The sequence below is a fragment of the Cinclus cinclus genome, chromosome 2 (assembly GCF_963662255.1).
Source record: "Cinclus cinclus chromosome 2, bCinCin1.1, whole genome shotgun sequence".
NCBI lineage: Eukaryota > Metazoa > Chordata > Aves > Passeriformes > Cinclidae > Cinclus > Cinclus cinclus.
Genome location: NC_085047.1, coordinates 93,342,294 through 93,401,820, shown reverse-complemented (window position 1 = coordinate 93,401,820; position 59,527 = coordinate 93,342,294). Strand labels below are relative to the sequence as shown.

The following is a 59,527-nucleotide window of genomic DNA, read 5'->3' as shown; positions in this document are numbered from 1 at the left end:
AATAAATTTGTTACTTTATTTGGTCTTGACTCAGTACGATGAACTTTTGAAATTGTCATTTGAAGAGGTACTAGGTGGGGCAAGAAACTCGGTGATAGCCAACAGAACTGGTTCAGCTCTAAGTGATCATGGAAGAGTGAAGTGCTTTTAAAACTCCAGTTGCCTGCTGGGTTGGAGCTCAGAGCAGCCCGGCACACAGATCTGTAGGTGGACAACGATGAGCCAGCAGGAATACAAGCTGAAGGAACAGAAGGCAGCCCACAGCTCCACCCGTACCTGTACCTTCCCAGCAGAGTGCAGGCAGTGTACGCTGCAAGTCAAAGGAATTTGACAAGTCAGGAACAGAAATAGGGTGGTCGGTGTTTGAGCTTCAGGTGCAGTACTTAGTACTGCAAAAAGCAGGAGTTTTTACAGCAAAAAGCATAGAGGCTTTCACTTGAACTTTGCAGGACAGACACACTGTCAGGGCCACACTGATCTGGTGCACCGGCAGAGCACGCATTAGGTGTAAAGCAGAACTGTAGGATTTTGCACAGTACTATTCCTTAAGTTTTTTGAGATTTAGTCAAAGCTTGTAGGGATTGAACCAGAGTGGAGAGGGAGGCAAGTTCATGCAAAGTAAATTTAAATGGGTACTGCCCTTGAACCTCCAATCTAGCTCCAAGTGTTTCTGCTCATTAAAGGGCTGGAACAAGCAACACATCCGGTTATTGCAGATGTCACCTGCTCAGCACAGCCACTTGTGATGCTCTCAGCTGGAATGTGGTGTCTCCCAGATCAGTCAGACTGTTCTCATTCCTTGTCATGGCTGCCTGCAGAAAGCACCTGGAATCAAAAAGGCTACTCCAAGTATTTCCCTTCAGCCCTTACAAGTTGGTATTTCTGGATGCACTGTGACTACTACCTCACCCTGATGCATTTTTCTTTTTAAACCAGTTACCTGTTTTTAAAGTAGGTTTTTAAGTGTTTGCTTGTGTTGCTCTATGAGGGTTCACAGACTACTCTTAAGAACTGAGGTTTTAGTGTTTAATTTAAGCAGTTTTGTAAACTGTCTGCATCTTTGGGGAAACTCTATGCTATTATTTCCCCCTTTAAATGTATTTGAGAACTCTGACTACTTTTAAATGAAATCAGAAAGTTAAAACTGATTTTAAAACAGCTACTGCCTTTAAAATAAGCGATTTTTTTCCTTGTAATTAGAACATCACTGGTATTATAATCTAAATGACATGAAGTCAATCAATTAACAGAGCTCAGTACAGAGTTCAACCTGCCCTGTTGGTTTTAAAGCTACACAGAAGTTGTAACTGTTCTTCACTAATGTATACAAATTGTTACAATTTTTAAACATTCTGGAAATGTAGCAGTTTCTTTTGGTAGGAAATAAAAATAATAGCAACTTGACTGGACTTTGTTTGGTGTATGCTGATCCCATTCCACACAGCAGCTGAGCTGCTGCTCACCATTTATTCTCTTTTGCTAGAACAACACTGCCACAAGAAGATGTACAATACCAGCTGTGTCAAATAAGCACCTGTGCCCCAGTGCTGAATGAAGAGACACCCCACTCTTCTCTGGAAGTACAAATAATAGAGAAAGGGAGCAGAAAAAGAGCTAGGCATTTTATTCTCAATAGTATAAAAGAAAGCCTTTAGGCTCTTGAACAGATACTCTGAAAACATACAAGTGCCTTGTAAATGAACCCACATTCTTGGTTTGTACATTTTCGTAAACTGATTTTTATAAAGTGCAGGTACCAGTTAAGTATCAGTCCCATATCAACACAGGCCCTAGACCACAGCTCACCTCAAGGTGTAGGAGAGGCTTCTGCACCTCTGCCCACAACCGCAGCAGCCAGTGCCAGCAGAAAGGTTACTGAACAGGTAAAAACTAAACATACTTCATACTAATACACAGACTAATAGATATACATCCTACTATTATCTTGCCAATTCTGGACTGACCCTGAGTGTGCTGCACTCCCAGTGCTAGAGAAATCTCCTTGTATTCTGTGCAAAAGCAAACGGAAGGTACAAAGCCCTACAGGTAACTGGATACTATCATGTTACAACTTAAGGTGTCAGGATTAAAGCAGCACCACTGCAATAAGGAAATACTTCAAGGTTAAAAGTATCCCCCATTTCTGCGTCTGAGAGGAACAGAATTGTCCAACAGGCAGAAAACTAAGTGTTCTCACCTTAAAGACAGGCCTAAGTTCTTGCCTCTGCCTTCACTGTGTTTAAATTCTGTGTCAGGTCAGCAACACGGGGTGAGGGCAGATAACAAAGCCTTAGGGCTGGGGCTGTTCCTGCAGTAGAACAGACCCATGTCTGTGTTCAGTCAGTGCAGCTGCTCCTGTGCTGCCTTGTATTCTGGATGCTTCCACTACCTGTGCTGCAAGGCCTGTATTTATTTACCAAGTACTAGTGCCAACAGTTTTGCTCAAATTACATGCTATCATTTTTAGCCATTCTGGTCAACAGATTTTATTTTGAAAGAATTAGTATTTACAACAGTTGCCAAAGTAGCTGAAATAAAAAACAGTCCAAGGATGAGGGATCAGCTTTTTTTCTCTGTCTGCTTCTCTATCTGCCCTCCTTCCACAATTTCCCATGTTGAAACAGCAGCTCTGTCCTGTAAGAAAAAATAAGCAGGTCAGCAGGTCAGTCCTGCCAGACTGGATCACAGCTTTTAAACCAAGATTCACTCAGCAAAGCTATTCATCCAACTGGACAAAAGAGGTGGCAATGCAATCTCACAGGAATGCCACTGCTACTAATAATGCTCAGATTTGTAAAACAAAACTAGACAATTTTTCCTAGCTCAGAGGAAATAAATACAGAGTGGAAATGTCACCTCTTCAGCAGGGTACAGCCTCTCACATGAGTAGCTACACTCAATCCATGCAATTGCATTTTCAAGTCTCAATGGCTCATATCCCTAAAAAAACACAGTACATAAGAATCTATGTTTCATCTGAACTCAGTACAGAAGCCTGTTGGTTTTAGTATCTGTAATGTGATACTGTCCTATTTTTGAAAGGCAATATTGCAGCTAAATTGAACATTCTATTTAGAACCAGATGTTTGATTGCAGTGGTTGAAAATAAAAGCTAATCTGAACATTGACACACAAATGCTCCATGAGTGTTGACTCATGAGAGCAGCTGGAATTGTTGAATTTTTTACATGAAAACTTTTTGATGCCTAAATACCCAATTACTACATTTCCCTTAGTAGCATAGCTTCCAAGCACGCTACAATAACAAGAAATGACATGGATTTCTTTTAAATCAGTCTATTGCAAGTCATGCAACTTCAGCCAACATCCTTTGCTATGAGCAACCTGACAGAAGAAAACAGAGTAGGGAAATCACAAGCAAGAACATGAAGGACAAATTACCCTTTCTACAAAGATGATTTTTAAGAAAATTAAGCTTCTATTCAAGTCACCCCATCCCTGCCCTGCTTCAAACCAGGGGGGTTCCTAGTCTGCACTGGATGGAGCTGAGGCTTGTCAGCTTTATCTGTTCTGCTGATTTTCCTCCTGCACGTGGATTTCAAAAATTGGTGGCTTGGTTGAGCCTCGTGTGACAGAGGGCAGCGTGTGGGCATTAATGCAAGCACAGTGTGAGGTTCACACATTTTGTGGAAATGAGAGGTTGGGCAGAAACGAGTTCACATAACTGCTTCAAGCACTTATTAGACAAGCAGGACCCATTAGGTGCCGTTTTACTGGGCAATTTTGGCATCAGCTGACCCAGCCTGGCAGACTCATGATGAGCAAGAGGGTGGGGAGAGCCCTGCTTTGTGTAGGCTGTGTCTTGTTGCACACATGCTTTGGTGAGCCTTCATGAGGAACCACAGAGCTGCATCCCTCCATTTGCAGGACTCCAGGATCTGCAATAGCAAGCTGTGAGCTAACTTCACAACACACCTTCAGATACTTCCACAGAATCAGCAAAAAAGGAAGAGTTCAGCTTCAGATGCTTGCTGTGTGTGTGCTCATAAGTGCATGTGTGCTTTGTCTTCTGGAGCAATCTATTCTGGGACAGATTATGCTGAGCTTCAGGTTATTACATTTTTAAAAAAAATAAATTGAATGGTTTGAATCCTGTTTCAGACTAATTTGTGGGGTTTTCAAATGTAAATCCCTTTAAAACCAAACCAAAACAGATCTGTGAAAGTATGGAGGTGGGGCTGCAACATTTTTCCAACAGATGAAAAGGTAAGCTGCTTCTCCAAGACTTCGTCTCAGCGCAGTTGTTTGGATTTGAAAACTTGCTTGACAGGTGAGTGTAATGGGGATTTACAAACAAGTTAAAGGAAGAGATGCTCCAGCTTCCCTTTCACAGCTGCAGCTCACCACCATCACGCTCTGGCCCTCATCCTGGTTTGTGTCATCCGAGACAGGAGAGAGCAGACCATGCTGACAACTGACAGCCCTCATGCTCAGCAGCTGGAGTAGATGTGTGCTGTCACTCCCTAATGCCATTGTGCTTTCCATCCTCCCACTGGTACAACAATGGAGCCAGACTTGCCAGGAGCAATTCCCAAGCAAAGGAAAAATGAACAGGATAAACTGAATGGAGGGAGAGAATGTGGAGAATTATTCTGCACACATGGAGCCACACTGACCCTCACCTCACAGAGGCAACAAGGGCAATGACCAAGAAGAACTGGAAGAAGCACCACTTTAAAGAAGTAATGCAGGTCCTTGGACCAGTAACGTGACAGAGGGTCTTCTCTTGAGCCAGAGATGCCACTGAGATAACGGAAAAGAACACTGGTGTTTTAGCCTACATTACGTGTAGGCTAGAAGTAGAAAGCAGGATGGAGAGAGGAGCAGTACAGGAATACTGTACCCGTGGCTCAGGAACAATTGGGAATGAAGCTGCTGAACATGGAAGAGGCTTTCTCATGAAGACTTATTTTTGGTGGGGAGTGTGGGGTAGGTAGAAGGAAGGCATTATTTTCACAAGTCATCTCGGTTTATTTTCTAGTTGCTTCGCAATGTTTTTTTAAGACTGCACACATTACTCACACCCTTCCTTCTGGATTGAACTTGGGCAATTTACAGATTTCTGAACATTATGAGATTTTCAGTGGCTTGCATGGAGACACAAGGCTGAGGGGGAGCAAAAGAGAAGGCAGAAGTACAGCCAGACAAGGGCTTCACTTCCACCTCCTGCGACTGCAGTCACACAGAGAGCACGGCACAATGCCACAAGCTGCTGAAGGGGAACAAAGGAGAAAAATATGTGTCATCTTAAAAAGTGACTGAGAACCTCACAAAGAGGGTTACTGTCTCCTACCTTTATGTGGATTCCAAAGGCAGCAAGGTCTCCACGCAGACTGTCACAAGCCTCCAAGAGGGGCTTTCTCTCCCGCATTAACTGCTTCCTCTTTTCCTTCTGCTCCTGTTTGTGCTCCTCGGCTCCTGCCACACCCTCCGCTGGCACAGCATCTGCTGCTTCCGGCAGGGCCAGCGCGTAATGACGGACCTTGGTGCGGAACCTCACCAGCTCTTCAATGACACTGGAGAGCACTGCACACTTGTCTCCTCCCACAGCCACCTAGAAACCAAACAGGGTGCTTTACAAACATCTGAGCATGATATTAAAAAATCAACTCCATCTCCATAGCAATGTGTGGCCTTATCACCTCTCATGGTTGTGCATCTTCCATATATTGGTATGATTAAACATCACTGTCTCACTAAGGCTGGACAAAAAGTTACGGTGAAGTGACACTTGGAAGTAATGCAGCATATTCTTGCACAATAAAGCATTTACCTCGAAGCAGAGTGCTCTCACATGAACACAACACACTGCACAACCCAAGTGGGGAACTCACTGCCACAGGAAATCTCAGAGATGCCAGAAGCATGCATAGCTTAAAAAAGGATCAGACAAGTTAATGTAAGAAAGGCCTGGCAACAGGAATCCAACACAGCAAGGCAAGTGTAGCCACCAGCTCAGAAAGCTCCTTGGCTGTACAAGTCCAAAGACGGAGAATACATCAGCCCCTTATTCTGCCTTTGAGCTCCAGACCTCCTTCAGGAAACACAAACCAGGAAAAGTAAGTATTTTGGCTTTAAGTCTCCAGTCCACCCTATCCTTTCTCCTTTCATCTACAGAAACCCTCCCCAAATCCACAGAACTTTCATCTGATCCACCTTACCCAAAGTTTATTCACTAAAAAAACCCTGACAGAAGCAGCAGCTACTTCACACAGGGCGTGGGTGTTTCCTGGCTGCAGCTGAGCCCCTTCCTCCCCTCAGCCACCAGGAAGCTTCCTCGGCCTCCTCTGGCTTGGCAGGAGTCTCACTGGTCAATGCCTCAGGAAGGGAACTCCTCCTACAGAATCCTGCTCCAACAGCTGCCAAGACAGCAGCTTGGGAGTCAGCTGAAGAGGAAGGTCACTCCTCAGCACCAGCACAGCCAGGCTCCTGATCTCACTCTTGGAAGAGAGACCATCCCTGTTTCTCATTAGAGGCAAACTCCCAAGGGGGAGGAAAAGGACAAACCTCCAACAAACAAGAGAACACCACTGCAGTGTTTTATCAGTAAGGCACAAGAGCAGGAGCACAAAGCAAACCAAGGCCACGGGCAAAGCTCCTGGCAGTAACATCATCTGGGAGCAGAAGAACAGCTGAGTAATTAAAGCCAGAGGGGACTGGGTTTAGTTACCAAACAGCAGGATGGAAATGAAAGGCAGCAGAGTTTCAGGGGTCACCGACAAAGAGGAGCAGGAGGTGAGGGGGAAGCTAATGAAGTATGTGTGAAATACAGTGAATTCCTCAAGCTTTCAAAACGTGTAACCATACTAAAGAAGAAGTTTATGAGATTGAAAAAGGTAACAAATCTAAGTGCCAGAAATGCTTCATAGTAACCTGTGGCAGGATAAATACTTAAAATACAGAAGGGAAAGCCATGATGATGGGAGCAAGAAACATGCTTCTACAAAAACCATTGTAAGAGTTCAAACCAGGCACCTACTGGAGTGAGAGTCTTCAAGAGGAGCAGCTTTAGGAGATGAACCAGTCTGATTGTCACATAAAACACTAGGTAGCCTCTCAGGGCTGTTCTCAAATTTCTGGCCCTTGCTTACTCCACAGATTGGCCCCAGCTGCATCTGCAATACACTCAACACTCTGTACTCTTTGGGAGAGCAAAAGCTTCCCAGCTCTAAAACAGGCATAATGGTTTTCACTCATCACCTTTCCAGATGGATTCATCTCACCTCCCTTTGGGTAAGATCTTCTCTTGCCAATGCAGAGAGAGACAGGTGCTCTTATTGTATATAGCCACTAGACTGAGATGAGCCATTCCTTAGCATCCCCATTGATAACTTCAGAAACACACCTGCAGCTACATTAGGCTTATTAGCTGAGATGAATCCCAGCCCAGGAGCAAGACAGACCCACAGGCTACAAGCAAACATCCAAATGAGGGGACCCAAACACCGCTGCCTGCATTCTCTGCACTGTTATCACAGCAGTGTCAAGGCCAGGCAACCCTCTCCCACACAGCACACATGCCAGGACCCACTGTGGTCAGGGACTGCTCCTAGCAAACTGCATGCCTGGGGCTACCTGGCTAAGGGGCAAGAAAGGCTGGATGCTGAGCTGTTGTGGCTGGTCTCAGAGTCAGGGAACAATCCCTGTAATTTATTTACTAAATTGTGGTTGCCCATGGACCTTTCTGATGAAGATTTTGACCAATTCATCTACTGGAAGCTGAAAGAGCAAAGGAACAGAGAGGAGTCTGATGCGCTGCACCTTTTTTCCTGCTATCTCAGACCAGCATCTCCTGCTGATCCTCCTGCCACACAGAGAAAGGGATTAGCACAGCCTACAACAAAGAAAAGCATTCAGATACTTGTTTCGGAAACAACATAGGTGCAACAGATGCCTGCATACAGCTAGAATCTGGAGAAATGACTCTGCCACCCAGCTAACAAAAAAATTTAAGTGTTTAGTATGCCACTAAAAAATTAACCTGCAAACCACAGGCTGTGAGGAGTAACACATAGCCAAATCACATCCAGCCACTGTTTTGACAAAAATTTTGTGAGAAAATCCATGGAGGCAAACTAAATAAATGCATTTACCACTATACTGCCTGATTTTCAAAGGATGAATAATGTTATTTACATTTTCTTATTCTCTTCTCCCTCTCCCCAAAATAAGTGTTCTATTTTGCAGAACAGTTTCTCTACAGGAAGTTTTTCCACTACTTGGCATTCAGCCCCACATTTGAGTGGGAGAGGAACAAAGAATAACCTGCTACCCTGCAAGACCTTGTGTCATTTTAAATGCTCCCCTTCCATACATCGGGATATCATCTCCATATTGATGACTCTCTTTCCCATTCAGTAATTTGAGCTTTTCTCTCCTCCTGTCTTTCCCAGAACTAGTTGGTCCCCATCCACAGCTCACTGTCCTCCCCTCCCCATATTCCCCCATGGCTCAAGGCAGAGCAGTTCCTTTTCCTGGCTTTCTTCAGAGGAGTGGGACCCCTCACAACTGCAAATATTCACACACCTATCAAAGACAGCCTGGATGCAGCCATCAGGAAGAGGAAAAGCTGGGGCAAGACAGACACATGACAGGACAATTTAAAGGCCTCCAATGCTAACTTTTTCTTGTTTTATTCCTCAGTCTTTCCTTTCCACACCAAAATTGGTGCAGAAGTCACATGGGAGTACCTCCAGGAACTAAAAAGCCCATACTTTGTTCCACCTGCTCATACACTCTTCTAAAACATTACAGGAGAAACTACAAGCAGTGCAGAAAGGTTTACTAAAACCATAAATAACTTTGTTACATCTGATGCTTTCAGAAAGCACTCTATGAAACATAACACTGGAGCTGCTACCATATTCTTGAACACATAGAAGAGATATTTCATTACCTGTATTTCTCCAAAGGACATCCCAAGGGCATTGAAAAAGCCTTCTATATAGGAAATAATGCTTCCATACACAACAGAGCTTCTAGGAGATCCAGAATCCTGTTTAGAAAACACTCAAAAGAGATTGTCCAGTCAATACATATTACAGAACTCAGCATCTCTCTGTAGCCTAGTCCATAAGGGAAAACGATTACTAATTATAAATATCTACCTCCACCAGGAACACCTGCCCAGACAGGTAATCTTAGAGATATAAAGGCACCTCACAGCACAAAGGGAAGGGATTTAAGTAAACAAGGGAAGAGAAGAGCTTATCACCAGCCTGCACAGCGAGGAGAAGAGATGTGAGAAGCTGCCATGCATTACATGTGTGCAGTAAATTTGAACTAAGAATAGCACTTCTGGGCATGAAAGGGCTGTGTGTATGGAAACAAAATAAAAAGAACAAAATCCCACATTAATGGGCACCTATAATATAAAAGATTTTAAAAATTCTTTGAGTATCTTATTGATTTGACCCGCACTTTGAGGAAGCATGTGGCATTTTGTCATGCCCTGGTAGCATCAGCAATAAAATAAGGATTCAATGACAGACAGGAACAATTCAGAGAACTAACCCTTGCCTAAAAAATAAGAGTGATGACATGCACAAGCAAATCAGCAGCTGGTACTGGATTTTATCTGACATCTTCATTACAGCCTGAGATAAGCTATAGTTTAAAATGTATAGGAAGACCTGAACTGGGAGGAGCTGGAGCAGGCCACTGGGAGAAAGGAACAGGAGCCTGCCATCTAATGTGAGAAATGCTTAGCAGGAAGGCTTAAGAGAGGAATAAGTGGTTATGTGGATTCAGAGTTCTTAAGGAGAAAAAGTACATTCATAACTTACATAATAAAGAGGGAACACTCCAGACAGCTGGGCTGTACCTAGAAAAGCTCCACCACCTCAACCAGAAATCCCAGTCAGCTGCCCACAAATATCCCACCCCATTCTCAACAAAACAATCGACAGGAGGAATTCAGAGTGAACAAGCAGTGACTGACAATATGGGAGTAGTTGCATCTAGGAGCGATAATGCCATTACAGATCCCTGCTGCAAAGTGTTTCAGGTCAGGGATTCACTCAGAGTCAATTTGCAATGATAAGGCTAAGGACAGAATTTAAAGCCAACGCCAAAACAGGACCAGAGGGAGGCAGGATTTCTAAACCAACAGGGCTAATTCTCTCTTAAAACCAGTTATTACCATGTACACAACATTTCTTTTACTGCACAAACATGGTGAACATGGTGACACCAGTACTCAGGGAGAACAGCAACAAGGCTGAGGTGCTCACCTTGAGTGACAAAAGGGAACTGTTGGTAAATGGAGAAGCCAGAAATGCTTCAGATAGTGTTTATTGCTCAAGTCTTGTCCTTACCAGATTTGTGTCAGCATGAGAGATCTTAACAGGGTCTTAATTTGCCAAAAGCAATCTGAAGACAGACTCATGTGGGAATGCTGATGCCAGATACAGTCTGCTGACAGCAGAAACCACTCAGTCCCCAACACTGAACTCGCCACCAAGACTGTCCAGTGCACCTGGGGCTGCCAGCCAAAGCCCCTGCAGCAACCACCCCCCACCACTTCCCAGTTTAGCTTAATTTCTGTGCATGGATATTAAGCAAAGAAGCAGGACAAGAACACAGAACCAGCGCTAAAATGAGCAGCATGTAACAACAGCTTCAGGAGCCTTAGGTATGAATAATATAGGGCAGCAGGAAAGAAACATCCTCTGGACACAACAAAGCACAAAACAATAGCCATGCACAATTCCTGTGATAGGGTCAGGACAAATGGGCTCCATTAAGGTCAACAATTTATGGAGCATTGTTTCTGCTGGTTTCTTATATGAACAATAAACTAATCTGTCTGCATTAAGCAGTAGGACAGTGGACAGCTGTCATTTTCTGATCTCTGTATCCTAATGGGTTACCTTAGTAACAGCCTTAAGCTGTCTGTTGCCATGGTGAATGAGGTCCATAATTGCTGCAACAGCCCTGGAGGTGTCAAAGTCATCTGCAAACGCAGCCTTCACGGTTACTTTTGTGTTGGCTAGCCTTCAAGAAGAAAAGGTAACATTTAAGATAAGACAAACAAGATGCCAGCAGTATGCTGAATTCATCAGCCATTCAGCCAGAGGGAGTCATCGAAAGGACACTGCCATCTCCTTCCCAGCTGTCCTGTGATGGGCAGTGCTGCACTCATCAAGGAGAATAAATCTTTTTGCTGTGAAGGAAAAAATTTGATGCATGTCAAAATCCTAAGTGTTACAGCCATTCAATAAATACACATGGCTAATCAGAGAGGCCAACAGCAACAGAGCAAAGTTTGCCTTAAATCATTTAAAAACAGATGGAAAATGAGGCTGATATTAAGCACATCAAAGATCTTACTGAGTTCTGTTTTTTTTTCCAGCAGCCCATTAATCATGCTAACAGCATGCTTCTCTTCCAAAGGCATATCACAGGCAGCACTCCAGTGCCTGGCAAGAAAGCTGTCCTGGGGTTGGCCAAGAATTCTGTTGTCAGGATCCAACTCAGAACCAAGCACTGCCTCCTCATTTCCCAGGACAGCCCAACCTCAGTCCCAAGGGATTCCACTCATCATGGCCCAGATGGAAAGGTCCAGTAGGACCATTTGTGTAACGGTGCCAAAAGCCAGCGGGTAACCAGCACTGATCACCACAGAACCAGTGCCACCAGCTGCAGCCACTTGGAGAGGGAGATGAGAAGAGCAGCAGGGATAAGTGGGGAGCTACAAACAGCTGCTGGCAGCATGCTCCCATATACAGCCAGGCGAACCAGAGCTTGACAGTGCTGGACCAAGGATGCCATTTCCCAAGAAAGTGCAAGGAGCAGGGCTAACTGGGGAACCTCAAGCTATGCTAGCATCTCTGGGGCTCTCCCGACCCTTATTTTGCCTGTTGCTGATTTTTTTTGCCTGGAATGCCTACCTCCCCTCAGATACTGGATCGCTGCTGCTTTAATTTATTCCTCCCAACACTTTTCCCTGCAAGCATCCCCCTTTCCACTGAGTATCTAACACTTCACTAATTAAGAGCTTTGTTTCATTTTAGTTGTTTTTACAACTAGGAATACACAAGTTGTGCCCTCCCACATATCCCCTACTGATTATCCATTTCAACTTCTTCATGCCTCAGCTTTATCTTGCACCAACAGATCCCCTGCAGCCTCCTGCTGAAGGATTTGCTTTTGCCAAATATCACAGCTAGTTAATGCAACTCCACTTTCCTGTAACATGTTCCAATGCCCCTTACAACCCTCAGTCAGCACAGCCACAAGCTTCCCCAACAGTGAGGTACGTGAGCCACAGGGAAGCTGCCTCTCAACTCTGGAGCACAGACTCTCTCTCCCCTCTCATTCTACAGCCCAGAGCTGCCTGCACTAACCTTGCCTCAGGGCAGTCACCCCTCCTACTCTGACTCCAGAGCACTGTGCTCCTGCTCTCAGCTTTGCACCCAACACACAGTACATCTCAGTCCTGAAGATAATCTGGTTTTCATAATGGACTCCAAAAGATTCTCCTCACCATTGTCAGGGTCACAATTGTAACTGCTCCCTTCCCTGTGACATCCATGCCCATGGCCAATCTCTCAGTAGCCCCTTCTCTCCTCTGCTGCATATCACAGTGCCAGCCAGCCTGATCACAAATTCACATACCCAAGGTGTGTCACTCTCCAGACATCCTCTTTCCTCTCCAGTCACTCCTGCCCAGCTCTACTTACAAACTGGGGAGCCTCACAACTGCCATAGCTTTGCCTCCTACATCGCTCACAAGGGGCAAAGATGCCTGTGTTAGGACAGGCAAACTAGATAAGTAGCACACATCTTAAAAACACAATTAACTGAATGTAGCAGACTATGAGCAAAAACAGCTGGCTAGAAAGAGAATTTTTTAAAAAACCTTGCTCTTGGTTTTTTGGGCTGGGAGGGAAGACTGCTGCTTAGTCCTTGTCTTGCTTCTGAAACAGAACCTCCGAGTCTGTTGGTGACCTACTGCTCACATAATCACAATCTTTTAATATACAGGAGGTGCACTTACCTTTCCCACAGTATGTCTTCTCTGACAGAGTCACACACCAGCTGTCCTTTTATATAAGCATTTCCATCTCTAATAAATGAGGAGACTGACTGAAGAAGGTTCTTTGCATCTTCCATGCTCTCCTCACTAAATTCTACTGCTAAGAAATAAAGAAATTAAGGCATTATGATGGAGAGAATGTTGTCTTTCATACATAGGAACAGTGTCTGGAGACAAAGGAGAAGTTTGTTATTATTTGTATAGCAAACTTCTTAAAATTAATTGCACATTTAATCAAAAGCTCCATTCTTCATGCACACCAGGTGAATTAAATCAATATAAAAGACAATCACTACATATGACAAACTATAACTTACTGGAAAACATATCAAACTGATTCAAAAAGTTGAATCTGGAAGTTTACTGAAGCAATCACTATTTAATTTTTTTCCATTATTGAATCTCTCTGCAAAGTTATCTATCCAAAGCATTAGTATTTAATATACTTCTAAGTGTTCTAGTGATGCCAACATATACCTCTAATTTTGTGACTATTCTAATTTAGGTAGACACAATCTCTTTGGGGACCTCCAAAGAGGCCTAACCCTCACTGCTGACTCTGTTTAAAGGGCTGCTTCAGCATCATCTAAAATCCAGGTGAACCTAAAACTTGTGGTCTAACTCCTGAACAATTCTCTCACAACATCAAAGCTAAACTGACCATATCACTTTGAGAAAGCTATCTTTATAGAAAATACAAATTGCTTAAACTCAAAAGGGCATGTCTGGGGTGGGATTCATCACACTCACACATATCAAAGCCTCTTATGGCCACTGGAAAGGAAGATAAAACCTCAAGGTAAGTGATTCCTTGCATCTACAGCTGAGCTCCACTTTATGATGAGATGTGCTGTACAGGAACTCTACAGAGCTTCTATTCCACCAGCTGCAGAAACATTAGCCCTACCACTAACCAGGCATTCATGCACACAGACATCCCCACTGCATTCAGGGAGACCTCAGCTTTGGCAGGCAATTCCACTTTGGGAACTTCCAGACTCCACTCCTGTTAGGAGTTTAACAGGTTCCTCTCACCTTGCCTGCACTCTGTGAAGTGCAGGTGCCAGACTAGCTCACTGTCACTTTTACTGGGAATTGCTATCTGTGAGGGTTTTTTTTTTTTTATTTGTACAGTAATGTGATTTTCTGTAGAAAAGCTTTTGGACCCCACATAAGAGAGCTCACCTGACTTCAGTGGAAGTTGTGGCCACTTAGGACAGACCTAAGTTTGAATGCATTCCTTCCCCCAGTATCACACCAGAGCCATTCATAGCCAGTGCAGTACTGCTTCACTGTTGTATACCTGACCTCTGCAATAAGGTACATTCAAACTACAGCTGCCAGCATATTCCTAATATCATCAGCACTGAGCATCACTCATAGTTTCCACAGGAATCTCACCTCTGGTCCTGCCCAAGGTACCAACTACTTTGCAGAAGTACCCAGTGCTCCCCAGACAGACTCTTTAGAGCAGACAGTCTTACGAAGAGAACAGATGTAAGAGGGAAAAAGCAGCCAGATGTGAGACCTGATCTCAGTTCCATTAGCCTAAATCCCAAGGAAGCCTGACTGTTTAAAAATACTTCCCACAGGATTGTCTGGACCTGTATTTGTCAGATTTTTCACTTGTATATAATTAAAAATCTACATTATTGCCTCATTAGATCAAGCATCACTCAGTTTTCTAAAAGACCAATGTACAGACCTCTATAACACAGTGAGAGACACTGAGAGTGATCATTTATATACATTTATATCATGTATATACATTTATATACATCATTTATAATCAATTGATTAACCTGGTTACAAGAATTCTGCAAGGAATACTGGATAAAAGTTTATCCTGATGAAACCTACTTTGCTAAAAGCCATTCTTCATCTGCAGCTCAGGGCATACTCCCAAACCACTGCCTGCAGGCACTGCAAACCCACAACACAGCACAGGCAAGCCTGGCCCGATAAACCTTCCCTGTGCTCCCCATTCCTCCCCTCCTTTGTCACCAATGGCATCACCAATGCATCATCAAATTACAATACATTTGTTTATTAGCATCAACAAGAAATTACACACCAGAGAGGTCAAAACATTGCAGTTCACCCAGGTTCATTACTGGAGCATTTCTGGTGACCAGGAGGGCATTCTGGAGACAGAACCCCACTGCCCGTGGCAGGGCTCACATGCCCTGCCCTTCACTGCATAAAGTGAAGCCACTGCTGATGAAGAGGAAAGTGGAAGACTCAAGTGGTTCAAGAGGAAAAGTGCTGCCTCACAGCAGGGTCCTACAGGACTTTGGAGATGACACATCTCCTTTCAAGATGCACCCAGAAGCAGCTGGCACATTGGTGGAGGGTCACCATGCTGCTGCCTAGGGTACCTAGGAAACATTTTCCTAACAGCCTCAGATGTGCCACATGGTGGTGATTCAGGCCAAGAAGTGAACAGCCAGAGGCACCAGCCAAAGCAAAATGCCCAAATAATCACCACTGCCCCCAGAGCTCAGCTTCACCCCAAGCAGCTCTGCACCACCACCCCAAGCAGGCAGAGAGGGTGATGAAGCAGAGGAACCCCATGCAGAAATACATTATGGAAGGATGATCCAAGTCTCTTCTCTCTGACTTTTCTCCTCTTCCCCACAAGGAAGGCATGCAGCTTTATCCTCCCTCTGACAATGATCATCACAGGAAGGGACTCCACTCCCATGAAACACATGCACCCCCTTTCAACCCTTGCCCCTCCAAGGCTGGGGCAGTCTGGAGTCACATCTGTCTCTATTTGTGCCTGTTATCATACACAAGAGATGGGGGGGGGTGGGCAGCCCAGACAACATAAAAGGGCCATTCCAAGCCCAGGAAACCACAGTATCAAAGTACAAGCCATTCCCAACTGTCAGGAACTGCCCTCATCCACAGGCTTACAAAGATAATTTTTACCAATTCAATCCAACACTTGTGGTACCACCTGACCCCCAAACCTGGATTTTACAAAACACTTTCTTTGGCAGGTAGGGATGGCAGGAACCATCACCCATGCGTCTAGGCTATAAAAACGTTTTAAGGAACAAACTAAAGGTGCTTGAGATCTCACTTCTCATAAAAATATGAGCAGACAGCCAGATGAGAAGGAGTGCAGTAAACTTATGTTTAGACCAAAGTGAATACTGATAGCAGGGACACAAGCTGACAGGCAGCAGAATTATTACCTGGCTCAGCAGAGACCAGCTCTGGCTCTTTACTGGGAAGCTAACAATGTACACGGCTTCATAAGGTGGAGGTGGAAAGTGCAGACTTCTGAGCAACCCTTACCTGACAACTGGCTTATACTCTGATATGACACCACTATATCCTTTCATCAAAGCCACCCACATCCACACAGGTAGTGTTCTTTTTCAACCTCAGGAAGGTGTTTATCCTAGAAGTAATGCAAAAAGCACAGGTTCAAATGCAGCCAGTTGACAGGGAGCGAAGAAAGTCTGCAGATACCCTCCACTGCTGGGCTCCAGTCCCTTCCTTGTCCCAAGGCAAGGTTAGAAACTACCAGACATTTGGCTCTTGTTTACATGACAAACATATATATATATATCTATATATATATGATAGTGTAGTATGTGTTATTTTCTTCTGTCTTAAACACACATTTATTCATTACTCCCAGGTTCCCCCAGCCAGGGAGCCTCTTGAGTGTACACAAGGTACTTCATCTCCTAAAAGAAGAAATCAGCCAAGTGTGCCACTGCCCTGCAGCATCATCCCAGAACAGCCAGCATGCCAGAAACCCACTGCCTGCCCCAAACAGGATGCTGTTCTGCAGCAGACCTTTGATTTGGATGCATCCTGCTCTATCACAGTGGAGGGGAAGTTAATAATCACTTCTCTTTACTATCCTAAGCTTTGAAATATTGCAGGGATCTATTCCTTTCCTGATGCCTTCAACTGTCCTAGGAGAGGGAGGATCCACCAGGAAGATTGCATGGGTGGTTCCTGCAAGGCAGCTAGCAGTATTATCAAGCAGAAAGACTTCTCATCCAATGACTGCATGACTACAAAGACTGGCAGCTGACAGGCATGAGCAATGCCCCAGAGCCTTGGCCACGCCAGCTCTCACAGTCACACAGCTACAGGTGCTTTATCCAAGGCAGATAGAGACCCACTGGAACACCACAGCAGCTGCTGCCCCATGATCCACCATTCCCTTGCTATGCCAGGACAGCCACAAGCCAGGTGACCCAGCAGTGGTTAAGGAACTATCATTTGCTTTTCACAGGCCCCAATAAACTGGTAAGAACACAGACATATGAAAACCTCTTCCAGCTCAAAGTAGCACCTACCTGCTGGAAACACTATGGGGTAGATAGGGAAGCTGACAAAATGTCCCACACCTCTCTCCACCAGCAGAGAGATGATCTGCCAGGCTAAGATGTTCATCAGGTTATCATGTGCTGGTCTAAGAGAGCTGCACTGCAACACAGAACTGCCTGAACACTCACGAACTCCACAGGACAAAATGGTAACGCAGCAGGGAGATAAAAAATTATTAGCCAGCCCTCACTGTACCCTACAGAAATATAAGCCACAGCTCCATCTAGATACGTCTCCAACAACAGTTGGTGGTGACTGCAATACAAGTAACTACAACAAATGCAGATCAGAGGTAATTAATTAATTAAAAGCGCAATTAACTGAGAGTCACAACTAACTGCAGCTCAAGAAGGTATTTAAATGAATGGTTAATGTACTGTGCTCAGAAAAGACAATTTTCTAAGTGTTAGACAAGAAGCAGCCCCACAGAGCACCACCAAAACCTTTCCACCCACAGGATTTTGGGAACTGCACGGCCTCGAAGGGGGAGTGCGCTTCACCTCCGCACCTCCAGCTGGGAAGGGTGTGTGGAAAGCCATGCACACCTCAACAGCTAAGGGGCTTTTCCTTACCTGAGCTGTATCTGCCACGCAAACAAAACATTCTGAACTGATCTGAGGAACATTTCTTCAGGAAATCCTAAACTCCATGCAAAAAAAGACAGCTTTAGAATGATGGCGATTTCAAGAGCTACTCCACCCCCTTGTTTTTCAAACTAACATGATAACACATCTTTGCAATTTAAGACAGGCATAAAATCTTTGCACTCTAACACTGCTTTAAAAGCTAAACTAAATAAAATTCAGTTCCATGTAAGATAGATGTACATACATATATACAAGATATAAATATACACACAATGTCCAATACAAGATAGTGAAAATTACTTTGCAAGTACAATCAAACATATACTATATAAAGACCTTCGCAAAAACTACCAAAATGAAATTATCAAACTAAGATTGGGATACAATCTTACAGAAAGGAAAGCTCCTGAGTTTTTAAAACTTAAAAAAAAAGTTTTTTTGAAAAAGAAAATAAGTGTACTTTTTCTGTGACTAGAATATGAAGAAACATGGGGAGTGAATGAAGATAAATCCTAGCAATATAAAAAGAGTTATCTGTGTTAATTATGAGGCCTAATAAACTCCACTCCAATATTTATGTAGCTTTACAAATAATTTACTCCAGTAAACAGTAAACTATTAATATTACTACTAGTACAATTAGTTTATATTAATAGCATAATGAGCAATTTAAATGTTTGGAAGGTACATTAATAAAATATTCAATCAACTTCAACCCTGCTCTCAGTAAGGCTGGACACTGTGGTAGACTGACTGTGACTACTGCACTTCTGCTTTTTTTTTTTTCTTTTAATTTACAAACTGGTAAGGATCACTGAAGTGCCATAAAAAATCAAAAATCATAAGAAGCCAGTACAAGTGAGAAAATATGGAAAGTGTCATTTGTTTAAATCTCACATTTTGAAATAAGGCTTCTGCTACAAGACTAAACCAGCCTGAACAGCGAAAAAGCATCAGCAATGTGCTGTCTCTCAAGTGAAAATAGGAATAATTGAGAAAATCACAATCAAGAAACAGTTATACTGATTGTTTTGATTGGTGTTCATTTGTTTATTGTGGGTTTTTAAAACAAAACTGGATATAAATGAATGTACCAAATATGCCCAGAAGCTTTACACTAATATACGGAGGTAGAATAATATGAGTACAGTACAGAAATGAATTCAAATTCGGGAAAGAACCATCCAAACTAGAAAACACAACTCTGCATTTCCCTGAGAACAGAGAACAGATGAAGAATCACAGCTCTTTGAAAGCATGCTGTTTGGCCCTGTATTTCCTACAAGGAAAGACAGACAGGCCTGAAATATTTGTTTCCTCAACACAAGCTGTGTCATCATGGGGGACATGGAGGGGAACATTTTTATATGCTGCTTTTAACTCCATGCACTCCATTTGTGGTCATTTCTCCACCCTGTCCACAGTACCTGCTGAGACTTGTGAGATTTCTGTGAAAATTGAGAGCTCCAGGGAACAGGGCTTAACTGTACCCAGACAGCATCAGAAGACTTAAGAATAAAGAAGCTCACACTGAACTTCTTTTTAAACTGTTTTAGTTAACTCTTCCAAGAGGCCAGAAGGGAACATATATGCCAAAGCAGCTTCCCAAGCTTTGTCTAAAGGAATAAAACCACTCTAATCCAGCTGAAGGCATCAGCCATCACGGGAGCCACCCCAGCACCATGCACAGCTGTATCATACAACTGGCAGAGAAGCCCTGCTCTAGGCCATACCAGACCTGGGGACACAATGAAATATAACAGTCATGTGGCCCATGGCTATCAAAAGGAAAAGCCTTTGTGCATCACAAAGGTCACTGTATAAAAATAAAAATAGAGGGTAATGGGAGAGACTGCTGCAATAGTGTGGCTCAGGATACCCAGTAGCTGCCTGACAAAACACTGACACTATGTTCCATTTCACCTAAAGAAGGACGAGGAAAAACATCCATCTTTTTCAAGTTCATGCTTTTTCAAAGCACTATTAAAACAGACTGGTGAGAACCCATCACTGCAGAACAGAATCATTCAGGTTGGAAAAGACCCCTGAGACTGTTAAGTCCAACCACAAATCTGTAGTGCAGGATCCTGGTACTGGGCACAGACTCTGCTCCTACAAACACTCTAAGCTCAGCAAGATCCATCATTATAAGCAAACCATGAATCTGAGCAGGTATCCTACATGCAGATCTACAACAACATCATATCAGCAGATACCAGAGAAACACTGCAGCACAAGCACATACTCTAAAGTTTTCTCAAAAGAGGGCTGTGATTAATATATACACATTACAAACCTACAAAATTGCTTCAATTCAAACAAAGAAATTACCTTAATCGTTATGTAGTTTTTTAGTGACTTTGACATTTTTTCTTGACTTCCTTTAACATGCAAATGCCCTATAGTTAAAAAAAAAAAAATTAATCAGGACAAACAAGTGTGCTTCTGAATAGGGAGCAAATAAGAAAGACTGCACTGAGACATTGTAAACGTTGGAGGCATCATATGCTATGATGGATACACGTTTCATTTCAATATAATGAACATTTCAATATAATGGGTAACATTTTTCAATAGCTTTGCCTACAGTCCTGCACACCTGTCCATGCTCTAAACTTACACTGGGTGAACTTTAAAATATCTATATTTAAAACAAAACAAAAAATCCCCACCACCACCGTGAGTCAGAACTGACAACTGATAAAAAGCAAGCAAATAGTTTCAGACTTCACAGGGCAAGTACCTTACCTGTTACTCTTGACTTCTCAGATGTAATTTAAGAAATATTTTCCAGTGATCTTGCATTAAAAAATCCTCCAAACTCAAATCTTCTATACTTATTACTTACTGGTGGCTCTTAACTTTATTTCTTTTTAACCCAAAGTTTTATAGCACTGGTTCAAAACATCTTAAATGAAAAATTAATTTTCTACACATTCTCAACTTCTCCAGACTTGCGAGACTGAGAAAAAAGCAGGGCAAGGGAGGGATGCAGCTACAATGCCTAATTTGAATTAGCTTATTTTAAAATGTGATCTCTGAGCACTGCTAGAATTTTCAATAGCTACATGGACCACTACTCTGCAGGGCTGTAGCATAGGAAAAAGGCAGTAACACTGCATTTAAGAGAGTATGTAGAGTTGGCTTAGGATCAAAAGCTCTGTCAAAGAAAGACAGGAGAGGTATATCCTGAGGCTCCCTCCTTCCAGGTCTCATCCATGTGAGCCACAGCAACACCACTGATGGAAAACACCAATTATTCACAGCACTGGAGAGATGGGAAACACACTGCCACTGAAAAACTCAGCATAATTTCAGAAATGTTGCTAAAAGCCTTAAGAGGCTTCTCCTAATGAAAGAGTAATTCTGTAAGTTACCAACCACCCACAACTGACATGGGATTTTAGGCACTTCTGTGACCTACAGCATCCAGCACTTAAAAATCTGCCTCAGAGTATGATTAAGCATAAATTTCTCTTGTTCTGTAATACCCTGCCAACACTGCATTCTTCCATATTTGGCAGCCCAATGTTACCAATGCCTCAGAGTGCTACACAAGGACAATGTATGATCATGCTCCTGCTTTTATGAGTAGCAACAGAAGTGGTATTTCTTGCTCAGCAATCCTTGCAGCTGTCTGCACTTTGTGCTACTCACTGCACAGAGCTGCTTTGCAGCCTTGCCTGAAACCCTCTTGCTTCCACAAGTAGATAAAATCCCCATTACACTCATCTGGATATGAAAGCAACAAGCTCAGGCCTGATAACTGGACATGAAAAGCGCACAGTTTCACTTCTCAGCTATTTCTGATAATGATTCAAAGCAGAAACTCACGATGAGAATACTGCCTCTAGACCTACCATGACCACCTCGAAATTTAATTTTGCACAACACACTATGGAGAGAAGCAACGAATCAAAAAATCTGTGGATGTAGAACCAGCTACAGCAGATATCCATGATAAAAAAATCTTGCTTTCACTGTCTGTCCGTCTGCTAGCAGGCAAGGCCACATTCACTGCTGCATCCTTAAACCTGGGACACTCAATAAGTATATTCAGGCTGTCAAACACAGCTGGACATCTGCAGCTCTTGTGACACAAGTAAAACCCACAGCCAAAATTTCCCTGGGAGAAGGGAAGAGCCTCGGCAAGGTTACTTTTCCTCTTTTGCAAAGGTGCCTGAATACTGATTTACTTAATTTCAGGCAGACAAGCTTAAAATAGCTGGATTGTGTTTTCCTAAAAAGGTATCGGTAACATCTGAATTTGAATTAATATTCTTCCTCCAAGAGTTTCAGTACTTAGAATGATTTCATTCAAGAATACAAAATACAAGGATTTTCATAACTTGGGTTTGGCGCTCTTCCCAGAGTACAAGTAGTCTAAAAATAGAGTCCTTATAAGATTTATCCCCAGTGCAGGGATTTTCTTCCTCTAATGGGGATTGCTCCTCCAATTCTGAGCTGCAAAAACTCTGAAGTCTGTTAGCAGAATAAATTGTTTCTGAAGCTGATTCATTTGCCCTAAATAATTCACGACATCATCCTCCAGCAAGACTTTTTGACTTAATGAATACAATCTGTCAGCTCCTAGAGAACCTCAGTGTACAAACTGCCCTTGGAATTGAGTTCTCCCGTTTATTTTTTTTAATTGGCTCCTCTTTGTTTAGCTGATATCAAAAAATATATCCCCTACAGTTTCAGTTCCAAGTTTGAAAAGCCAGATTCACTGGTTTGTCAACAGAAGGCTCCACTTGGCAGTAAGCCGTGCATCTCAGTGGAAGTGCAGAGGATTCCACAGCACCTCGGGAATGAAGCACACCCTGGAGGATGCACCAGCCTTTGGACAATTACTATTGATTTACAACATGCTCTACACTGAGAACTGAAACTAGAATTCAATATTCTTCCTATACAGTACAAATATATAAAAATGAAAGCTCATGTAATTCCCAGAGTGTACCAGAGGCTTAACTCTGCAGCTCTTCTACTCAGAGGAGCAGCTTCAAGAGTTCACAAAGACATCCTGCCCAAAATACTAATCAGCAAAAGAGGCTGCAGACTTGAATCTGACTTTCTATTGACTTCAGCTGTCCATCCAGAACCACCACGACTGCAACAGGAAAAACAAATGTCAAGGTTTCCATCCATGGGAACAGCACCAGAACCATCAGTCATGTAGTTCAAAGCACTGTACAGCACAAACTTCACTGAATGAAGCACTCGTATGTAGAAAGAGCAGTTCTGTATAATGCCAGTCAGTGCAACGTGTTTTCATAGCCTGAAATGCCAAACTTAAAAAACCCAAACTATTGTATTTGTACAGGCCTCTCAAGAGGCCTGATCTCAAGATCAGTATTTTACTTACCAGAATGCAAAAAGTAATTCCCCCATTGCTCACACTGATGATACACCTCACACTGTGCAATTTCATTTTCATGATGAGGAAATGCAAGATCTATTCCACCAGTATGGATGTCCAGCTGCTTTCCAAACACTGCACTGTAACAATATTTCCCTGATCAGTAAGTAGAACACCAGAGAAACTTTTTGTAAAAAGAAATGCAGATAAGAATAAGATGAAACAACATAAATTTAAGTGTACAATTTAGTAACTTTTAGAAATTTTAAAACAACACTTTACATATATCCTGGATACCAAAACTGCAGAACTTGTATGGACAGGACCCGTATCTGTTCACAATTACTTAGAAGAAGCAATTATTTTTCTACCCTAGTTTAAACGACAACAAGCAGGATGTCTCCTTTCCTTGTTCTGCTGACATTTCAATATCAGACAGGTGCCTTTATGTGCAAACCTAACAACTTATCTCTGTAAAGTTGGTATTACTCTTCTTTATCTTGTACCTTTTCTGTAAGAATTCAGACAATAGTGTGTGCAGTCAGGTCAAGCTGGGCAGGTTAGCAACTTTATTTTGCCTATCTCTTAAACAAAGGCCACACTTACAGCCTCATAGGGATGTAAGTCAACCTTAACTGCTCAGAAACCAGGAGTGCTCAAGCAGGGAAAGATGCAACCCTACAAACACACAGGCCTCCCTTATATCACCTTAACAAGGTGGTCCTGGTAGCTGGCTAGACATTAATACTTTGGACCCTTTTGAGACAAAACACTGCTAACACTGTGCCACATGTGGGCCTTGCAGAAGCTGTTGGTGCACAGGAGGAAAACACAAGAAGAGAAGAAGGAAGAGCAGCTGCCACCATTTCCCAAGTTCATCCTTCTCTGCTCCTGCCTGATTCAAAACCAGCTAAAGCACAGCTCTTCCCAGGACTGACCCTCACCTTCCCTTGTGCCACCTACAGAGAAGCACTTGCTGTTTCCTCCAACAAAACCACTGAGAGCTGGAGAGAGGTGACAGATGGATCTGCCCAATGCACAGCAACAGGAGGAACTGCCCACCTCACCACAAGGGAAAATGCAGAGAGAAGATCAGACCCCAGCGGGTCAAAGCAGGGGATTCCCTCCTCCAGGGCTGTCCTAGAGACCAGAGACTCCACAGTCAGAGAGACTTCTCAAAATTAATTCACCTAACTTTGTTAAAGTGCTTTGAGATACTTGGCAAGAGACAGCTAAGTAAATATTGCTAAAAAACAGGCCTTCAACAGCTGACTGGGACAGCAAATTGTTTTAGGTCACTTACCAAAGTAATCTCTCCATTTTTCACAGTCCAAGATTACTACACTTACGCTCTCCATGGGTCAGCTTTTATTTATATGGCAGGAGCCTCATCCAGCCTCAGTAAAATACATTTTTACAGAAAGAAATGCAGACTATAAACAGTATTGCATTAGCAGACAGGCCACATTGTAACTGGCATTTCTTAATCTGTACACTTCTGTCAGAGGCTGTACATCAAACACAGCATGATTTTGTGCACTTTGATTGCTTTAAGAGCTGCTTCACTATGCTGAAACGATTTACAGACAGAAAATCACCTCTATAAACACTTTCCACAAGTAGGTAGAAATGACTAACAACCCCGGGTGCACCAGAAAAGCATATGAAAGAGAAACCTAAAGCAGCTGGTTCTACCTCCTTTCAGCTTCAGCTGAAAATTTAAGCTAAACAAGGTCACACCTAAATTATTTGTTATTAGCTTCCAAAAAAAGATCTGAGACTAATGAAAAACTAAGTACACTACCAATCTTCCAGGAGAGAAGACTTTTTCTCCTGTGGTGAAAATAAAACTTTAAACTAAGAGCAAATTACATCAAACCAACTGCAAGCAAAACACTACTCAGCAAGAAAGCTGAGTAACAGATTATTAGCATGAACATCCACAGCTGCAGTTAAAATAAGGCCAGCAAGATCTCATAGATCAAGCTGGAATCCCACACCCTGTCCTCCTGACACCTACATCCTGAACTAGGTCTGATGGAGACTGCTAGAAGTGGAAGTAAATGAAAGAGCTACCATAACTTCCACCAAACCTTTGTTTACTCATTTCAAGTTAAAAGACTGCTAATCGACTGTGTGATCCCATGTGCCATATTTTAAGCACCATGTCTGACTCAAGAGAAGGTGCCAAAACATATAGACAGCTGTGACAGTAAGGTGAAGCAGAATTTATCTGGGCCACAAGTGACAGCCCAAGTTGCATAAAATGGTAACATTAAAACCAGTGCAATCTGCTGATCAGAAAATACTTTCAATACTGCAGCTACCATTGTACTGTGACTGAAAACTAAAAAATAGCATTAGATTTATCAAAATCCAAGAAATCTGACCTTGATATTGTGGAACATTCAATGTGCCAGCCAGGTCGTCCTTTTCCCCAGGGAGAATTCCAAGATAACTCCTGAGGCTTGGCAGCCTTCCACAGGGCAAAATCTTTACCATGTCGTTTATCAGAATCAACTGGCAAGAATAAGTGATTTGTTAATGGGATATGTCTCAAAGAAAAAAAATAAAATGACCAAATGAAAGCAAAAGGAAATGTGTGCTTAGTGAACTACTCTGATTTTATTCCCTTCAATCAACTTCCTTTCACTACAACTTCCCTCTCTTCCCCCTCACACAGGGGAAAAGTAAAATACTGAAATATTGGACTATTGAAATAGATTTCGACCAGCTACAAAGATGGATTCAAGATTCCTTAATACATCCTATCCTATCAGTTCTTTTATCCTTCCCTGGTTTGCCTGATTTTTCATTTATTTAGTTACATATCAGGCAGTTTCCCCAGGACAAACTGACTGCACTGCAGCAAATGGTAATAAAACCAAACCAAAACAACAAACACATTAACAAACACCCCACAATTTTTTCTTTGGGACACAAGCATTTTGTGGTTTAGATTCTATAAAACAAAGCACACAGAGGTAAGAATCACAACTATTCTTGGACAGTAGCAATTTCTCAGTACCATTTTCACTAATGAATTCTCTACAAAGGTTTCCTCCTAGCTTTATTTGTTCCTTCCTTCACTACTTGCCAGGGATGCAGTCCTTTTTGTCACAATACTGCAGGACTGTTCATCTCTGTTGTATCCTAACTTCCAGTCAAAGACACAGCACCTCCTGTGTGTGACAGGAGCCACAGAACAGGGTTCTGGACTCCAGACTTTCTTTCTGACAAATACATGACCTCACATTTAGAATCATTCAACTCCAAATTCCTAAGAACTAAGGAGACAGAAATATAGCCCTAGTTTTATCCACTGAATCTTCACCCGGGCTCTTTCACTAGATTGCCAAGTTCTGCTGACTCCAACCCTCTTTTGCCCTTTTTTGAGTATGCTGCTATCAAAAGAGCACTCTTCAACTTCTCAGTTGTAAGCAAAACAATTCAAAATCTTTAGAAATAAGAACACTTAGCTGTGACTAGAGGGGAAGAAAGGTAAAACACATAAACAGTCACAGCTGAGGCTGGAAGGCACATCTGGGGACAGTCTAATCCAACCCCCTGCTCAGAGCAGCCACAGCAGGCTGCCCAGGATGGTGTCCAAGTCAGGCTTTGATTACCACCAAGGATGGAGACTCCACAGCCTCTCTGAGCAACATGGTTTGTGTTAACCATCCTCAGGGTAAAACAGATTTCTCTTAGCTTTAAATGGAATTTCCCATGTTTCAAGTTGTGATCAGTGCCTCTTGTCCCATCACCAAGCAGCACTGAGAAAAGTCTGGCTCCATCTCCTCTATTCCATCAGTATGAGTACACACGGGTAGGATTCCTCTGAGCCTTCTCTTCTCCAGGCTGAGGGGTCCACGGTCTGTCTGGTTATCCTCATATGAAAGATGCTCCAGTACCTCCATCATACTTGTGGCCCTCTGCTGGCCTTTCTCCAGGATGTCCATACCACTGGTGTTCTGGGGAGCCCAGCACCAGAGCACCAGACCTGCACTCCAGGCACGTCTCACCGGTGCTGAGCAGAGAAGGATCACCTCCACTGGCTTGCTGGCAAGCAGATCAGAGAAGGATCACCTCCACTACCTTCTTCCCTGTACAGCCCAGGAGGCTGCTGGCTCTCTGCAGTCAGTAATTACCTCTAAATAACTGTTGACAAGATGCATTCCCTCTGTAAGCTGTAATGATGAAACAACTCCAGAGCAGAAGTGTGAGAAGTTCTAGCTGCACCTGAGCATCAGCCTCCAAGGTGTTTTTAGTAATTATAAACAGATTTTTTTAAAAATATGAAATACTGAACTTTAGTTTGCAAGAGGATGCAGGAGACCTACATCAAATTCCCTGACGCAGAGACCCAATCAGATCCTTACAGAAACTACACAGAGGTTCAGCAATCCTGCAAAGCAGGAACTGCAGCAACATCCCCACAGCCCAGGGTACAGGCCTGCTCTAGCACAGCCTATGAAGAGGTTGCTCACTCTCACACAAAGAGACTGCTTAGCTCAGTGACAAGTAATGAAGGAAGCAATTCATCCAGTTAACTTCAGAGCAGTGCAAATGCCCCAACAATAATACAGGAGGTGAGGTTTCCTTGTGTTTGTCCTCGAGTACCTCATTGCTGGCTAGTGCAACAGCAAGAACACCACCTCACTGTGAAGCTTCTACGTACCACTGCCAAGTATTTAATTGAAATTGCTTAAGAATCCTAATTGTTCTAAGGTACCAGAACAAAAGTATAGAGGGAAGGATGAAAGGAAGAGATACCAAGTTTCCTCCTGCACTGGCAACAGTAAGTGCCTCAAAAAATAACTACAAAAGCGCTGTAATCTTAATTAACCAGAAAGATAGCTATACACAACAGGTTAGAAAACTGTTTCAGACTATTCAATGAAAGTTTGCACACAGATGCAAAATGCAAACAGTGCATGAACACAAACAAGCTGGTGTCATGAACTTACCTGCTTCATCTTGGGTATCAGGGTTAACAGCAGTTAACACTCCGTATCTTTTTCCCCAGGATTTAACATCAAAATAAACATTGCCTAATACAAAAGAAACGTTTAGTTGTATAGCAAAGATGAGGGACATTGATGAGACCTTGATAACATTTCCCAGAAAGCAAAACAAACTGCTCTTCCACTCCCATTTGAAATTCTCATTTGGCAATTCAGCAATATGCAAAACTAGTAGTAGGTGTTTCCATTTTACACAGCTTTTCAGTATCCTCTGTGGACATGCTCGTTCTGTCCATAGCATAACTTTGAATGCTGGAGACCTCCCAGGCTCTTCCTTGCCCATGCACAATCAGCAAACCCCTCCCCTACTGCAGGTCAAGCTACACCTAGTTCAGTTACAGTGCACTTGAATTCTTCTACAACCACCAGCCCTGCAAAGAAAACCACACATTTTGCTTTGCAGACACATCTTTTACAGCACATAGGAGATACACGGCTCCTCTTCAGAGGTTCCCCCAGCTTTCTTGTAGAAATCAGGCCAGGATTTCCCCAAGGAGTTTAGACAGCAGTTTATTACAGTAAATTATATTAACTAATGAGTGACATTTAACTTAGAAATTGAGTAATAGTGGTTCTGCCCACTCATGTCATCACAAACAATTCACTCACACCCTGTTAAGCAACAGAAGGAAAGCCTCGCACAGGGTATCTCACCTGATTCCAAAACAGGATTACTAAGAGCAGTGACTTCCTATACATGTGCTGAACAAGGAGTTACCTTGCTCAAAGCCTTACCTTGTGAGGTTGCATAAGCTTGTCCACTGGAAATTATTGTTTTTATAAAGGAGATTATTTGAGGAATATTGTCAGTCACTCTCATATATACCGTAGGAGGAAGGACCTTAAAGAAAGAGTAACATCTCATTAACACACTGCCAATGAGTTCCTTCACTCTAAGAAACAAACTAAAAGAACATTCTCCTCAGTTCCATCTTTAAAAAAAAGTTGCAAGTATCATAAAAAAAATCATGAGTAGTATTTAAGAATACACATACAGAAAAAATATTTTTAGGGGTGGCAAAAACCCCCTGATTTTTCCCAGTGCCTCACTCTCTGCTTCTCACAGGGAGACAATAAGCAAAGTCACCCCAGCTCAGTGAAAGATTTTGTGTTTCCTGTGCTTTCAATCAGGCTACTTCTGCATTATAGTAAATATGCAGTATCTGTGAAGCAAGGATCTACTGAATATGGAAGAAAAAAAAAAAGGAACTTAACTTGTTCATTCCAAAGATCAGGTTTGCTTCTCCCCACATTTCCTTACTCAAAATGTTCCAGAAGAACGAAAAAGTCAATCAGCACTCAGTTTCCAAGAAAGAAATGTCTTTTTTCAGATCAAACTCTCAAAACTAGATTCTTTAACAAAATAATTGCTTAGAAATACTCTTAAATTTAGAATCTTGAGTATTTGTACCTTTAAGGCAGCCATATCTTGTTTAAAGTCTTCTTCATAAATACGAGCAAGAGCTACTGGTGATATATTCATCTGAAAAAAAGAGAAGCAGATTAGCAAATCATAAATCAAGAGTAATGACATAAAATATGGCAATCTTTTCTCAGACAGCTAATAGCTAATTGGAAGACTTAGAGAGCCCCCAAGGTAAAGAGTCAGAAAGGCTTATTAATCTAACATTGACAGGGAGGAGATGTAAGTTACAAATAATGTAGAAGTAGTATTTAATTTATGTCTCAATTTCCAAAATATTAATATATCTGTTTTAAGATAAAGCAACTAAAGACTAAAATAATAAACTCATTCCCTCCCTTATTTTTTTCCTCTTGAGAGGGTCTTTCATTTCCAGTGACAAAATATACTACCATGCAGAGGACATAAAAACCATTCAACTTACTGACAGGAAACACCAATACCACCTACTTGTCAGAAAGACAGATCAGAGACTTGCAGGTTGAGACATTATATTAATTTTCAGTGAATAATAAAAAAAAAAAGCTATTTCTGAAGATCAAGGGTACTCATAGATCTCAATAGTGAAAGTCAGTTCCACACTTTGCCAAGTCCAGTGTTTCTCAAGCACCTTCTCTACATTTCTCATCCATGGGACATGAACAGGTTCCTCTTGCAGAGGTCATGAGAAAATGCTACCCAAAAGGAAAGGGACTTGCACATGTAAGGTACCTGTTCTCAAATATTCAGACGAGGCCCGGGATTGAACTATACATGGACAGCTTGCTAGGTATCAAAGTGTTTCAAATGCATGCTTTTACATTTTCTCTGAGAATAAACCACTGGGAAGAGAGCATATTGTCAGTCTCTCCATCTTGCAGGTAACAACATAATCATTAGCAACATAAATCCCATTTCAACACCTCCAATTCACTACTGGAGCATCTTTAAGGGCTCCAACTTTGAGAGAGCAGGTGGGTACCACTGTTTGTACAAACTCCAGGACAAAGCAGGAGTTCTGGTGAAGACAGTCCAGATGTTCATGCAGCAATGAAATTAGGATGATGCTCAGCACCAAAAAACAAAGACATGCTTCTGCCTGCAGACCAGTGATTGGATTAATCTCCCTAGACAGCTCAGCTCCTTCTTTGATCAAAAGAGAAACAAAGGTGCCCACAGAAAGAAGATGGGGAATTTCCTCCCACCCAGATGTATGTTCAACACACAAAGAGACTCATCTCTTTCTCAAAGGACCAGTGATGGCATGCAGCACATTCATCATAAACTAGTACCCAACTTTCAGGTTCCTCCCCCACCAGGGGATGAAGAACAAGCTTAATCACATTGATTCCAACACCGTAATGCCTCAGGTGCTCAGGTTCCAACAACAAGAGCAGGCTACTGAGGTAGAGGCTTTGGCCATCCAAACAAAATGGTTGAGCAAACATTTCAAAAAGTCACCAAAAAAACTGCCAAGAAAAGATTACTTCATAGAACCGAAGAATGCAGTAAAACAATGTCTCTTTCAGGAACATGTCATCTCCAAGGTGTTCTGACAATAAGGAAAAACTTCAAAATGCAAACGAGGATTTAAAATGCCTGCATTTTGGAATGGGGGTTGTTTTAAAATAGTTTACTGGCTTAGAAAACTGCAAGTAAATGGACTAAGGGAACAGACATATTTCTACATTAATGGTGTGCTAGTATTCATTTGAATGCAGGGGGCCTATATTTAACTGCAAAACTGTTTACTTAAAGATAAATAAAAGGAACAGCTGTCAAATTCTCTGGCTCCAAGAAATTATCTTAAAACTTGCAACTGCAATTCAACCTAACACATTCACTTATGATCCTGAAGACACGAGTTACAGATTCTAAAATCAAATGAAACAAAAAAACTCAAAATGCAGAATAAAACACAGAGTACATTCTTAGTGCTTCAGGGTTCGTGTTTTAAAAAACAATTAAAAAAAAAGAATTGCAATAATCATTCACCAAGCTCATCTGGTAAAAAAGGTCAGATTAAACTTCAGCTGAGAACCACTTACTGCCCCAGTCTTATCAAGACTTATCCCTACACACAATGTTAACTTTCCTGTAGCTGACAAACTCAGGGCTGATAAAGCTTTCCAAGGTGCTGACATTGCAGCTAGATGGTGCTCGGCACCTTCCAGGAACTGCCCTCAGCCCCACGTGGCAGTGCTGTACTATTGCCTTTCATGATCATGGCACACAGCACTTCTCCAGAACTCAATCAGAACCCTTCTGGCTGTTAAGTTTTGGGGTGATTTCACTGTGCTGATGATTCACATGGGGCTTTTGCTCCCTGATAGCCTCTCAGGAAGGGAGAGAGTGCAGGAGAATCCCAGCACTGGGTGCTGTAAGGTAGCCCCCTCTCTGCCTCCCCCCATCACACAGCTCTGTAGCCATTTACCCCCACACAGCTCTCGACACTCAGCCCTTCTCACCCCCAGACCCATTACAGCCACACTAGGGGACCAGAAATCTCAACATTTATTATCTATTAATTAAAAAGAAACATAACAAAAGAACCGAAAACTCAGGTTAATTTTCCTATATATGTAACTTAGAAAATACCAAAGGGTTAGTCAAAGACTGCAGCAAACACCTACCTCATTGGCTCTTTTTATTATCTTGTCATCTATGTCTGTGATCCCCATCACCATGATAACTTCAATTCCAAAAAACCTTGTCATTATCCTTCGAATTATATCAAACCTAACATAGGAGCTGGAAGAGAAAGAAACACAAGCTTTTGAACATGCAGTATTAAAAATAAACTTAAACAAAAATAACCAACAGCCACAGCCAATCACCCCAACACTTTTAATGAAAAGATCTTCAGTGCATAAGGCGTTTTTTCATAAGTGCATAAACCTTTTGTTACCTGCACAAAAGTCAAGCAAATTTCTCTTGAACTGGCCTACCCTCTTCTGGTATTAGTGACACATTACATCGAATTTTCTGAGTGCTTTCTTTTGTTGCATCTCTTTATTCAAAGGGCATCACAAGCTACATGAGCTGGGAAACTCTTTCAAAGCCAACAGGACAAAGTAAGACACAGAGATAAGATACTCTTAAAATACATCCCTTAGGTTTAGCATATCCTAACAGGCTTTCAAAAGTCATGCCGAAGAAGAACAGGGAGAATAAGGCAGGATTCAAGTGAACTTTTCTTAAGATTGAGTAACAACAGATACCAGCCACCAATAATGTACTTCATTCACACACCACCACAGATCTTTTCTGATAGCAAAGAGTAGATGCTCTAGATGTTACTTTATTTCCACTTGAGAATAAAAGTTATTCTGAAAATTATTCAGAGCTTTTGTCACAAAGCAGAGTATTTAATGCTGATAGACTGATGGATATACAAGCTGAATAGGACTGTTGCAGCTTCTTCAGCTCACAGACTCTCCATTTGCAATTCTCAAAACACACTCTGATTGAGTTAAACCCAATTACTAGGTGAGATACTAGAAGGCGACTAAAAACTCTGGGTCTACCCTGCAGGATGATGAGAATCCTCAGCCTTTCTGGGCTCTGTTTTCTCCAAAGCCACCAAGGAGGTTCACAGACCTACAGGTTCCCATTTCACCCACAGCATCACAAAAACTGCAACTCCCATGGCCGTAAGAACAAAGAAGGGTAAGCAACTACCAGAAACGGATTTGCACCCTTCCCTGCAGGTGCCACGTAGCACATCTCAATGAAAAAAATACTTTTTGTTGTTGTTTGTACCATGCCCATGCTGAAAAAAGACTTTTTGAAAGCCTTGCTGCCAGGGAGATAGTTTTTAATGAATAGCAGCTCACTGGGAGTAAGGTTCATCTAACGTGGTGACACGATTCCATAAGAATATTAAATTGGTCTTTGGATCCTGTTCAGAGGAACAACGCCAGCATCAAAAGCTTGATATTAGATTGAACAGCCCTGTAGTCACTGTTCCCAGAGCAGGCACAAATTTCACACTGTTCCCTCTCCTCTCATTTTCCAACTGAATTAATGGAAGAAACTCTACAAGAACCACAGCATATTTCCTGGTACCTCAGAAAGCAGAATCTTTACCACTTCAGGACTGATTATAAAAAAAAGAAAAATAAAAGCCAAAACAAATGGACAGTCAAGATTGAGGGGTGGCAGACCACACACAAGAGAAATTTCTCGTGCTTGGTTTTACTCTTACTTCAAAGCATTCAGCCAGGAACCTGGATGCCAAACAAGCTGCAGGTCAAACCAGTACAATCAAGGTCAGACCCAGAACTGGGAAAAAATAGTATTATTTGCCTGTCTTACTTTTTTTCTCTATACAGAATGGGTGTTGGATATCATATAGAGGCAGACAGAGCATCTGTTTTTAAGACAGGAAGCATAAAATACTAGAGAATGTTAAATTATTTAGAGAAATAAGAACTCTTTTTGCAATGGAAAGAGGACAGGAGAAAAATAATGCCATTATTTCCAAATTCTCCTCAAGGATCTCAAACTGATTTCTATGATCCATTTCTGCTTTATTACCTGCTGCATTTGTTGTGTTTGACACAACTCAAATGAAAGACAGAGGGGGAAAAAAGGGAATTCTAGTGAGAAGAGAACACGTAGCAGGAGTATAACAAAATGATGGTATTTAATTAACAAGAGCAGCAGACTGGCAACAGCCACCACTCCATTTGATTTTATGCTGTTTCCCAGTGCAGCTCCTGGCCCCCAACAGCAGCATACATTTCAGCTGTTCTACAGTTGGACTTAGCTACTGGGGAAAAAAAGATACCATTTTTTAAAATAAATTAATAAATAGAACCAAGAGTGCTCCACCATCCTGAACAAATCAGCTGAGCAATAGGATGTCAACACTGACATGTATAAGACCAGAGACACTGGAAAGGAACAGTCAACTCCTCCCACACTGGAGGGTTTAACTGATGAGAAAAGAGAGCAAATGGTCTTCAGTGCAGACACTCTGTCACATAACAGGAACCACACGTGAAGGTGCTTAAAGAGGTGCTAGCAGAGAGAATTATACCTGGTGTACCATGATACACCAAAGGCAATATTTAGCACTAACCATTCTTCCTTAAATCAGCAATGAAGAGGTCAGACCCAGGTGACACAGATGTATGGCAAACCTCCACAACGGCAAAGCTTGAAATTGCTAGTTTAGACATGGGTAAGAACAGATGGGTAAAAAAACTGGCAAATGTAAGCAAGGCCCTTCTACTCCCTTTTTTAATCAAAAAGCCTGAGGGCAAGAGAACCACTGGAAAAACAGACATTTAAAAGCTACAGAGAGCTATAAGACCAAAGGGTGAAATCCTCCACCTCTGTAAAACATTGTGGTCTAGATCAACTATACCCCTTAGGACAGAAGCACCTCTGCAATCCCCTTCCCTATTACACCATGTCAGGGAAGACAGGCCCTACCACACTAGAGAACCTCAACTGAGGGATAAAGACAAGAAATTTATAACTAACTTTTTTATACAATTATTCTCAAGTGATGATTTCAAATCGTAATTATTTCAAGCTAAACTGTAATGGAGCCTGTATCACAACAGCTGTAGATTTAAATACACAAATTACTATAACTTGCAAAAAAAAGTTCCCCTGAAGATACTAAGCACAAACAAAAAGTTCAAGATACATTTTCTTGATTTTTAGATCACCAGTAAAAAGCTAGGTCAGCTTTCTGCTGAGATTTGACACAAGTAAGGAGGAAAAAGACACCAACACATATACACAACAGTAAAGTAGCATTAACATTAGCACTGACAACAGTACTTTTACATAGCTGGTATTTTAAGTCTTCCTTTTTACAGACCAGAGCAGCAGTTGTGCAGTTACTGCGATGGCTCAGTTCAACATGAGCAAGATTCAACACAAGTTTCTGAATGAAGTTGAGACAGGACAAGAAGCTGTGAAATCCCTTACATTGAAAAGGAATTATTGAGTTACTGAAATGCACAATATCTGATCTTCATACACATGACAATTATCTAATAAACCTGTGCTCTTCCAAAGAGCCCAAGACAATTTACTTTCTAAGAATGCAGAGACAGAACCTTAAGAGCAGCCTGAGTTGCTGCAACTCCCCACAGTTTCACAGGAACAGCAGATACCCTGCATGTCTATTCATCAGGTATGTTGTTTTGAAACAAGTGGCAGCAACCTCCCCTGGTGTATTTAACATACTTTTACCAAGTTACTTATAATGAAGCTAGCTTGTTGTTGTAACAATCCTAATGAACTACACAGAAAAACCTGTGTTGTTATGGACTTTTTTTGTTTTTAAACATAGTAAGCCACTGCAGTATTACAATGCAAAAAAGGCCTTTAAGCTACCTGAACTTTCTGAGATCTAAGATCCAACGTGTTCATCTGTAAACCTTGAAAGTACCTTTCCATTAGCCAACCCTGCATGGTGTTTCCTTGGTGCCAACACAGTGTCTGAACTAAACCTGAGGAGAACTATCTTTTCACACAGCTGAGAGGCTCTGCTCCAGAATCACAACTCCTCCGCATGAAGAGGTCACATTATGCTGATACGATTTGAAACAACTCATCCTACTAAACAAACTGCATACATTCCTAATGTTTCTTCCCAAGACACAAACACGCACTCTCTGCCTCAGCCAGGCAGCAGAACCAGCAGCTCCTTTACAAACTACCCTAGCCCAACAAAAAATACATAACAAACAGACGCTTGCCCTTTGCACAGCACAGGAGGCAAAGGGCTAGGCCTCGTGTCACCAGTCACAGCTGTCACTCAGACACACACTGCAGCCTGGGGATGTCCAGCACCATATATCCGCCTGAATCCCTGAGCACCACCGGCATGGGGATCTCCAGCACTGTTTATGTGCCTGGATGCCTCCACACTGCAATCCACAACTCACCAGGCGTGCCCAAGGTGTGCGTGGTCATACACGGTCGGCCCACAGCTGTACCTGCAGAGAGGGGAGGCAAACAGAATCACAGAATTGTTAGGGTTGCAAAATCTCCCAGTCCAAACCCCTGTCAAGGCAGGGTCACCTACAGCAGGTGTCACAGGAATGTGTCCAGGTGGGTTTTGAATGTCTCCAGAGAAGGAGTCTCCATAAGCCCCTGCGCAGCCTGTTCAGTGCTCTGCCACCCTCAACATAAAGAAGTTCTTCCCTATGTTGAGGTAAAACTTCTCATGTTTTAGTTTATGGCCACTATTCCTCATCCCGTCGCTGGGCAATGCCAAAAGAAGCCTGGCACCATCCTCTTGGCACCTATCTTCGAAATGTTTATATGTATTGATGAGATACCCTCTCAAGTTTTCTCTCCTCTAGACAGAACAGGCCCGGCTCTTGCAGTCTCTCCTCGCAAGAGATGCTCCGGTCCCCTAATCACCTTAGTGACCCTTCGCTAGACCTTCTCCAGTAGCTCCACGGCTTTCGTGTACTGGAGCCCAGAACCGGTCACAGGAGCTCTCTCCGGGCACAACTCGCTCCTGTCACCTCGCCACCCCCACGCCCGCCCACGCGCAAGGCGCTACCAGGTCGCCACTCCTTCCGTGGCCAGCACGAGCGGCTCCTTGCTCTGGCTCCGGCTGTTGTAAGCCACGATCCCGCTGTCGCACCCGGCTGGAGGCGCCCACTGCCGCCGCCGCGCCGCGCCCGAGCACCGCCGCGCCCCCGCCCGCCCCCGGCCGGCACCCGGACCCCGATCGGGGCCGGGGCCGGGGCCGAAGCCGAGGCCGCACCGCCGGGCCGCCGCCGCCGCCCCGCGTAGCATGGCCCGCACGCTGCCCGGGCGGGGAGCGGGCACAGCCAGCCGCTCGGGAGCCGCGGGAGAGCGGGGCCGTCGCGGCCGGGGCGCAGGAAGAGGCGGGGCCCGCGGGCGGGGCCGGGGCCTGCGGGCCGGGACGGGCCGGGCGCCACCGCCTCCCGCCGGGCCGCGCCGCGCTGAGCCCGCCGTGGGGGCTCGGCCAGCCGGGCCCTGCGGAAACAAAGCGTACTAGCCTTGTGCTTCGGAATAACCCCAGCGCGACTTCTTCTTAGCGAGATCTTTAAGGGAGATGTTTGTAGGAAATTTTAGGACTAATTTAGCAACATGGTCTCCACTGTGTCAGTTCGGTCACTTTGGGGAGTGAATCTGTTTTTGCATTGCCTTTCAGGTCAGAGAACGGCTTGCAGCCTGTTAGCTCCTGAAAATAAAACATGGTGTGACATTCCCAAACTGGATAATAAATCGGAGTCCCAGAAAACACTCACGCACCCCGACACCCACACACTTGTATAAAGTGTTACCTGACCTGAACATTTTCAAAAACGACAGCAAGTGCTGCCGGGTACTTGGTGAGGTACCCTGGCCTTTAGCCCAGCTAACTGTAAAGATCGGCTTTCTCATTGGGGATTTTTTTTTTCCTTCCTTTCAGAGAAATGGAGCTTAACTGGCTGCAGTACCTTGAACCACTTGGGAAAGCTACACAACTAGAGTGAATACCAGTGCAGTGGAACAGACGTAAGGGTACCTAAAGTATTTTTGAACTAGTACCTTATTTCCAAAAGTGACTATGAGCAGGTACCAAGGAAACAAGTAATAATTCCACAATTGTATAATCACAAAGATGATCAGAGGGATGGAACAGCTATCCTATGAAGACAGGCTGAGAGAGTTGGGGTTGTTCAACCTGCAGAAGGCTCCAGGGAGACCTCACAGCACCTTCCAGTACCTAAAGAGGATTTTAAAAAAAGGAGGAGAGCAAGTTTTTGCATGTACAGATAGTGATAGGACAAGGGAGGAACAGTTTTGAACTAAGAGAGGAGAGATTTAGATAGATACTAGGAAGAAGAAACTTTTTACTCATAGGGTAGGGAGGTTTTGGAACAGGTTGCTCAGAGAAGCTGTGGATGCCCGATCCCTGGAAGTGTTCGAGGCCAGGTTGGATGGGGCTCTGAGCAACCTGGTCTAAGTGAAAGGTGTCTCTGCCTATGACAGAGGGGTTGAAACTTGATCATCCTTAAGGTCCCGTCCAACCCAAGCCTTTCTATGATTCTGCGAATATCTTCCCAGATAGTTTTCCGGTTTCCAAACAGATGGCGTCCTCAACTGAATGCCCTGTGATTTTTTTTTTTTATTTTTTTTGCCTCACCCCCCCAGGTTTTTCTACCCATCCTTGGTAGATTGCTGTACCATTAATTTCCCCATTCTCAGTGAACCCACATCAAATCAATACCAGGCTTTGCCAAGGAGTACTGCAGGTCTAGTGCCATCTTTATGAAACACCCCCTTGGCATGTGAGCTCCAATTGTGGCCACCCCGGCTCTTGTATGAGAAGAGTGTACTGCCACTGCCAGCATGTTGTCTGTCCTGCTCCTGACTGTCTTCCACACAATCCTCTAAACAGGCCGTTCAGGACAGAGCTTTTCAGGTCTCTGAGGCCACTGTACTACCTGCTAAAGCACCTTGCTGGCCTGTGGGAGGAAGGTAATACCCACAGCTTTTCTGGAAGGGATGCTGCAGGTCTGCCTGTGGTGACCTGCCTCACAGAAGTATTTGTATTGTTTCCTCTTCTATCTGCCAGGGATTACTTTATGGATTTTTCTCATAAGTAATAAGATAATTTAAAATAATTGCTTTTACATAATACTTGATGTCTATCTACATCTTACTTCATTTTAGAGCATATCAGATATAAAGTCTTACCAGTGACAAATGTTTCCTTTTTCTTTTAATACGTACGTTCCATAGAATTTTTCATTTAACAATCTTAACTTTTTGATCAAAAAAGAAACCTATTTTATGGACTTGTTAATTTAAGACTACCTAGGATGAAATTCAATATACTACCCAATAACCTTTGTAAATGTTTGCTTTGTGTATTTCTCAGGAAGCTTCACAAGCCAATTATTTCAGCTTCCACAATGAGCTGGTTTTGATGTCTTGCTGTTCAACACACATCTAGTTAAGAGTTGTCATTAACTGTGTTGTCTTCTTTGTTCTGTGGGGTTCCAAGCACTTTGATAGAGTTCAAATCAATGCTAAGTAACAATGGATGTTTTTTAACTTTAATTCCAGGTTTGGCGAATCATGGATGAAACTGCCAACAGATCAGAAGAATGCAAGAGCTTTTTCTTTCCCACTGGTTTCAGAAGGCTTAGTGTCTGTGCTAACCAGACTGACTTTTAGTGTTTAGTCCCAAAACCTCTATGTCTTACTGTAAAATATTATTTTCTGATGATGGGAAAAGCCACAGTTATTAAATGCCTGAAATAAACAGCTAACAGCATTCATGCTTGAGATTTAATGCAATGGAACACATCCAGTGGAACAGTGGAAAGTGTTCTCCAAGCACCAAAGTACAAAAAGAACCTAATTCCAAATAAAAGCAAAACTAATCCTGGTGGATAAAAACCGTAAATTATTCATGTGAAAAATACCAGTATTCTCAGAATCAATTGTCTGTGGCTGCAAGCATACCTCCACTTTATGCTACCTATGCTGCACCCTTACTCCTGCTCTAGGACATGTGCAAGGACACAACAGTCATCTACCAAAAAGGCAGAAAAGCAGCAAAAGATTTTATGACATTAGATCTTTACTTCCACCTGAAGTAGAAGATGCCTTTGGAGGTTGCAAGCAGTTGGAGCCAAGGTACATATGATCAGTGCCAGGCCTGGACCTGCTGTACTCCTGTTACTTCCTTTCTTGCTGAATAGCCAGGAGGAAATGTGATCTCCAGAGCAGTACAGCTCTTATTCACAATCCCACTGCAGCATATCTGTCTGAGCTGAAGGTAAACTCTTGTTGTATTTAATACTGTCAGGTCATGTTCTCATGTTTTTCTTAGGAGTCATTAAGGCGAAACTTCCTTCAAATTAAAAACTGAAACTCCAAGGTAAAGGGATGACTCCTGAACGCCTTAGAAGGGATCTCTGTTTTCTGTCCCTTTATCTGCTTGTGTAAGAAGGCAACGTTTCCCTCCCATCCTTGATCAATTAGAAGTACAGCTCTGTGTGCTGTCCACCAGCAATTCTGGCAACATTTCTGTGGTGGGCAGGGAAGATCTTTGGGGATTTTGGCTTACTGGGCTTCTGTATTTTCCAGTTTCCAGTCCCAGCAACAGTGATAAGATTTGCCCCCAGAGGTAAAATCCCAGAGCTGTTTTGCATCATATATGAATAAAGCTAAAAAACGATTTTCCATTTCCATTTATTATTAGGAGACACATACTTTATAATGTTTTACAGTTTCCCCCCATTACTAAAGATGCTGCATTTTTTCTTCAAAAAATTTCAACCACATCATCTTAGAAGTGTTGACAGAGGAAAAGGTTGCTTTTGCTGCGTTAACAAGAGCGTGTTTCCAGTAACTGTGGCCCTTCTCAACAAGTTAAGAGTTCAGAAACCTGGCAAGGAAGCTGAATCTGAGAAAATACAAATAACCTAAATCCACTGTAGTGGACTGAATTTCTCTTGATGCTCTGTAGTAATCATAATTACAGACACATTTTGACTTAACTTTTATGGTTCTTTTATGTTGACAAAATCTAGGTGCTTATTGGTTTGTTTCAGAATCTTGTTTGATTTTTAAAAGAAGACTAAAAACTGCCTCAATATTATTACAAATGCTTGGCTCAGAAAGATTGTAAATGTTGAGTGGCCATTCTACCAAATATTCACAAGGTAAAGGGTATGTTTTACAAAAGAGAAATCACCTTGAGAAACCTATTTGAAAAGAGGAATTCTGGGGACAGGCACTAACACTGTAAAAAAAATTCATTGGTGGACATATACAACCAATTAAACTTTCTTGCCAAAAGTCTATTAGCTTTTAGCACCACTTACTACTTTCAGAAAACCTACCTACTGACTGCACCGACACACACCGCCTGTTTTGCACCAGAAGTGTTTGAGTCCTGCACCACAGCTGACAGAAACAAGTCTGAGGGTTGGTATGAATTCAGTCAGGGTTCAGATTGTTGTCTTTGTCAGTGGTGTCCAACTGCAGAGGCGTATCTCTCTTGAAGAGATTCACTAAAGGAATGTAGAGCCAATGGAATATGTTGCCCTTGAGCTGTGTTCATTCCACTGACACTCGGGGACAACTCAGATGTACTTTTGCCTTGGCCTTCTATTGCAATGCACATTTACTTGTTCCAATTTTTTAGAGTTTAATGCCAGCCTTTAATGCTGTTTAAGCTCACTGTGCTCTGGAAGTGCACCAGTGCAGCAGGTGCAAGAAAGGCAGTAGCCAGGAAAACAGGTGTGAGAAGAGGCAGTGAGTGCAACTGCCTTGGGGCAAGCAGAGAAGAGATGAGGTGTATCCAGTGAAATAAAAAGAAAGCCACTGTTTTCTTATTTGACTGATAAAAAAATGTTTAGAATGGCAGGCCATATTGCATGAAAGGGTGAACCATTACTCTGCTGGTCTTCATACTTGCAAACCTCAGCTCTGCCCATCTTGTATGCTAACTATTTGTACTTTTGTTTCAAAACTTTCAACCACTAGCAAAATGAACAGACTTGTGAAATTCTATTACCATCATCCACATAAGCATGAATTTGGCCTCATAAACAGACAAACAAGCAAGGAAAGCATATGTAACTATAGAAGAGGGATTAAGCTATTAAATGGTGTAGAAACAACAATTCATTAGCAGGAATAAACCCATCTGATTTGTCTGTACCATAAAGTATAATGGCAAATTCTCAGAAGACACTATCTTTTCTAATAAACAGACACAGCTGTAATGATTACATAGTATTTCATATACCAATATTCAGCTAAGGCAGAGGTGAAAGGAGGCAGCCAGAATTCCTCAAGCCAGCTACACAGTACTGTGCATTCATGGAACATTTGGAAGTTCGGGATTTTATGTTCCTCATATCAAGTATTCTGAACTTTGTGCTGATTAGCTGGAATAACCATAATTACTGAAACAACTATAATTATTAAAACATTTATATTACATGAAGTACATTTTGTATATACACACATAGTATGTATATGACAGTAGCTGTGCAAGTTGTTGATCTGGTTTTAAGTTCCCTTGATTTTAATTGCTGTGAGTTTAGATCTGTAGTAAGGCAACAGCTTCAAGAAACTTCTGAAAACCTCAGATATTTGGGGTTCTAAATATAGAAGATTTCTTATAAACAGAGCTAAGGGGCTTAGGAGCCAGAGGATAGATGGATAGATAGACAGATAGATACTTTTATTCTCTAGTAAAAATATAGGAAATAGGAAGAAAATGAAGCCCAGGAGTCTCTTCCTTCTTTGACACATGAAATTCACTTCCACATGTGAATCCTTCTGGAGGGTAAGAAATGGGCCCCTAATATGAAAAAAAACATCTGAAACCCTATCAAAGTCTCCCATCTCTCACCTACTGTAGTTCAGAGGCAAGAGGCCAAAATAAGAAGCAGAAGAAAAGGAGGGAAAAGAGAGATGGGCAATGGATATCAGCTCCCTACCTTCTAAAAATTTCCACTCTAGAGATACACAAATGTACACCTGCTTTTATCCTTCCCTCCCCTTTCACCCAGCTTCCTAAAACAATGGCTGACCTGCTGCTGAGCCTAGAGGGAGGTGCAGAGAATTGATATTTCTGAGTACAGGTATATACTTGATTATAGCACTATACAAAGCACTGAGCATCATCTTTAAGAGCTGTAAAAGAGGACCTTCAAAGTGGATACCAAATGCATTCTCAGGGAAGCTCAGTCTCTTCCTGTCCCAGGGACTTGTGCAAAGTCCCATGATGATTTTCTCTCTTCTAGTAACATATAAGAAACTAACAGAAGAGGATCCAGTAAGCAAGCACTGCTAAAGGCCAGATGATACTAAGACTTTTCAACAGATTGCTGAAACTTAGTAGGCTTACACTTCAGAGTTTCCTATTTTTTTTGTCTATTAAGAGGAGGGAGAAAAGTTCCTGTTCAGTAAATTAGCAGGTACTTTAACAAACTCTTTTCTTATAGGTGTAATTACTTGTGTGTGTCTAGAATGATGATTACCTTTTTTTCAAGAATGACTCTTTTTAGGACTCATCAGTATTCTTTTCAGATGTCTTGCTTCTACTGAGTCATAGTTATTGGCTTGGATTCTTACACTACCCAGGAGACTGTTAACTACCTTTAATTGCTGACAGTGGCTCACCTTCTTGAAGAAGAGGGTGAAACAGGCTCTAACTACCAAACTGGTGCCAACAATCTAGAATAGGTATTCCTAGGCTACTGCTGCCAATTTCCTCTCTATGCCACAGTAAACCAGAGTAAACCAGCACACACAGGTCCAAAAACATTGGCTCAGAACACTGCCTAGATGCCATGGTGCTTTCTAAGTTAAAAACCTGAGATCCTGTGTATGTGAGGCTTACTTCAGCAACTCTTTTTTTTTTTTTTTACAGCAACTGACGGAAACAGAAAATGAGAGGAAGAAAATAACGGGAGAACTTACAGGCATCTTCAGAAAACAAGGAAGTGCCCTCCGACATCTGCCCGAAACAGCGGGTCGGTATCAGTTCAAAGTTTGGTCTATGGTACCGTCTCCACTCCTCAGAAAGTAGTTGGGTGCATTTCCCCCACTGGAGGGTGGGAGGGAAGATACTGGAACTATTGCTAAACAGCTGCCTGAGACAGCTGCTGTTCTTCCCTGAAAACCCCAGCTCTGGGCGTTCACACACCAAGCTGATGGCAGCAGCAAGAACATTTAGCAGGGCCTGAGACGCTGAGGTGCCCAGCCAGGCCGCCGCTCCCTCCGCTCCCTGCAGCGAGCACAACGCCAGGGCCTCACCGAGCAGCGACTGCACCGGCGAGTCCGGGCACTCAGGAGTGATGACTCAGTCTCCCCTAAATTAGGGGATTGCCAGTGACGTCTGCTAAAAAAAAACAAGAGGCAGAAAGCGCACGTTGTTTTGATTCAGCAGAGCAGTAGGTCTTTCCAGCCCCGCCTTCCCCGCTCCTCGCAGAGCCGGGTTGCCTGCAGGCTCCGGAACATGGCAGCAGCTCCAGGACACAAAGGCAATGCTGAACGACAGGGGGGCTCCTCCGCACGACCCCCGGGTCACTCTGGTGCGGAGAACGCGGGCGGCACAGAGCTGTACCCGGGCGCCCCTTCTGCTGTTCCTCGCCGGCAGCGAGCCCTCTCCGCCGGCAACCGTACGGGACGGCGGCGTTGCGCCGCCAGCGGCCTCCTCTACAACGCAGACGCCGGCGGCGTCCCCCGGTGACCCTCACCAGCGCGCGGGACAAGAGAACCGCACCAAGCTCGCTCAGCCATGCTCCCTCCCTTCTTCCCCCTAGCCAGCCGTGATCCGCACATGCGGATCCACCCGGGGACCACTGGGAAACGTAGGCGCGCAGTGTACCCAACGGCTCCATTTTCTCCCCCTCGCCAGACAAATTGCGCATGCGCAGGCCCGCCCCCTCCCCCGGGCGTTACCGCCCCCTCTGCCGCGGCGCGCGGTATCCCGGGCAGCGGTGTCACAGCGGGGATTGGCTGAGGGAGCCGCGGGGCGGGACGAGAGGGGCGCGGTGATTGGCTGGGGCAGCTGTCAGGGGCCGCGGGGTGATGGATGCGGGTGCCCGCTGAGGAGGGAGGGACGAAACGCTCCTCGTTTCCCTTCGGCGGCCGGCACCGCGCCGGGCACAGCCTTGCCCGCAGCGCGGGGTGGCGTCGCATGGTTCTCAGTGTTCCCCTCTCCTAGAAAAGGCCTCGGAGCCGCTCCATCTCGGAGCGAGCTGGCAGGAGGCGAGACTCCTCCAAAGTCCCGATACCCTACCGCAAAAGCATTCATTTGCCCCCGCGATCCCCCAGCGTCCCCGCGGGCTGCTCGCCTCGCACCCTACGCACAACTTCACCAGAGCCTCCGCCTTCCCCGGGGCTTCCTTCACTCCACGCCCACGCCGGCCCTGCGCCGCCCGCCCCCTGGCTCGGTCCGCATCCCCGCCGCCTTCCCTCCCTCCCCAAACGTGAGTAAGGGAGGCGGGACGATGGATATGCGGAGGTTCCGGGCGGGGGAAGGGATCGAGTGTGTGCGGTGAGTGTGTGTGTGAGTGTGTGTGTGTGTGTGTACACAGCGCTGGGAGAGAGCGCATGCGCCTTGGCTGGCGGGGCCGAATGTTTCCCAAGTGTTTGAAACTGGTATTTGGGTTTTCCACGTTGGATCTAGCGCGGCGTATGGGAGCGAGGAGGCTGCGTTGATATCGCCGGGGAGCGGCGGCGGCGGTGAGGAGGAGAGCGGGGAAGGGGGGAGCGGAGGAGAAGCGGAGCAGAGCGGCGGTGGCGCAGGCAGAGGGGCTGCCGCTGCCTCTGACAGACACTTTGCAGAGCACATTTTGTTTCCAGATTGTTTCGGAGGAGCTGGTTTAAGCCCCCCTCTTTTCTCCTCCTCCTCCTCCTCCCTCCCTTCCCCACACACACACAAATCCCTCTGATTGTTCTTACCACCTCCTTCGTGAATTACCCACAACGACAGCCATTCAATCAGCTGCTGCTGGCTGTAGGGGACTAGCGGAGGGTGTGTGTGTGTCTCTCTCTCCCTCTTTTTCACACAAGAGGAGTCAGATGTAGCTTCCCTCGGTTTTTTTTGGGGGGGGAGCTACCGAGAGAGGTGGGCAGGGAGTGAGACCTTCATCGGGGTTACCGTCTTTGAAGGGAGCAGCACTTGCTCTCACACAGAGAGGTGTGGGGAAGGATTTTTGTTTCTGTGCCGGATGAAAATGTTGAGTCCTGCAAACGGAGACCAGCTTCACCTAGTGAACTATGTGGAGGATTATCTGGACTCCATCGAGTCTATGCCCTTCGATCTGCAGAGAAATGTCTCCTTGATGAGGGAAATTGACGCCAAATATCAAGGTAAGTGCTTTCTATATATGTGTGTGTCCGTGTGTGTGGTTCGGGGCTCAGGGGGGGAGGGTGTCTTTCCCTTTCTTCTCTTTGGAGCTGAGCCTCGGCTCCGTTTACCCCTCTGCACCCCACGGGGATGGTAGTTTTATTTTTTGGAGGTAAAAGGAGAAAGAAAGCCGGGAGGAAAGATCCGAGGGGAGAGAGGGACTGATCTGCAGTGTTAGCTCTTGTCATGGGGCGGAACAAAAGGTCTCCGGCTTTTCTTATTAAGCAAGGACTGTGCTTTTCTGTGTAAATTGCTGGCCAAGAAGGCGGGGGCAGGGAAGTGGGGTGTGCTGTGCACAAAGGGGGGCCGTCCCTGGCCGTGGGGCTGAGGTGGAAGGGTTTGGGGGTACGGAAGAAAGTGCTGGGTGGATAGAGGGGGAGAGATTACAGCACAACATTTAGGAATGTACAGTATTCATTATGGCTGTAGTAGGGGAGAGAGGCAGCTAGTGAAGGAGGGAGGGAAGGAGGGAGGGAGGAGAGGGGGGGTTAGGCGAGAGTGGGGGGCAGGGTGTGCTTTCTTCGCTCCCTCCTCGGTGGGTTTCGTTTCACCCGGTGAAACAGCCCCGTTCCGTGGGGCGGGGGGGGCCGAGGGGGCAGGACCGGCGTGTGCGGCGTGAGTGGGGGGGAGACGATACACACGGTCGCGTTTACGGCTGGGCTGAAGTGGCCCCCCCCCCTCCCCGCGCTCGGGGCACGACGTCCCTGTCCCCACGGGCGGAGAGAAGGAAGGGGAGGCCGGTTTGCGGGACTCGGGGCAGCTTTGTCACTAGGTCGCTGGCGTCCGCTCGGGAAGTGGGGGAGGGGGGGGACACTCTTTATTCTGTGCCGCAGGTAGCGGTGACAGCCGGGGTGCCGGGAGGGGGGGAACCCCCTCTCCCTGCCCGCGCCCCCGTGCATGTGGCCTTCGGGGCGGTGGGCAGCAAGCCCTGCCTGCCGTTGCTTCAGCCGCTTCTCGGGCAGCTCGCTGTGAGAACCCATCAGCTCCTGGGGGAAGGGTCCGGGGGAAACTTCCTCAGGAGCCCGCGGGGGCTGTCGGGGTAGGAGGAGAAGAAAAGGGCAGGGCGGACATCGCGCCCCACAAAACCACGTCCAGCGGGCACCTCCGCGCTGTGCTGGGAAGGGGCGTCCGTACTCCTTTTATAGACGCCTCTCGTTAGCATATCACCGTTCGCCACGCCCTTCGGGGGCGCTGATAGGGCGGGGGCGTCCCACGGGCCGGCCGCGCCCCGCCTCTTCGCGCGGATTGGCTCCGGGGACGGGCCGACCCGTCTCGCGCCCCCGCCCCCTCGTGACGTTTCCAGAAGCAACTTTTCCGTGGGGTTGATTTGAATATCTCGGCCGGCCCCGGCCGGCGTGCTCTGATTGGCCGGGCTCGCAGAAGGGGGCGGGGCAGCCTTGGGCGTCCGGAGGGTGACTGACGTGTCCCGGCGTGGGGGAGGGCACCGCTGCTCCAGCCGCGCCTCTCTCGTGAATGGCCGGAGGGGGCGGGCGCGAGCGCGCTCCCGCCAGCCGTGATTGGCCGCTGCTCCGTGTCAATCACTTGTTCGTTTCCCCGGGAGGGTCTGTTCGCCCCGGTCGGGACGGCGGGGGCGGGGCCCCCGCGCCCCCGGGACCGCCGCGGGGACGCCCCGGTTTCCTGCCCGAGAACAATGGCGGCTCCGTCCCCTACGGGGTGGCCCCGGGCGCCGCAGTGGGGCGGGAAGGGGGCCGGGCCCTCGCCCGTGTCCCGCTCGCGGTCCTTCCGCGGTGCCTCAGCCCCCGCGAGGCTGCGGAGTGAAGCTCCGGCGGCACGGTTTTCTCCCGGTCGGGCGGCGTTTGTGATGCTCGGAGCGCGTGCTCGCCCAGCCGCTCAGAGCGCGGCTCTCCGCTGCCGCTGTTGCAGCTCGGCGCGGGAGCGCGGTTTTCCTGGAATTGCGGTGAACAGAGCTCCGGAGGCGGGCAGCTGCAGCCAGCCCCGAGCCGCAGCACCGCCGCCGCGATGGTTCTCTCGGCACCGAGCGAGCAGCGCGCTCCCGACGCCGGTGCTGAGCATCCTCGGCTTTGCGGCAGCTCCCGCTCCGTGTCTCACATTCCAAACACGCCCGTGCCGGGCCGCGCTCTGCAGGATCCCAGCCTGCAGCCAGGGCTTCTCCCGCACAGCAGTACCGCGCCGGGAGCTGCTGCCGGCCGGGAATGGCAGGGTGACGTGGTAGAACTGAAGTTTTCCCAACGCCGAACTTCAGTCGGTGATTGTTTTGTGCTGTTGAGACAAACTGTTCTTCGTGGAGGATGCTCACCCACCAGATTCAGTTGGGTTAAACTGATGACATCAGTCAAGTGCCAAAGCTTAAAGCATAAAACTTCTGCGTTTCAGCCACTGAAAATCATTAACTCTGCTTCTTCAGCCTTCCTGATTGTGGAATCTGCTGTATGTTTGAAGGATCTTTTGGTGACATCTGGTGCTTGGGTTTCTTCTTTGTATTTTTTTAATTGTTTTATTTTGGGATTTCTTTGTAGGTAAAAAAAAATCCACCAGTTGCTTAAAATGGTTAATAACATATAAGAATGCTGATTTTGTTGGATAGGTTATATTGCAGAACCAGCTGCCAGGTCGTGCTTAACCAGTGTGTGAAGCTGCAGCTCTAAAATCTGAAGTAAAGCTTGCATAATATTTCCACATCTTCACTGGATATTGTGTATGTTTAAAAACTCTGCCCAGGAAAGACAAAGCCTAAACCACAGGGTAACTCTTGGTTTGCATATGTGTCACATTCTCCTATTAATAAATACATAAATAAATAAATAAATAAAAGTTTTAAAAAGTTTTTGTAATGCCATTTGCACATATGAGAGATCCTGATTTCTGTTAGAGGAATTGAGGTCAGATTTTATATCTCAGTGTATTTTGTTTCTCTAAGATAGACTGCGCTAGCCTGTGAGAAAGGGAAAATTCAGAGAAGAAAGGAGATACAGGAAAAACATTCCATGTGTTTTTGAGGACTTAATACATGGAGTGCTGAGTGTCCTGAATGCTGTAGTTGATTTGTGTATCATAATGAAACTCAAAAACATCTTCTTAAAAATAGGTTTCCATAGCCATTCCTGAAACTTTAGATACTTTGCACATTTTTTTTCTAAACTGTTAGAACAATCCTTAACATGCAATTCAGATGTGACATGTTTTAAAGCAGAAGCTCTAGCTACTGCCATTGTTGCCTATCATCTGTAATGTTATCTTCCAACTTCATCTCCTGCTCTGCAGTAAATATTTAATGAAGATAATACTTTTATGTTTTGAAAAGTAGCAACATATTTTACAGAAGCACAGAAAGTATAGGTGGGAAATAATCTAAACATCCTGGATACTGCAATCCTAATTCTGCAGTCCAGGGATTTGCATGACCTCATATTTTCAGCAGAAATAGCTTGACAGTATTGGATGAAATAGTTTTGGGTCCAAACCATGTATTTGGTGCTTCTGCGTCTCCTGTCAAATAACCCAGCAATTTGCTTCTACACAGCTTTGTGCTTTCTTTCTGTCCCATTCCCTTTCTCCCACTCTTGTCATTCATTGAAAATGTTGATGTTGTTATACAGAAAATGTCCAATTATTTCCCCTCTAATTTTGCAGTTAACCTTGGAACTTCTGATGGTGCGTGTATTTTTTTAGTTAGTTATTTTAATTACCTAAAAGTTTAAAGGGAAGTATTATCAACATACATAAAAACTTATTTAGTCACTTTTTTCTTCTAAATCAGCATTTGCATTCCATTCCTGTGGGACCAACTAAATCAAAAGTAGTCCAGTGGAGCCATGAGCCACTTGTCAGATACAAGCTTCAGGGAATCTGTCTTTGATCAGTGCTGTGTGTTACAAGAAGTTGTTGCTGTATGGAAGGAAAAATGGGAGGTTTTGTTTTGCCATTCTCCCTATGAAAAATATTTATAGTTTTTATTTCTTCTTTGCAGAGATTCTGAAGGACCTGGATGATTACTATGAAAAATTTAAACGGGAGACAGATGCTGTGCAGAAGAGAAGAATGTTGCACTGCATACAGAGAGCCTTGATTCGGAGTCAGGAATTGGGGGACGAGAAGATCCAAATTGTCAGTCAGATGGTGGAGCTTGTTGAGAACAGAACAAGGCAAGTGGACAGCCACATGGAACTGTTTGAGACTTGTCAAGAGACTAATGACACTACCGGAAACAGCGGGAAAGCCAGCCAGGATAAGTCGAAGAATGAGACAATCACACAGGCTGAGAAGCCCAACAACAAGAGATCCAGGAGGCAAAGGAATAATGAGAATCGAGAAAATGCCTCTAATAATCATGATCATGATGACATCACCTCAGGAACACCAAAGGAGAAGAAAGCAAAAACATCCAAGAAGAAAAAACGATCCAAGGCTAAAGCAGAGCGGGAAGCTTCTCCTCCTGACCTTCCTATTGACCCTAATGAGCCAACATACTGCTTGTGCAACCAAGTCTCCTATGGAGAAATGATCGGATGTGATAATGATGAGTGCCCCATTGAATGGTTTCACTTCTCTTGTGTGGGACTCAACCATAAACCAAAGGGCAAATGGTACTGCCCCAAATGTAGGGGAGAAAACGAGAAAACTATGGACAAGGCATTGGAGAAATCTAAAAAGGAAAGGGCATACAACAGGTAGTTTGTAGACTTTCACAGTGAAGGAAAAAACCCACCAAACCAGTGTATTTATTGTCAGTGTCACCTTTGTTGAGGTGAAAGGATTGTAAAATGTATATTTTTAAAAGGAGGTTTAAAACTGAACCATTCCTGTTACAGGGACGGCAATAAGAAATTTGGTTTTCATTTGGTAAGCTGTAACAAGAATGTGGTCTGTGGACCAATGTATTCCAAAAGTAAAATTAAAGGAATATTTGGATGTTTCTTAAAAGATAAATTAATTTCTTTTTTCTTCTTTTTTTTTCTTTTTTTTTTTTTTTTTTTTTTTTTTTTAGTGCTGGTAGCACTCTACCCATTAAAATTTTGATACATATCTCTGAAATGTAATTTTGTTTTCTTTAATGAAAAATGTTATTTACCTTTTGAGCAAAATTGTTAAATACTTTAACCACCTGGCTGTATCTGAATAAAGCTGCAGTACATTGCAAATGTAACTTCTGGTGTTAACACTTCTGGTGTTAAGCAAGAGCAAACAAAAGGAGGGTAAAATTTGGTTCCTGCTACAAAGTGTCAGTATAACAGTTCAATAGCAAATGTTTAAATAGGCTTAGAGGATTATTTTTTAAAACAAAAGTTAATGGTTAAATTTTAAACAACAAATATTTTATATGCTGGCCAGTTACCACAAAGGCCATTTTAAAATGATTGAATATGTTTTATATTTAACCAGGAAGTGGTTTAGTAATGAGACATAACATAAATGAAGCTTTATACTGTCACAGATAGTGGTGTAGCAATCCTTAATTTGTTTAAGTTGTATAAATGTACATTTTAAGTGGAGTTGCACTTACTGTATTATACTTGGAAATGCAGCCAAATGCCATTGTGTAACCAATGTGCATTTCCTGCTGTATGTATGAAAATTGTACAGATGTGATATTAAGAAATAAATGAAATGACTTTGACAGTTTGCTTCTTTAGCAATCTTGTTTAATGATCATTCATATAGCTCAAAAAAGGCAAGAAATTCGTCTTTAACCTCAGCAGCTCCAGCAAGCTGCTGCTGGAAACCCTGAAACTGTAGTAGTGGTAACCAAATTACAGTTCTGATAATGAATCTTCATAGAGCATATGGCCAGCTAGGTCATAGGAAAGCCAAAAAAACATTTAACTTTTCATCCAAATCTTCTCATTTTGTGCTTGCAGTCATTCCCAAACCCAGATATTTATCTGAAAATCAGTAGTACAGAGCTGGTCTTGTTCAGTTGTTTTAATGCTTTTTTCACTGTTGATATAAATGTCTCCATGTTTCTTACTGGGATCTTTTGAGTTTCAGCATTTTCAAAGTTACTACTGCAGCTATTCCCAGGCAGGCCTTTTTATTCTTCATGGTCAGCCCATACAAAAATGTACTTGCTATGACCAGGTGCTATGACAGGTATCCAGTCCTCTTTCTTCCCTTGGGTGGATTGTGAAGCTTGGTCTGGCTGTTTCCTTCACCGGCATGGCTGGAGTGACCAGCATTCTGGCTGAGCAGATTTCATCTCCCTGTCACCCTGCAGGCCTTCATCCAGGTGAGAAGGGAACGGGACCAGCAGTAGGAAGGCCATGGAAGTGAAGGTTGTGAAATCCAGTGGATCAGGCAAAAGGCTCACATAAAATGATGGGAGCCTGGGGTGTTTTTTTTCGTTTTTTTTTTTTTTTTTAAGAACACAGCGTTTTCCGTGTGTAATGGTGCTGTTTTGTTTCCTGAACAGTGAAACCATACCACTGAAATGATGTCTTTCCTCCCCATGTATTCCAGAAGATCCTTCTGTAGGAAGTAAGGTTTCAGATCTAGCTGAACACAAGACAGCTGAAGGGGTTCATTGTTTACTCCGGATGTACTGACAGGCCCCAAAATGCACTGCATCACCTTGCATGGATATTCCCTGCCAGACAGACATGTTTACAGTGACGAGTAATCCTGTTTTACTTCTAAATAGGTGCACTAAGTGTGTGCATCTGAATTTGTGTTTCCTGTGCCTACAGACTGTCACATTACACTGAGCCACCTCTGCCCAAGGCAAGTGCCTGCTCCGAACCAGTCTCCTGCTCCCAAGGTGGTTTAGGGTTGGTGTATATTTTTTCTACTTTCTTACCCTTCCTTCTATTTTCATCTTTTCTCTAAAGCCTTCTTGTTTTCCATTCTCCCTACACACTTACCAGTCTTTCCTGCTCCTCTCTCCCTCCACCTGCTGTTGTTGTGGCTGATGCTGATGTTTCTGGTCGTTTCTGCCTCAGCTGTTCTGTCGTTCTCCCACCGGCCTATGCTGAGAACATCAATACTTAGCAGCAAAGCTAAGGGCTTTTGTACTAGCAAAACCCCAGTGAAACTTTATATAGGAGCTGGTACAGACAAGGTTTCAAACCAAGCCTTTTTCACAAAATGTCTGCATTGATTCTGCGGGATGTTTTGAAAGTGATAAGCCAGAAGGAAATAACAAAAATGCAAAAGAGGATGGTAAGAATGTTCAGCTATAGATGGATCAGTAGAGGCACATTTACACTGTCCTTAAATATTTCCAGCTACTGAAGGCTGGCCGTGGTCTCTCATTTCTGCTGAAGACAGCTGCTGATCTGTAAAGCAGCTTGGAGTTAACGTTCTTTCCACACTTTTTCCCAGGCTTGTGTCACCTTCCCAACTCAGAACAGGCTGCAACGCTGTTCTGCTCCTTGGTCCTGGGGGCTGAGTGGACTGGCACGGGACAGCCTGACAGGTCTGGTTTCAGTCGATGGGCACGGGCAGTTGGATGCAAGGGACTCTGCAGGGGCACTGAGCTCTTTGTTGATGGAAGTGGAGCCATCTTGTGTTATACTGACACACTGCCAAGTGCTGCGGACTGTGCAAACTTTGTCCTGGCCTTGGTACTCTATCTAAAATGCTGTCTTAGTTATTCACAGTGAATTTAATGGCAGCAAAACAGTTCCATCTTTTGAGCCAATTTTTGTTATTTCTGCGTGATGGATCAGCTACTTTGCAAGCTTCCTTATTTTGCTCAGCAGAGTGGTTTGGGGAGATCATCTGCCGGGTTTGAGAAAACATGTGACTCTCTTGGTGACCCTTTCCCACTGAGGCTGCCAACAAAAGGTTTTGAGTGTGAGGGAAGCTCTTCTAGGAGCTGAGCTAAGGCTTCATCTCCATTTCCCACGGGCTAGTAAACAGGTCTCAGGTGTTGTAGCATTAATGCAAAGTATAAAAATCACTGGGTGTTTGCTGAGGAGGAAGTCACAGCAGCAGAGTCACAGACTTCTTAAACTTCTAATTGGAATAATTCAGACAGCTGTAATTGATGCTCTTCTGTGTGATAGGGGTAGCAGGTATGTCTGTATTGTGTTGCTGAACCCTTGAGCTGATGATAAAGTCCTTCCAGCTGCTGAAAAACACTGGTTCAACACTCAAGTCAAGGGAGCTGACAGCAGAGCTTGCCCCTGAGTCGTCCCTGTCCTTGTCAGCAGATTTGTTGTGCAGTGGGGCAGCTGGCAGTGCAGAACTGGTGCTGGAGGCATGAACTGGGAAGTAAGAGGCATCAGTCAGGGAGCCCTTTGGGTGCTATGTCAGCTCCAATTGCAAAATGTTCCCAGCAAGTTATGGAGACAGCGAGAGAACTACTGAAAGCCTGAACCAGCAGAGCAGAGCATCAGTTTCAACAATTATGCCATCTGAAAGCACCCCAATCAAGCAGAACTACTGTCTCCACTGAGCAGCAGCAACCTTGACCATGCGTATCATTAGGTTTAAATAGGTTTCTTACTAATTAAGCACAGTTGCTGATAACCTGTATCCTAATTTCTCGGAGTGTGCAGAATAAGTACAATCGTATTGGACTGCTCCACTGTTAATTTTTCATAGGGTATTTTTAGTTAATATTTTAAATTGTAATAACAACAAAAGAGATAAAAAAACTGTTAACTGTTTCAAAGAATATAATTTTAAAAATCTGTAAGAGATGCTTCAAAACAATATCTTTGTAGTGAATTCTATTGCTTTAGTTAGATTTATCATCATTCTTGTGGCCTATTTGCTATATGTACATAACCCACCCCCACCTTTGTGCAGGAATTGCTCAAAAGAGCTAATAATTTCTGAGTATGAGAAGCAGTGTGAGCAAAAGTAGTGTGAGTATCAAAAGAGTAGTGTGAGTAATGTCAAAAAATAATCAAGCTAATAATGATCTATGAAGTTTCCTACCTTCCCAGCTGTTTCTGATGTCCCAGCTGTAACAAACAGGAGGAATGATACGGTAAGGAAGAGCAGCAGAGCAAATGCAGTGCATATAGGAAGTGCTGTAAACAGTATTAAGGTTTTCTCCCAAGTTTAGGATTACATTCCCAAGATTACTTTTCCCAGTAAGCATTTATTTTTGTTGGCAGTTTAAAAAAAAAGCAAAGAAATCTCTGTCCTGTCTCTCAGCAGAAAAGCTGCATTCGTGGCCAGGACAGTTGCGGGGGTGGGGGGGGGTTGGGGTGCCTGGTGGCATTACCCCAGCTGCAGCCAGGATTCCCAGGTTAAATTTTTCCTTCAGTTCACTTTATAAAATAGCTTGCCAACGGTGGAAGGAGAAGAAAGGTGGGTGTTACCAAACTTTTAAAAACAGGTACCTGTGTTTAAATTTCCAGCTCTTAGTTGAGAACTTTAGGTGGCTTAAGGTCCTGCATTGGGTCTGGGTGAGATGGAGCTCAGCCCTCACAGTGCTGTGCTTTGCACTGGGAGCTGGAAAGGAACTGATAACACTCCAGAGTTTTGGCTGCTGCTGAGCAGGGCTGGCACAGCCTCGGCTCTGTCTCTCCAACATTCTGCCCCCACATCAGGCTGGCAGGGGCAAGGTCTTGGGAGGGGACACAGCTAGGCCAGCTGACCCAAACTGACCAAAGGAATATTCCATACCATATGACGTCTGCTCGGATATAAAAGCTAGGAAAAAGAGGAGGAAGTGGGGAACATCCGTTATTTACAACATTTGCCTTCCAGAGCAACTGCTGTGTGTCCTGAAGTCCTGCTTCCCAGGAAGTGGCTGGACATCACTCACTGATGGGAAGTAAAGAATAAAATCTTTGGGTTTTTTTCCTTTGCTCATGCATGCGCAGCCTTTCGCTTTTGCTTTGCTGACCTGCCTTATCTCATCCTACGAGTTGTCTTCTGTCTCATTTTTCTCTCCCCTGTCCAGCTGAGGAGAAGTGATTGTGTGTCTTGGTGAGCACCTGGCATCCAGCCCGAGTCAACTCACCACAGTCCTTTTTGGTGTCTGATGAGGGGGTGAGACAACACCACCTATTTATGTATATTGCATGCTATAGCAGTATTAATTACCCAGTAGCAAGCTCCTGTGAGGAACGCAGTTTGTCAGCTGCACTGCTTATCTCTTTATTTTGCTGAGTTTGGGAACATGTTAATACAAACAATGGCTCTATGCTTTTCCCTGGCATTGATGGCCTTGCTGTGCTGGGGGAGCTATCTTGTGGAGACAATGAGGGAATACATCTCTCTCTTCCTACCCGGAATTGATGTGGATTCTTTTATTATGCAGGCTCCAGCAGTCCTTGTTCATCCTTACATGATCTGTTTAGTTAGTACTGTAAGCATATCATGGGGTTTGTGGAATCTGATGTCATGGTGGTGTATGAGAAAAATTTTGAGTGAGGTGATACCAAAGCGTTCCCCGAAGAAGTCAGTTTCTGGGTGGCAGGGTGTGTGGAAGGATTTGGGCAGGTTCCTAGGGCGGTTATCACCACCCATTGCCTGGGAGTTCACACCTGAGCAGATAATCAACCCTGACAAACTGATCCGTGAGCTGATAGAGGGGTGCCTTGCCCAACCCAATGAAAACCAGCAGCTCCTCGCCCTGTGCTGGGGCCTGGCCTGTGCCTACCGAGCCACAGTTCAGTACTCTCAAAGGACTGTGACTGAGGCAGGGACCCAAATTGTGTTCGAGGACATGATGGTTGAGACAGGAGCACAGACCACAACAGCTACTGAAACTGTCCCTGTAATGGAAAAGAAAAGGGAAGCTACAAGTCCTTATTGTCAATTAGAAAGGGAGGAAGAAGAAGAAGAAAAAGAAGAGGAAGAAGAAAAAGAAAAGAAAGAAGAAAAAGAAAAAGAAGAAAAGGAAGAAAAAGAAGAAAAAGTAAAGGAAGTAAAAGAAGAAACAGAAGAAGAAGGACAAGACGAAGAAGAAGAAGAAGAAGAAGAAGAAGAAGAAGAAGAAGAAGAAGAAGAAGAAGAAGAAGAAGAAAAAGAAAAGGAAGGAAAAGAAGAGGAAGAAGAAAAAGGAAAAGAAGAAGCAGAAGAAGAATCATCAGGAAAGGAAAGGTCTGATCAAGAAACCAGTCCTTCAACAAATAAATCAAAAAAAGGAGTGAAAGAATTCAAACAGGAAACAGAAATTACCCAGTCTCTGTCATCATCGGAACTTCAAGACTTGCAGAAAAATTACAGCCGCCAGCCAGGTGAGCGGATTTCTGCCTGGCTGCTGCGATGCTGGGATTGTGGGGCTGATGGTCACCTGCTGGAAGGCTGGGAAGCCCAACAGCTGGGATCCCTTGCTAGAGATCGGGGAATTGACAGAGGAATTGGAAGAGAGACAGCAGTTTGCAGTCTCTGGAGACGACTCCTCTCAAGTGTGAAGGCCAAACATCCATTTAAGGAAGATCTTGTGAACTCCCCAGGAAGGTGGACCACTGCAGATGAAGGTATCCAGTACCTGAGAGAATTAGCAGTGCTGGAAATCATCTATAGTGATCTAAAAAATGGCAACATCTCTAAAGATCCAGAGGATGTCCCTTGCACAATGGCCATGTGGAGGAAGGTAATTCAAAGTGCCCCTGCATCATATTCTAACAGTTTGGCAGCAATGTATTACCCAGAAATGGAGACACCAGCTGTAGGGAGAGCATCTTTTTGGCTCCAAAACTTAGAAGAAACTTTTTTTACCTCCTCATCCCTACAGGCCAGCACCTCTGTCAAGGGTAGTCCAAGAAATCAGTCTTCTCCTGCCCTGATCAGAGCAAAAGAGAGCCCCAGACACATGACACGTGGTGCTCTGTGGTTCTTTCTGTGTGATCAGGGGGAAGACATGAGGAAGTGGGATGGTGAGCCCACCTTTAAGCTGGAAGCACGTGCCCGTTTACTGAGAGAGAAGAGAGCTGAGAAAGAAGAGAGCTGTGAGAGAAGAGAGAAGGGGCCATCCAACAAAGTTGTCAGCGTAATTTCTGCAGACACAAGACAGAAATCAGCAGCCTCCCAGATGTAGAATTGACATCACCTCTCTTGATCCTGGCGAGGGTACTTCTGGTCTGGCACTGTAAGGGTCAGACAGTGAATGCTCTAACCAGGAAAAAGAATAGAGGGTCCCTCCCTTCTGCCAGGAGGAGGAAAGGGATGACAGGATGTATTGGATTTGATAGCCTGGCACATCAGACCCACAGAATCATATAAGGCTTTGGTAGGTACTGGTGCATAGTGTACGCTTGTGCCGTTGGGGTACAGGGGCTCAGAACCCATTTGGATCTCAGGATTGACAAGAGGATGCCAAGAATTATCTGTTTTGGAGGCTTAAGAGAACTGAGCAGGGGACAAGTGGGAAAAGTGCCCCATTGTGATGGGCCCAGAGGCCCCTTGTATCCTTGGAATTGGCTGTCTCAGGAGAGGGTACTTCAAGGACCTAATGGGGTACCAATTGCTTTTTGGTGTAGCTACTGTGAATACAGAGAAGATTGAGCAGTTATCCACCCCACCTGGCCTCTTAGAACATCCCTTCCTCGTAGGATGGCTGTAAGGTGAAGAACAGCAGGTGCCAATTGCTACCAAGACAGTGGGCAGCAGTGGGCAGCAGTATCGCACCAACCGAGATTCCCTGGCTCCCATCCATGAGCTGCTCCATCAGCTGGAGGGCCAAGGAGTAATCAGCAAGACTCACTCACCTTGTAACAGTCCCATATGGCCACTGCAAAAGTCTGATGGAGAATGGAGGTTGGCATAGGCTATTGTGGCCTAAATGAAGTCACAGCACCCCTTAGTGCTGCTGAATCAGATGTGTTAGAACTCCAGTGTGGAGCGTGAGAGAAATAAACCTGGAATCCACTGCCCCAGGGAGTGGAAACACAGCCCTACGATCTTTCATGGGTATATCACATCCCTTATCACCCACAAGCCTCTGGAAAGACTGGGAGGTATAA

General features: G+C 44.2%; 2 protein-coding genes across 5 annotated transcripts; one reads left to right on the top strand and one right to left on the bottom strand.

Annotated features, from left to right (window-relative positions):
* Positions 1-1,609: 1,609 nt before the first annotated feature.
* On the bottom strand, positions 1,610-44,580 carry CARS2 (cysteinyl-tRNA synthetase 2, mitochondrial). 4 transcript variants are annotated; one of them, XM_062487996.1, is made up of 15 exons: positions 44,243-44,580; positions 36,709-36,759; positions 32,428-32,545; positions 29,804-29,875; positions 29,128-29,233; positions 28,336-28,419; positions 25,759-25,888; positions 23,375-23,508; positions 20,338-20,405; positions 17,992-18,058; positions 13,022-13,160; positions 10,893-11,016; positions 8,918-9,016; positions 5,315-5,575; positions 1,610-2,634 (listed from the first exon to the last, which is right to left on the bottom strand). In XM_062487996.1, exons 3-15 carry the CDS (start codon positions 32,509-32,511, stop codon positions 2,560-2,562), a joined length of 1,443 nt encoding a protein of 480 aa, XP_062343980.1. In that variant the 5' UTR covers positions 32,512-32,545; positions 36,709-36,759; positions 44,243-44,580; the 3' UTR covers positions 1,610-2,559. The 4 variants fall into 4 exon arrangements, with proteins under 4 accessions (XP_062343980.1, XP_062343982.1, XP_062343979.1 ...); XM_062487998.1 differs by having other exon boundaries at positions 13,022-13,157; XM_062487995.1 differs by lacking the exon at positions 44,243-44,580 and adding an exon at positions 37,335-37,573.
* A 1,225-nt stretch (positions 44,581-45,805) lies between these two features.
* Positions 45,806-52,264, top strand: ING1 (inhibitor of growth family member 1). The gene is made up of 2 exons (XM_062515090.1): positions 45,806-46,642; positions 50,629-52,264. The coding sequence occupies exons 1-2, from the start codon at positions 46,501-46,503 to the stop codon at positions 51,330-51,332; spliced, it is 846 nt and encodes a 281-aa protein (XP_062371074.1). The 5' UTR covers positions 45,806-46,500; the 3' UTR covers positions 51,333-52,264.
* Positions 52,265-59,527: the final 7,263 nt, after the last annotated feature.

Excerpts from the sequence above, each read along its gene's own strand:
- CARS2 (XM_062487995.1), bottom strand. The coding sequence starts at position 37,573 with ATGCTACGCGGGGCGGCGGCGGCGGCCCGGCGGTGCGGCCTCGGCTTC. Across the intron at positions 29,234-29,803 it reads AAGATATGGCTGCCTTAAAG|GTCCTTCCTCCTACGGTATA; the intron begins GTACAAATACTC and ends TCTTTCTTTAAG. Across the intron at positions 9,017-10,892 it reads AGCTTAAGGCTGTTACTAAG|GATTCTGGATCTCCTAGAAG; the intron begins GTAACCCATTAG and ends TTTTCTAAACAG.
- ING1 (XM_062515090.1), top strand. The coding sequence starts at position 46,501 with ATGAAAATGTTGAGTCCTGCAAACGGAGACCAGCTTCACCTAGTGAAC. Across the intron at positions 46,643-50,628 it reads AATTGACGCCAAATATCAAG|AGATTCTGAAGGACCTGGAT; the intron begins GTAAGTGCTTTC and ends TCTTCTTTGCAG.